The sequence below is a fragment of the Dermacentor albipictus genome, chromosome 1 (assembly GCF_038994185.2).
Source record: "Dermacentor albipictus isolate Rhodes 1998 colony chromosome 1, USDA_Dalb.pri_finalv2, whole genome shotgun sequence".
Taxonomy (NCBI): domain Eukaryota; kingdom Metazoa; phylum Arthropoda; class Arachnida; order Ixodida; family Ixodidae; genus Dermacentor; species Dermacentor albipictus.
This window is the reverse complement of record NC_091821.1, coordinates 338,691,526-338,763,157: the sequence shown is the minus strand read 5'-3', so window position 1 is coordinate 338,763,157 and position 71,632 is coordinate 338,691,526. Positions and strand designations below refer to the sequence as shown.

Below are 71,632 nucleotides of genomic sequence, written 5' to 3'. Positions count from 1 at the left end.
CAGAAGTTGTGATATCTACGTTAACATCCAAAATGAAATATGAACTGCGCGCCATGGTAACATTTAGGAGGTTGTGGGCACGCCTCACTGTGCCGCAGCTTTCGCAGTGCACCGCGTTGAAGAAGGTACTGGAGCAAAGTGGCGGCCAAGCTTGATTGCCAATAACTCTGCTTCCGCTGAATGCATTGAAGTACTTTCTTGCGGCAAAGTATTTCTGAAATAGCCTGTTTTCACTTCAAATGCCATTCTCCAATTCAATTAAAAAGTGGTTCAGGGCCCCTTTACCACATGTCGAAAAAAAATTGCTCCCTTATCTTTTCCTGCACCATAAACAAATTATTGCAAGTCCCTTCAATGTACTGAGTTCCTCCAGTCATAGCATTACACTTTTTCCGAATACTAAAAACTGTGCTTCTTTTCGTTACTCGCACATTCTGTAAAGAGAAAATTATTAATTACTGAGTGTTACCTTACATACATTAAAATATTCAATGGCAATTACGATACTCCCTAACGCAAAATTTGAGCACAGCTTTATACATGTTTTCATTTGATGACATATTGGCTGGTGTGGACAATCTGTCTTGTGCGGCATGTCGCAAATGGAGCGAAGTGCAGCTCGACGGCCTCGCTAATCTGCAGATTGCAAGAGCCAGCGCGTGAGCGACGTGTGGGCAGAATTCACAGCAGCTGCCGCCGACAGACCTCCCAGATGATGTGCACTACTCTGGTGCCATCCCATAGCCATTGTCGGTGCACTACACTTTTCTTCTCATGCTTTCACCTTACTCTCCTCCGCTTTCTGCCTCATGGTTCGCTGCACCCTCCTCTCCACCTTCCTCTTCGCATCTTTCATACCCCACTGCACTCCACGTTCACATTCATCTCTCGCTGTGCTTGTTCACTCGGTTACGCCGAGCTATTGACACCGAGGCACACTGACACTCGCCGCAGGAACAGCTGCACCTAAGAGCTGTGCTCTAAAAAAACTTAGTTACGAACCCTTTGCATAAGCTTCAATTCAAGTGCTCTGAGCAGATAAAAATCCTTCACCATGGTGGCTCAGCCTGAGTTTCAGGCAAACAGTAGATGTAGCACTTCTCCTTCTAGCACAAAGCAGATGCACACACACTATATTCTACAACATGCTTGCTGGGTAGTGTCTTGCCTGTAATGCATTTTTTAACACGAGGCAGGCGTATGCAGAAAGCAAACATGTGCTAGAACGTTCCAGGACAGTACATATTTTTGGCCAGAAGATAATGGCATGCCCTACGGTCGAGGAGTTTTCACCGAACAGGTAAGTTTTCTAGTAGTAGTTTTCGTGGAAGGTGCATTTCCCACATTACAATTTCCTCACTTTTTTACTCCCTGGTTTTTTCTAATGAAACAGTTTACTGTTGGTGTCATCCGAGAACATGCTGCAGTTGACAGTAAGTGGTAGATAAAGAAATGAAAACTAATGCAACCGCATGACAATATACAAACCTGAAACTGTAACTGCCCTGCTGAGGGGTCTGTCCCAGCTCAATGAGGTGGCGCACCACATCTGTGATTACAAGGCCCAGAGTTCGGCTCTGGACTTTGCTCTGATGCAGTTCAGGTACACGACCACAGACAAAGTCTTGTCGCATCTGATGGTACAAGTAGTTGAGCACCGCTTCGTCCTCCTGAAGGTTGAGACAAAGAACAACACTGACATCTGATGGGTTCTTTTAAGCATGTGATAATTGTCCCAAAGATCAGTGTTTTCCTATGCCACTCACAGAACAAGGCAAGTGCTTGTCATACCATAAGAAACATTTACACACAATGCTCTTTGCATATGAAGATAGTGCAAAATTAGTGCATACATTACTGGCCATTTTTTACACAGTTTCTATCACAGCCAAAAAAGTTCAACAAGATATCCAAGATTTTGAACACAAACAGAATAGTTTCGAAACATGTGTTAATCTTTGGTGAACCAAGTACCTTCCTTTTCTTACACATAACCATGACGACCATTCATCACAAGCCTCAGCAAAATATTTCCTTCCATAAACAATGGCAACTTGTAATTTTCAGCTAAATAGTCACGCAGCTTAGTGCAAATATAACTATGTTGCCCTCTTCTGACTTTTTTTCCAGGCTGGAAAACAGACCCCTGTTAATTACACGGTATTGAAGGAACGATATATCTTGCCTTGATCCTATCCATATTGGGAGGCTTGAAACGCAGGCGGAAATGAACATTCACTGTTTTGTCCCTGTCCTTCACAGCAGCCGATGGTGCAAACCAAATGTCCAGGTCTGGGCAGTAAAGACCAAAAAGCTGACACGTTACGGGACTGATGCCACATGTCTTGGCCGCTAGGACACACAAGTCCTCAGCAATATGCACACCACTGTTGTTTGGAATAACCACGGGTTCACGAGGCGTGTAGAAATGGATGCGCAGAGCTTCGTTTGCGGAAACCATGGCTGAAAAACTGCCTTGGTCACTGACCGACCAGCTTCGCAGTCAGAATGTTCTGGTGGTCCTTATTTCAGCCCATCTGAAAGGGAAAGAACGGAGTCAGCGAACACGTTAAAGCAAATGCTGTTAAAACTTTCAAAATGTGGAAAGACTATGTCGCACCCCAAAATTCGTCAAGCCCCAGCTATATCACTTAGAGTGTATTAGAGGAGGTCGTGGTGCGTACTAACGGATGCTCTGTGTATGTAAAACTAATCAAACGTCAAACCACGCAAAAGGAGTGCGAGCTTGCATTTCCCCCTGAGAAGCATATAACCAATGTAAATCTGCTGGTGCCGGCTACTTAAAAGCCTAGAAGTACATGTTAGCTAAATTTAACTTGCGCAGACCGATGGTGCTTCTGCCTGTATTCTGTGAAGTCAAAATACACGGAGACATCTTGCGCGCGTCACGAAAGTGCGTGTTTATGCTAATATAATTGCGTGCTCCACAAACTAGAAAAGCCGGCTCTGCAGCTTTTTTCCTGTTGCGTGCAGGCATGTCAATATTATTTCCTATGGCACGAAACTTTTGGAAGAAAGCTCACCTGGGTAGTGAGAGGTCGTTGTCCTACAAGCAGAGGAATCTCAAAACCGAAACAACTTCATTGATTAACCGCGGAGTCGGTATCGATAGCAAATTACAAATTCCGTTCATCGGGCACAAGCAGAACCGTATCCGTCAGATATAAGCAACACTATTATGAAAAGAGCCACGCCAGACACTCTTTATAACTTACCAAGAAAGATATCTGTCCGTACGCCGGTCGTTTCGCCGAAGGCTGGCATATCGCTATTTACCACCTGATCATTTTTCTCCGTAAACTGCAAGCAGTTCCGCAGCGTTGCCAACCTCTGTTCAAGACGTCTCCAAGCGGCGCGGCGTTTTCGGCGAACGGTCCGTATGCGGTGCCGTCGCAACTACATCAGAATCAACGCAATACCAAAGTGATCAAAGTCTTAGAGGAGATTCGTACGCACAAAGGCTAAAAGGGTCACCAATGGTACTTGGCCAGTGCGCGTGCGTGCACAGAAGCAGCATGGATGGTCACAACCATAGAGTTTCTCACTATGTCACAACCACAGTAGCCACGGGGTAATCCCAGTCAGTAAAAGAAAGCAGACGTGCCCCTCCACCCCCTTATTTTATTTGCATGTGTCTTCAAATTTTTATTTCAAGCTTTAATATGCTGTTTATGAGAGGTTTTCTTTTATTTCTCTCTGTCCTGTATCTCTTCCCACCCCTTTCTCGGGGAATATGGCGCGCGTTTTCAAAAATGAAATCGTTCGGAGTGCTCTTAAGAGGAAAATGTTAAAGGAACTGACAACCAGTTCTACCCATTTTTTTCAGTGCAATGGAAAGCTTACCAATCAGATTGTCTAATCGTGAAGTAGTAACGCGGAAAACGCCGTGAAACATTTTTTATTGGGATTTTTTTATCTGCAGTAAGGATGTAGTCGTCCACTGGAAGTATGCTGAAAACGGTGATAGGTGAGCGCGACAGCGATTATGCGCCGCCATTAGCGGGAAGAAGACAAGTGAGGCCGCAGCTGTGAGAAAGTATTATTTTGTTTATCAAGTCGATGTTCTACTACACGGACGCGAGTGCAACCACTCGCAGGGACTTCTACGCGATCGCCGCAACCAATAGAGTCACCACGATAACCGCTACGGTTAAGACTACGTCGGTATGCACAGCAGAGACAGAGGCAGTAGCGCTGGCGATACGAGACGCCGACTTTAGGGGCAGTCGGCTCATGTGCTTACCGCCTCGCAGGCAGCGTGTCGACTCTTCATGCGGGGAATGCTACCGCGCAGCGCTTAAAGAATACTCGGCTCACGACTGGACCTGGACCACGGCATTACATGGTGCCCCGCGCACAACGGACTCGACGGGAACGAAAGGGCAGACCACATAGATCGAGGAAGCAACGAGCGAGCAGCGGCCAGAACCCTAGAGGAACCACTGTCCGCAGTGCGCGAGATATTAGAGAATCAGAGGAGGGAGAGACGGACCTACGGCCCTCCGCACTGCAAACTAAATAGAAGACAAGCCCAAGACTGGCGTCGCATACAAACCAATTCATACCCACACCTAAACCTCTTACACAGGAAGCACCCGACATATTACACCGTCACCTGCCCGTGGTGCGGCGCAAAACCCACGCTGGCCCACATAACGTGGGAATGCACGGCTCGGCCAAGCAACGTCAATTCACCTTTTCTAAGCGTCACAGACTTCGTACGGCAGTGGGAGGCACTACACGAGAGCGAGGAGCAGGTGAGCCAGTTGGCCCTCCTGGACCAAGCTCAGCGAGCCGCAAGAGCCAGTGGAGCCCTGGACTGAGGGCCCCACCCAGACCTGCCATAACTCCGATTAACTGAGCAATAATTTTTTTTTCTCTATCTCTCTTCGTACGATTTACGTTTTCCGATGTGTTAACAGTATTTCTGCGTTAATAGCTACGTGTTTTCATGGTTTCCTTTGGTATTTAACCAGTCAAAACGAAACCAGTTGGATCGAAAACGAAATGACGCTTCTCACGTGATACGCAGTTCAGCGTGTTGCCGTAGCCATGAGTGTGCTTTTCATTTCGAAAGCATAGAATAAAGTACGAGTGTCTAATAATACACCAATTGCAATTTTAAGCAATAATTATGCTGTACTTAATGACAGTCGATGTCTGTACAGTCATTTCATAGAATACATCCGAAGTACCAAAATTTCACCACCAGGCCTTGCCACTTACTGGCTTTGTGACTTTCACTGCCAATTTAAAATTATAATTCCTACTTAAATCGCGAACAGCGTTCTGGATTCTATCACTATAAATCATAGTAATTTCATTTGAATCAACGTCTCACGACACATTCTGACCGCTTGTCAGTCCCTGCAGCACTAAACACACGTGCACAAACACACACGCGCACACACAGGGATAGAGACACATAGTGCAGATGACGGGTGCTGCACCTGCGTTTTTTTAGTACTTCTTTCCCAACCATTCGACCATGCACCAACTCGCCAAATCAAAGCCCTGATACTGTTGTGGTTGTCTTCTTTTCTTCTTTCTTTCTTTTTTTTTTCTTTTTTTATAGCGTAAGCTGTTATGGGCTCATTCCAATAGCCATTTCGGTTGGCGTGTTGTCCGCCGCCGCCTCCGGTGTTCGTCGTAGCTATCGCCAGGCTCATGGGGGATTGGCCAAAAAATGGTTGGATTGTCTTGGGGAAGAAAAAAGCCGCGTGCGTGTGAAACATGTATGGCATACCTAATTAAATCAAGTAGGCTAGGTGACTGTTTGTCACCGCTTCGTTTCAAATGAGATGGCAGTAAATCATCACCACATTCATCATCATCATCATCATCGTATCGTGCACTTGTCACACGATGTTAGACGCGCGCCGCGTAGCATCGACACGTGCGCACTTTGCATTGCAGTTCCACATTATTACACCAGGTGGCACGCCATGTAGCAGTTGCATGGGTAGCGGTACAAGGTGGTTTGTGTTTCCTATCAAGTATGTGGCTCCTACCCTCTATGGGGGACTGACCAAAAAAAAGGATCGATTGTTTTGAGGAAGAAAAAGAAGATTAAGGAGACGTATGCAAAAATGATAGGATGAAAAACATGTACAGGATACCTGATTAGACCACGCAGGCTAGGTGACTGTCTGTCACCGTCCCGTTTCGAAGGAGATGCCAATATATCATCGTAAACAGCAGCGTATCGTGCCTCAGGTCAAGGGACGGGACATGTGCCCGGCGTAGTCACAATACCTGTGTTTAATCTTCGGTACACTTTGTGGCACCTTCTCTATAACGTACGAACCGCTGCTGAAGAAGCGAATCGTAGAGCTACGCGCGCGGCTACAACCAGGCAACGTCGGACTCGGCAGACCGCTGTGCAAAGAGTGGCACAAGCCGTATCTCACCATCGACGCCGGGCGGACAGTTCAGATTCTTCTCGTGAAAACGACTCAATGAGACTTGGCCGCGAAGACCTGCGTGCTGCCGAAAATGACTCTTCTATTGAGCCGCTCTTCCGGCTTACGCTGTGACAGTGCTCGGTGTGCTGCGTAGGCCTGTGACTTTTTTTTATGTCATTCTGCTTTCCGCATCTTCACTCTCACTACACTGTGGCAGCATGCATACTGGCAAGCAAGTAACTGTTGATCCTGTACCTCTGACGGCCCAACATGCCCCGCAATAAGCCATTAGAGATGTGCAACCCCAGAATTCGGGTTGTATGGCGATGCCCAGAGAATTCATTTGCCATATGTTTGCCATATATTCGTTTGCCACGTGTTTACGTCCAGCGGATCATGATTGTCCCTGGCATTCAAAAAGGCTTCTAATCGGGCTCCCAGATGATCACCTGATATAATAAAATGCTGCATATGCTGCTGTACGAATCGTAGAGCCTATGGTGAATAAGAATGTTTCAAAGGGGCACTGCAGCACTTAATGAACACGGTCATAAAAAGTTCGCGGTTTGTAGGCAATGCTGCCATGAACATGCGAACCAACTATTATTTCGCTGCATGCAGTAGAGAGCATGCAGCCCACTATATCACACAAAAGATCGCTTGCTCTCCCCTGCGGCTTTCGATGCCCTCTCTTGTGCCGTGTCTATGACGTCATAGACCAGTGTGACATCCGATAGACGCAGCCATTGGGTAATCATGCATCACCATGAGCTACGCCCGCACATTCGTCATCCCTGCAAGCGGGGAATGCCCGTCCTGTCACCGTTTTTTTTTTTTTTTGTCGCTCTCCGGCTCCTTTGTCAGACGCCACACTTCCGCAGAAAAAAATTTTAAAAATAAATAAAAACGAATTGGCATGTCACTTCTATCGACGCCGGTCCAGCTGAGAGGAAACGTGTTAAGGAGGAATGGGAAATGTAAACATTGCGGTTTTTATATCTCCGTTATTATTAAATCCTGTTCAAAAATTAATTCTGCATCGCCCTCATTCCAATGTGCTCCCAAATTTGAAGAACAATAATCTGTCCGGGCCCCTACATTTGTACGGATAGCTTCATGGGTGGCTCCTTTATGTTATTTTCTATCGGAATTTCCCGTTTAAAGACAACGCCGTAGAAAGACACAGTGTAAGCTAACGAGTTTCTCATCAAAGCATACACATGTTGCAACTGTTTAACCTCTTTATTACGTCATCTCCACGTTGTTCTCTCAAGCGGCTCGAACAACCTACGCAGGTGATTTATAGATTGTTGCCCTTAGAGGTCTTTGGATATCTTGGCAAGACTAGATCAGCCTCTAAACACAATTCTCATTGAACTAAATCGAAAATCAAGGTATATACGCACGCACAAAGCAAATCAAAGGTCACGGTACGTCGCAACGCAGATGCTGTAAATGGCTTGAGAAGACCCCGAACGCTGTAAAAGCGCAGAAACGTAGTAGCCTGCGTCCGGTCGCTTTCACTGTTTCTGCTAATGTAAAAGACGAACAAGGGAGATGCAATGAAAGCTTACAATCGCAGAATGCATTTGTACTCACGGCTGTTCCCCCGTGTTCGAGCAAAAATAGAGGCAGATAGAAAAAAGTTTGTACAGCTATAGACGCTAACTTGGACAGAGAAGGTAAATGGGGTTGAGGACAAGCCGTGAAAGTTTGCGCTCTCAAGGATGCGGGCATCAAAGTTGGCGTTGTGCACGTCGCCAACGGGTTCCTGGAAGACGTCCGTGTTCTATATTGCCTGTCCTTTCGTGTTGCGCTGTAAGTACATTCAGGATGACCCACCAACCAGCCCAAACGTTCACCTTAGTTTAGCCGAGCCAATGTTATCGCCACCACTTACGTGATTTCTATTTTATTTTGATAGCAATTATGCGAACACATATATGAGGCTTATTTGCGCCGCCGCCGCTGTGCTGTCCCGAGTTCAAGGAGAGGCCGTCTTTTGAAGTCGACTTAAATAAAAACTCGTGGTAACCAGGGAAGATGGCTGTCTGGAGGAAGAGGAAGGGTAGCAGTGTGTTCAATGGGGCTGGTTGGTTCATCTTTAGAATAAAAACAGGAACAGCGCAACACAGGACGAGCAAGTAAACAGGACAGAGCGCTGTCCTGTTTACTCGTTCGTCCTGTGTTGCGCTGTTCCTGTTTTTATTCTAAAGGAAGGGCACTCGCGCTCGCTGCCGACGTGCACAGCACCAACTTTGATGGCCGCTCGGCCCACACGACGTGTGTTGGAGATCACGTGATCTGCTGCGGGTGCCAGGGTGGAGGGCGAGGAGAGAAAGTTTAAGCGCTGCCTTTCCGTGCGAGCAGCGTCTATGTTACGTGATCTGCTCAGTTTTGGAGGCGCGGCACAGTTGAAATGGTGAAAGGGCCGGCAGCATAACATATCCGCTTTGGTACAAGCAGGCACACTCCCCCACCACCGGCGCTACTCATCACGCAAGCGTTGTGAACACGAGCGCTCGTGGTCATTGAGTTAACTCTTTACACGTGTGTCTTTGGACGAGTAACATACTGTTCGATCAGTTCGTAAGCGATCGATTACTGCACTTGGAGCAATATGAGTCTTGCGAGTTGTTTCCCAGTCGGACTTTAATCCACTGCGCGAAAGAGACACAAACCTTAATCACGCAATTCAAGCTTTCGCTTCTGATTGTAATGTCTGCTTTGAGCCTAGTGTAATCGTTCCAGCTCGCGAAATAACGTTTCTTTTATTTTCCTGTGGCTGGTAAACACAGTAATCGAAAGCAGGCGAGGTTGCCCTGACACCAATTTGGACTGCGATCTAAAAGTGCATCCAGGAGAGAGAGAGAGAGAGTGCGTGCGTGCGCGTGTATGTTTTACGGACAGTAAAAGGTGAACACGTCACCTGGCATGCTCTTTCACAGTGGCCTTCTTGAACGATATTATCGACATGTAGCACAAAACCGACATAGTGCTATCGCCCGCAGCAACGGGTGCCGGAAAAACTCGCACACAAGACAGAACTCAACAAAGACCAAGAGGGAGAAAGAATATATAGAAAAGCAAGGAAATTAACCAGAGGTAGTTCTGGTTGATTACCCTGCACGGATGGAAGGGATATGAAGAGGAAATGGGAGTAGCACAAACGAAGTAAACCGATTACCCAATCCAGTGGTAGCAACGGTAGGAGGCAACGTTCTCAGAGTCTAGTATGTAGGCCCGTATACCACATAAGCCTCAGCGACGCCGATATAACTTTATGCACCGAGTATACCTTTGAGAACAATGTCCTAGAGTTCTTTGGTTCCGATAACGGGGATGAGTGTCCATTCAATCAAGGACTTTGCAGATCACTTAGCTCTCGGCACTATAGCGCTGGCAGACATCAAACTATTGCTCGAAATTCAAAGATAAAAAATGAGATATTCCAGGGCTATACAGGCCGCTCAAAGTTAAGCTTTCAACTTTTTAAAAACCTAAAGCATCTGCATTAACTGCTAAGACGCGTATTATTCAAATGAGTTCTGCGGAAATCCGCAATTAGAAGGTAGTTTCCTGATATCAGAGGAATGATGCAAGCAACCCATTTCGACGATGCGAAAATGATTACCTTTCTATCACTCTGCTGCAGTCACGCAGCTGGCAATTTTTCTGTGTGTGCCATATTATACGTTCTTCGAATGCGTGCGAGGTAGCACGAATCAAGAGGGAAATTTAGAAATATTAATTTCTTTGCGGGCTCACAGCCCCACGCTCTGCTTGCGTTCTTTTGTACGCCCCGTGGTTTGCGTTTCCTAACTTTAGGGGTGCGCGAAACCTAAATTCCGTAAAAGGCATTAGGAGCAAACACATTTGTTCGCTCCACCGGTCCTGTCTCTAGCAGCCCCCATTTTCTCACTACTCAAGCCCGTTAGACGATGCATCATCATAATCATCATCGCCATCATCATCATCATCACCGTCTTCGTCGTCGTTGTCAACAACAACAACAACAACCTATTTTTATGGCCCCTGCAGGACGAAGGCCCCTCCCTGCAGTTTCCAATTACCCCTCTCTTGCGCTAGCAGATTCCGATTTGCGCCTGCAAACTTCCTGATTTCATCACTCCACCTAGTTTTCTGCCGTCCTGAACTGCGCTTCCTTTCCTTAGGCACCCATTCTGTAACACAAATATCCACCGGTTATCTACCCTACGCATTACATGGCCTGCTCAGCTCCATATTTTGTTTTCGTAATGTCAACTAGAATATCGACTATCCCCGTTTGCTCAGTGATCCCCACTGTTCTCTTCCTGTCTGCTACGTTACGCCTAAATTTTTGCGTTCCATCGGTCTTTACGTGGTCCTTAACTTGTCCTCGACCGTCTTTGTTAACCTCCAAGTTACTGCCCCATATGTTAGCACCAGTAGAATGCAATGATTGTACACTTCTTTTCAACGACAGTGGTGAACTCCGAGTCAGCATTTGGTAATGCCTGCTGTATGCTCTCCAACCTATCTTTTTTATTCTGTGAATTTCCTCCTCATGATCAGGGTCTCCTGGGAGTAATTGGCCTAGATAAACGTACTCCTGTACAGACTCTAGACGCTGGCTGGTGACTGGCTGGCGTTCCTTAATTCTTGTTTCCTTGCCAGGCTAGGTTAGTTCAGGCTAGTTCAGTATCGCCAGTCAGCCTTTAGAGTCTGTACGCTGTATCATCAGTGTTAAATTCTCGTGGAACGCAACGAACGCTTCGTATTGAACACGTGGTGATGATATTTTTACGCCCTCTCAGCACAAGTCACTCACCAGCCTGATGAAGCAATCAGTACAGACAGCCTCGAAGTCGAGGCAGAGCGAGCTTCGATTCCGGCTTCTTTGCCTGTACTACTTTCTTGGCTACTTTCATGATTGTCTATAGTGACGCTTATCGTTGCCGCCGTTATCTTCTTGACTAAATGCGTAGCCTATGGTAAGCAAGATACAATCTTTAAAAATGAAGGTCACCACAAAAATGGTCACCACAAAAGTGGGCTTCACCACACACTTACCATTTTAATGGTGAAGCTACCCTTCAAGAGCGCGCAGTCGAAGATCGCACACAGTAAAACCGCGTCGATAATACAGAATAATAGCGAAAATGTTGCACTTTTTTTTTGCAAGAGAATAGTCATGCCACAGCTGCTCAGCGTATTGCAGCTGACCACGTTGTCAAAAAAAAAAATGTTACTAGAGCGCTGCTTTGCTCGGATACGCTCCCTTGTATTTCGGTGCACACCCTCTGTGCTACGCCAAGACACACAAAGTGCTATTGGGTGCTTTGAAGGAAAAATTTGATCGAATAAGCAAACAACAGAGCGTTTGTCATGGTAGAACTTGATTAAAACGCAGCGGTCTACGATATGTGCGTTCCGCGTCGTAACGAAACCGAAATTCATTCGCAGAAACTTCCTGCGTATGGTGCCTCATACGCGTCTGCACTATATGCAAGGTGCTTTGCATCTTCAGAAATTCCAGCAAGCTGTTCACATCGTTTAAAAGAAAAAGAATAATTTCCCTCAAGTCAACGCAAATTAACTCCGCTATCCAGCTAGTGGTCATTTGTACGAAAGCATCTGTAACTGCGTATGTGCGCGTTGAAAGGAACTCCTATAGCCCGAGTGTTCCAGGTTAAGCGAAATTTTTCTACCTTTATTCATTTTTCTTCTTTACATTTTGTTTCCCTTCAGTTTCTGTGGAGCCAGGCTAGCTGCAGCACTGCAGCAGGGTTTGTGTGCGGCGATGCAAGCCCATCTGGCGTGGATGGGCTTGTTTTGGGGAATTTAAAAAGCCCTGCGTTCTTGGCGTGGATTCATTGCGATGTGCACCATTTGAGCATTGGTGCCTACTGCGTTGGAATTTCTAGAATGTATGGAGAGCTTTGCCTGGTTGCTCGCCTAGCATACTGCTGCTTATAAATATCATGACGACGAGCACAAAACAGCGCTAAACGACAGGACGAAGAAAGGGACACAGACCTCTAGCGCTGTTTTCTGTTCTTAATCACGAGCGAGTACGTCCATCTGTCTGTCAAAAAATAATTTTAGTTATTCAATCAGTTTTAGCCTCGTGGTCTTGATTGCTTTTCACGTGCGCTTTGCTCTTCCTTCTGATCGGCTCTCAGTCGTCTAAACCAGCAGATTCGGACAGGCTGCAAGTTTATCAGCTCTCGCATGTCGCGCAATTATCCCTTGACAAGGCGGTATAAAATCCAAGATGTCGAGCTGCCGCGGTGTCCTGCGAAAAAAAAAAGCGAAGCAGTGCAAACGCCATGCCCCTCTACTGCAGCAGCAGTCGTTTAAAGTCGCCGCCCAGAAAACAGTTTATTTTTCAAAAAAAAAGTAAGCAACGTGACTTAATAAAACTAATCTCTACTACAACCAGGGCAGATTCAGTAATGTAATCGCTAAAATTATAATCAGGTTTGTGTGATCTTTCTGCTCGCCGTCGCATTGCCAGTCTTGTTTTATATCACAAGTTTTTTTATTCGCCCCTAAGACAAGAACCATACATCTGCGCACCCCCACCACGCCGATCCCATCGCATTGCTCACCCTCTTCAAGTTTTGCGTCCACGAGCCCGTACTACTACTTTCATGAACTCATTTTTTTCACGAACAGCAACTGATTGGAACGGCCTTCCCCACCATGTCGCTGCCATAACCTGTCCATCCACATTTTCGACTTCTGTGAACGCCTGCATCTTGTAAACCCCACCCCTTATGTAACACCCCGAAAGGGGTCTTTAAGGAAAATAAAGTGATGTGATGTGATGTAACTTAATAAAACTAATCTCTAGTACAACCAGGGCAGATTCGCTGGATAGTGGTGAAATCCCGAGAACAAGAACGGCGAGGAAAAGTGGCAGTAAGGCCACAATAAGCAACAGAATTGCGTGCCTTTCGCCAAAACAGGAGTATCTGGTCGTCATAGGAATTGGAAGTCAGGGGACCATCCAATCAAAATTATCTTTGGTGTTCTATCGCACCTTCTTGGTGCCTTATTCAGGAATTGAGATGAATTGAGAAGTGCGTGGCGACACACAAATGGTCACGCAAAGAGACGATTAAAGACGCGCCTCGCTCGAGTCGATCTGTCACACGAGAGATGCTTTCTTTTTTTTACTTGTTTTTTTTTGTGTGTGTGCTTCCCCGAGCGCCATTTTCAAATGAAGTGCCGTGTAAGATTCTAGCAGTAGATGTGTACTGCGGTGCACGCGCGTAGTGCATTTCAGGGCAACACGCTGGCAGCATTTTACAGAAATCTTCGATCGGCCTTTGTAACTCTCAATGCAGCTAGTGAGCAGGTACATCGCAGCGAACGCAACACATGCCGCGCCAACTTGGGGAGATGCATCAGTCTCTCCTACAGCACAATGGCAAGAGACCGCGTGTGAGACATCTTCACAAACCGGGGGGGGGGGGGGGGGGGGGGAGGGGGTAACCTCACGGAGATTCATTCAGCGGAAAGTTATATCTTTGGTGTACCACTTTGACCCTCCTGAACCTCACGCAAGAGGTGGAAAGGCAAGAACTTGAACAGCCTCAAGTGAAGACAAGACCGAGAGTCTGCACCTCCGGCTTGAGATCTGTGGGAAGCGTTCTCTCGTCCGCGCGCGCTGAGGCTACGCTTTTTACACTCTTACGTTGCTCAACAGCCAAGCATTTCGTCCGGCGATCAGTCATGCTACCGCACTTTCTCAATTAACGTCCGTCGGTAGCCCACACTTCCCTCAAGCGAGATGGTGAGCAAGGCAGGCGCCTGCGGCTGCCGTTGAAAGACAGCCGTTGCTGCTGCAGCGAGCAGTGGTCCGAGCAGTGGCGCTGGGCACACAACAGTCACTAACAGCAAAGGCAGCAGCAGGAGCGTTAATAACGGCGCATGCGTGAGGAGCCTTCCGGCACCAGGTGCCGACGACGTGGGTTGCGGCATTTCATCGAGCAGTCCCGCGGAACCGGCCACTGCTTCCATGGGCAGGAGGCTGAAGAGCGCCGGGCTTCGCACGCGCACCATAGCGTCCAGACGCTGCGCTTCGGCGCGACAGAGGGTCCACGAGGCGGGCCGCGACGTCGGCACCACGAGCACCACCAGGAAATCCGGCAGTGCGGGGTCCAGGTGGCCGAACAGGTCGCACTGGGTGCTGGACAGTTGCGTGCGCAGCCACCACAGCAGCTCGGACAGCGGGCGCTCTTCTTTCTGGTCGCTATCACCGTCGCGCCAGTGTCGCCCCATGACCAACCGCAGGCCCCAACCTACAGCAGGATCACCGTTGAGCTATTATTCATCGAGTACAGTAATCTATAGTAAGTATACATGCCCATCAAAACAATGACCAGTCTGTTAACTATGGCCAGAAAAGGCCATCACCTTTCGCGACAGGGTAATATATGTACCTTTCCTTAGCGTTTACACATACGTCTTTGTTGAAAGAACCCGCGCATCTAAGGCACATTTCTTTATCCTTACGTTTCTACTGAAGGCTTCGCTAAGTGGGCTCATTCGTTAAAAAAATCTTTCATGCAACGTGAATTGCAAGGGTTGGCTAATAGTATTGCATTGTACTCTCCGGCATACATTGGCATGCAGTGTCCGCAGTATTCGGATCTACTGCCCAAAGAAAGCGGGGCCGTTTGGCGGATTGCTTTGGCGCACAGGCGGGCAGGAAAACGGAACGTGCGCAGGCAAGCTATTCGCGCATACAACCGCACAAATGTTCGCACTCGAGCACGCATGCCGACAAGACCGCGCTAAGTTGTCAAGCCTTTCCGACGACCTTTCACGAAGAGGAACAACGCGCACGCAGACACCAGGAGTGAGATGGCGCTCACCACACAGGGGGCAGCAAGTGCCGGGAAGCCGCGTCAGCTGCGCTTGACATCCGCCTGGTGGCAGCAGCGGGCAGCGCACCTGGTTGCAGCCCTCGGTCCCCTGTCGGTGCAGGCAAGGCCCGCGGTAGTCGACCAGCACCCGCTGCGCCCAGGCAGAGCATTCGCTGGCGTACGTCTCACCGTCCAGACCGCACACGGGGCCCCGCGCACGGCACCCCTGCTCGCAGGGACCGTGGTGCGCCAGCCGCGACCTCGGGTCACCGTCGCGGCTCGACAGCAGTCCGCACAGGCTCGGATGTTCTCGACCCTCCGTGTCGCAGACCGGACCACTGCCGCGGCAGTCTTCGCCGCTGGCGCCGTCTGTGGCATTGGCGATGCAGATGAACTGCCTGCACGGGCCCAGACACGCACGCCTCCGCGCCACGCACCTGCGCGGGAGCCCCCATCGTGCAGACAGGGAGTTACAAACTAATACTTAGGCCAGGTGCTCGCACACAGCTTGCGAAATGAGCACTGGGTATAGTTAGTGCACTGTGAGTCCATTTTTGGAAAAAAGTAAAGAACCTGCAAGTCGGTTTCTCAGCGGTGCACTACAGATCTGTCGCGGTCCCGCGCGTTCCAAAAAGTATACAAACGTGTTCCAAGTGTACAAACGTGTTCCAACTATTAAAAGTATACAAACGTGTTCCAACTATTCCAGTCTGTTTGTATTACAGTCTCCTGACGTCAAATTTACGTAACCGCCGACGCAAGCATTTTGTTTCCTTGTACAACGAATAACATTGCCTACAATAAGCGGCTTTTCTTATCTAATTGACGGGCAAGACGCGATGGAGCCCGCTCAAGTGGCGACGGTTGATAGGGCCGAGCCAACACAGTGAAAATAGATAACCGGATGAGGAGGGTAGTGTCGGCGTCTGCGATTGGTCAGTTTCTCCTTACTTAGCTAGCAATGGCTGGTCGATAATCGCGGCGGCGTGCAGTGGAATGCTAAAAATGCCGCAAAAACGGATTCTCAGCAAAGAAAAGTTGGCATAGCGATGTTGCATATACGCGCCGAAAGGGCTCGATAACGTTCTACTGCCAGGCAAAAAAAATAATAATAATAAATAAAAATATGCGCAAATAAATCCATGATCTCTCGCAGTCGCCCGTAGCCAGTGCCTGAGCAATCGGTGGGCAGCCATCTTCTATTATTTTCCGAACGGAGCAGTCATCCGACTAAAAAAAAAAGTCAGTTTTGAACGTCATAATAATGCACCTTTAACGCGTACACGTCACATTGACGCGGTGAGTTTTAGCGTTTTTGTGATATCGCGTTACAGACGGGTGAAGTGGGCACAGCCCGAAAACTTTTGACCAATAGCAGAAGGCTAATGGCAAAAAGGCGGCAAATCAGAAATAAGTAGTTTTCGTTTGCTCGGTCTATTCATGCACAATTAGTGTTGTTGTGCCATTACCACAAGCCCGGATTCCGAATCGGCAAGATGCAGAATTTACCCTGCGAGCGCCCAAATTCTCCCTTGACAAGTCATGATGCTGAGCCGTCAAGCAGCGGTGTTCTGCGGAGAAGCATTGGCGAGCAGCATGTTCAGACGTGCACACAAGTGCCAGACAGCCCGGCGCCGCACCTCCTTTTGCATGGAGGTCACCGCGCGCGCGAACTTTGAACCGGGTGGCCAGCGCGGTCGCTGGTTGGACCTCTCGGACGACCGTCGAGTGCTGGCTTTGTATTGGGCCGTTTGAGTGACAATGGTCCCTCGGGGATTATAAGGCCGGACGCGGCCGCCCCGTTCTCGAGTGCGGTCTCAGTCGAGAGTGCCGCTCTCGACTGGGGTGAGATGTGTCACGCGTTTTCGCCGGACGTCGCCGTGCGAGAACAGTCGCGTTTGCTGTGAGCTCTCGGCCCCAGTGCCGATCCGATCCTGTCCTGTATAATGACCTGTATATAGTGTATAAAATCCCTTTCGTTATTCTCACCGACGCCTGACTCGGAGTCTTCGCTACCAACGCTCTGTCACGAAACGGGTGACGAGCGCTACGGGACCACCACAAAGTCGTAATAGTGGTGCAGCGGTGCAAAGTCGTAACAGTGTGTACACGTTATATCAGATGGGAAGCAATCGTGGTTTTCGAGGCGTCGCGTGAGAGACAGCAGATGTGGGCGTAGCCCGAAGATTTTTTTAACAATCGTGGAGGGCTGATCGCACAATTGGAAGAGAAAAATGTGGAATAGTTTTACGTTATAGCGTCCCAGACTTTGAAAACATAGGCGCAACGTTGATTTCCCTCTCTCTCTCTGTCTATCTTTACAACCTAGCTGCAATAAGGAACGAAATAATAGAGAATGCGGATATCACATGGCAACGGCCCATGCTTTTATGCACAATGATGTCAGCTGTCGCCACCCCAAAATTAATATTCCCACAAAAAGAGAGACACACGCACATGACACGTGTGTGTGTGTGTGTGTGTGTGTGTGTGTGTGTGTGTGTGTGTGTGTGTGTGTGTGTGTGTGTGTGCGTGCGTGTGCGTGTGCGTGTGTGTGTGATGTTTTGTTTTATTTTCTTTTTGCATAACTTTCTAGTATATAGTTAACCTTTACCTCCCCACTTTCACATTAGTCCTCAATTCTTATGTTTTCCAACGTTTTCCTTAATACTTATGCTTCTTGATAAAGGCAATCATTTTCGAAATACTACAGTCAAGCTCGTCCACACAGCTAGAACACCGCTATACTAATAAGGCAAACACACGACTGATAATTTGAACAAGCTGGGGCTCACGTTCTAATGACTCAGACTAACACGAGAGTAAGTACCAAAACACTTCTTGCAATGCGCATGCTTAGATATTGAGCATCACCTAGTCAATAAATGGCGACTATCTAGCCGTGTGCGGGAGCCTGTTTACAAGCTGTTTCGTAAGGTCTAAAGAAGAAAGGGGGCTAAACTGCGTAACAATTATCGCAGAAAAGAAGTTCAAGCCTTTCCGTCACCAGCGAAGGCTGTCGCTCCTCACGACAATTCACGGTTAAGGAGGAGGAAGTAGTGACACCAAGGCACAACTTATGGCTTATTTATACCAGAAAGGCTTACCTTCCTTGTAGCTTTGTAAAGGACATAACGAGAAAGTTATGCAGATGAACTCACGCCAAAGAAGAAGAGAAAATGCGATTATACGAATCGTCTTAGTGTTCTATCTAGAGCGTGATGTGGCAAGGTACCTTTGCACAGGGGCAGCTATAGTTGTCATGAATAAACCAGAGACCAATCAACGCCCCAAACTTCCGGCTTTTCCGCATTTGCCAGCGTGCTGTACTTTCTTTTTTCCCTCTAATCAACCGACTCGGCCAGCAGTGATGTAAATGCGGAAGAGATGCCGCAGGAAGCTTGTTAACGAAGGCTGTGATTCGCTCAATGTAGCAACATAAAATCACGGCGCGCCAAGGAAGAGCGCGGGAAATCAAGGCACTACATTCAAGGGGAACGTAGGGAAGATCCCGTGTGGCGTGATTGCATTACTGCAAGGGGAGAGACATCGCTCGGCAGCTAAAGGCCGCTCGAAGGGATCGCACTAAAACCGCACGGTTCGCTCCGCGCTGGACATTCCCGGAACGGATGAGGTTCGGGCTGTGCGCGTCGCACGTTCTGTAACTCCGTTTCCTCGGTCGTCCGTCACATTTCTTTTCTTTTAGCTCGCCCGCCTGTCTCACCTGGATTCGGGGAGAAACTGCCTCTCGTGGAAGGTGATAGCTCGCCCCCCCCCCCCCCCCCCGCCCCCTTCCCATCGCTCCCTCACCCTATAGGCTCGCGAACTGAGGTCGGTGTAGGTCTGTCGCCAGAACATTGTTTTGCTTCTTTCAAGCAGACGTAACTGGAGGCTCTTTGCAACCGCGGCGCGTATACCTCACAATACTTCTTGCCCACGCTACCGCTCTAACCTTCCCATGTGTGTTGTCCGTTTCTGTTCTATGTAGCATTATTTCTTCGGCACTAAGCAGTAATTCTTGCTGTCGCTCTTCTTCAGCGAGAGAGATACGCTGTCCGCAGCGTGCTTAGCTTGATGGCAAATGTGTTTTCTAAGATTTACAGAAACAGCTATCAAGGAGTATTTCAGTCAACCTTCGTCGTTGTCTCGCAGGTGTTATCAGCATGTTTCCACGGAAAAAGTAAAGGTCAAGAAGAAAGACTAGTTGTCCTTGTATACCCAGGAGTAGCATTCTCAGTCGGTCGTTTTCCAGGATACTTTCATTTTTTCGTGACGAAGCGTCCGGCGCGACACCTCGTTGTAGCGACGGGTCTGCTGGCTCTTTCAATGGGCGCGCACTGATAGGAATATCCCAGAAAACGGATCGATCAAAAGCAGAGCCACTGCAGTTGATCCCAAAAGCGTGACATGTGAACCATCGTGACGTTTTCGGCGTCTTGACGTCGTAGTGCCGTCTTCGGGGTGGTTCTTGTCTTGCCGACTTCAGCTGTCGTCATCGTAGCTCTGTCTATGCATTTGTTATTGTCTTGTCGACTTAGGCTGTTGTCGTTGTTTCGTCGTTGTCGTCGTCATTGTGGTTGGGCCAGCTACCCCATTTTTGGATTGCCCAAGAGGCTTATCTGTGGGCGGACCTCCACGATAGACTGTTGTTTAGCAAACAAAGTGAGTTAGTTCTCTGCTAAGGAAAGGCAAAAAGCACGAACATACTGAAAGTAAGCTTGAGTAAAGCACCACAACCTCCTTCTTTCTTTGGATATAACGAAAAAAAAAAGAAGAACAGTTATCGAGGTATGCAGCGGTTGTGGATGACACACTCACGGCCCCGTCGAAGGTAGGTTTTCTCTGTCACTAGGACAAAGGCGACGTGCGATGTTAGTCGAGGGAAGAATATTGATGAGAGAGATATGCACAGAGGAGGTCTACGCGTATCTAAATACATTTAAGGCTTCTATGCTCTTTGAATCACAGTGGTACATACGCTTACTGGACGCACAACACACACTGCAGGCGCGCACGCTGGTGCTACTTTGTTGGTCAACATTCAGGGCTGTATAAACTATCTATTCGACGAGAAGCGCTTACGTGTATTTACGTCAAGGCAAATAACGCTTGACCTTAAAAACAAGGAACACACTAACAATATAAGCTCTAATAACGCACTCCAGCCAGCTACCTAAATACTTCAGCGACAACGAACAGGGGAAAGAAAGGCAGCCGAAGTTCTCAGACGCGCAGCACTTACACGGGAGCTCTGGCAGAGCAGGGTCGTCCGGCGCACGGGTCCGTCTGGTGGCAGCGACCCGGTTCCCACTGACCCTGGGCGAGGCCGGCGCAGCGGGCCAGGCACGCGCTGCGGTGAGTGCGTCCGTCGGCGCCGCACACCTCGCCTCCCTCCTCATCTTCAGGACCGCAGCCACAAGCCGCTGCGAGATACCGTTGCGTACACGTAGGCTCAAGAGGCTGTAGATTCGTCGTATGTCATACCACTGCCGCTGGATAAAACATCCAGCGGCCGTGGTCGAACGAATGCGGACTACCGATGACGCCCGCCAACAAATAGACATGGCGCACTTTTTTTTAAATGTCGCAATCGGGCAGTGCGCATAAAACGTCGTGCGCGCGCGCGTGTGCGTGTGTGCGTGCGTGCGTGCGTGCGTGCGTGTGTGTGTGTGTGTGTGTGTGTGTGTGTGTGTGTGTGTGTGTGTGTGTGTGTGTGTGTGCGTGCGTGCGTGCGTGCGTGCGTGCGTGCGTGTATGTGTGTGTGTGTGTGTTATCTTGGACTTCTATTCGAGCTTACGCGGTATGCGACAAGATGTATCATTGATGCATCAAACAGCGCGATGAACTCAGAATGCAAAACCGCTTCCGCAAAGTCAAGAAATGCGTTCCGCGCGCCATTTGCAAGTGCGTGCTTGCGACACTGTACGGATCTCCGCACGACCTACCATCCTGAACAAGGCAGTCGTTGGCTGCCCTAGTGCAGCTGATGTGCCCGGTGCTCTCGCAGCGACAGCGTAGACAGCCGTGCACCAGAAAGCGGCTTCCCGGCACTGCAAGAGAAATACGATGCCGGATCAAAATTTGATCTGCTTTGCGCCGTTTCCTGCTTTTAGCGCAGTGTTGTGCAACAACGACATTACTGCAACGTCCTGATCGGCAGCTAATGCGTGTTTGCGGTCGGCCGCCCATGCAGAATAACAAGGATCCCGCTGACTCCGGAACTGCTATGGCAGCGTGTCGTAGTCCTCGTAGAAGCATTGCGTAAGTAAATGCTCTTACCTTCTTTTTCTTTTTTTTTTTTTTGCAAGGACGATACTTCGTCCTAATGCTGAGGGACTAATAAGTATAATATAGAACTACAGAGAGCGCCAGAACAAAGAGAAAGCAAGAAGGCAAGCTATCATTGCACCAAGGATAGCTATTGCCTAGGTAACTCCTGGCTTGAGTGCTTTGAGCTTTTATGTTACGCAAGGCCGAGAGATTTATTCCTTACATTGAGGAAGGTTGGCCGTGACTATCATGCGATCGTAGTTCTTTTCCCAAGCAAGGCTATTAACAGTAACGCCAACCTGTTTGGATGGCTTTACAGTCAGAGTGGTCAAGCTATACTGCTACCCAGGGAGTGTTGTCCAAATTCGGTCACCTGCACTGTACACTGGGTGATTCAAGAGAGGGAGAGAGATAAAATATCAAGCGAGTAGCCGCACCGGAAGGAATTTCGAACGTAGTTTAAGAAACATAAAGGAGTACACGTTCACTGCCTGATGCTTGCCTGTCTGCGAGGGATTAATGAAGTGATGCGGCGTAAATTTAAACACCTTGTTACGAGCAGTCGGTCCCCTTGCCTTGATGAACAACGCGTAAGCCCGACAACCGACCAATCAGCTACGCCAGCCAACGGAAAGTATCTTCACGTGACAGGACTTCGTGAATTCTGCTTCGAAATAACTTTGCGAGGATGTGCTGACTGGCTAGCTCGTTCAACAGAAATCACGTACGGCCTTTTTTTTGTTTGCTTACATTACATTGTATAAACCAAGCAATCAGGCCCACCGGGTATATCTCGAAGGTTATGCGTTGCTCTACCGAGCTCGAAGTCGCGGATTCGATCCCTGTCGCGGCGTTCGTGTGGCGTACATTGCGAATGCATGTTAAACAACCCCAAGTGGTCAAAATTATTCCCAAGTCTCCCGCTATGGCGTGCCTCATAATTGCATTGTGGTTTCTATCGGCTGATTCGCTTACAGTGAGACCGTGCGGCCAGCCAACACTTCCTTGGCGTCGCGTCGTCGCAGCCTGTGGGCACGCAGTCGGTCAGGACACCGGACTCCGAGCACCGGCACCGAGTCCAGCAGAGCCGGCCGCCCTCGACGCGTGGCAGTCGTGCTGGGGAGCCTTGGGGCACCAGTGTCCCCGACGCGGAGCCCACGGGACAACCTGGTGGTGGTGGTGGTGATAAACTTTATTGAGAGGGGGAAGGGTAAAGAGGGACAACCTGCGTGCGAAGAACCGCAGTATACAGCTGTCATCGCACACTGTGTGTATACTATTGTCCCGCTGGTCGTTCGCATAGCTCATTTTGCGTTAAAAACAATGAAGAAAGGCAAAAAAAGAAGATGGAAGGTCGCGACCGGTGCTTGGCATATAAAGGGACTGTCGGTGGTTAGACTGGTAAGGATATTTTAACGCTGCATGTGCAACGGAAGTGGCCGGCGGTGGATGGGTATTTCCTCGTGTCCCCTTTGAGTCATCGATTTAAACATCATGGTTACTGAGCGCGCACCTTTCAGAGCGAGAAGCTGAGGACAGTATAGTTGTCATCGTTTCCAATTTAATCCAGGTAAATAATCGAAGTACAAACGAGGTCAGATGCTCACATGGGTCAATGGAGAAACTCTGAATACGTAGCTTGTTCTCGCTCACGTATAAAGTTGTTCGGATTTTGCTCGGTTCATATGGTGTGCATTCCTGGCCGTTTCTTGAGAATTAGCTATACATACCGCTTCAACTAACGCGTCCAATTTCGATAACAATTCAAAACGTCAGCATTCTGGATTTGCACTCACCTATGTCTGTTTTGTGTTTATGTCTCCGTTCTCTCTCATTGCTTTACTGTGGTCATTGTCATCCGGTTCCTTCTGTCCTTTTCCCTTCTTCCTATCGTTCGTTTCTGTGCTTGTTACCCTTCTTCCTGGAGAGTTGGCAGGCGTTGTGGCCCTTCCGGTAGCAACTGCTTGCCTGCTTCTTACGTTCTTTTCTCTCCTTTCATTGCATATATATGTTTAAGAGAATGACGTCTGCCACATCGCGCTAAGTTACCGTATACATGTGGTTAGAACTGAAGACCAACTAGCCCGACAGTTATCGTTCTTCTGGGCTGCTGCCTTGACAAGTTACGTGTGGCATCGCACACGGACGCCCTCCTACAAGAGGGAGCTAGAGTGGTGACTGGCACGCTTACTTTTCAAACACCGGTACATGCTGCACGACTGTCCCGGGGCACAGTGCCGGTTGACGACGCAGATGGACGAGCTTCCACAGGGTCGTGATCGGCATGGCTGCGTCGCCGACTCGGATGCCGGGGGCTTTGTTGTTGGCTCTGGAAGGCAATGTGGCGAGAATGCGGGCGCAAGTGATTTACTGGGTATAGATACGGGTGTCGCATCTTTCCCTGGTAGCTAGTACTTGGAGAGGGGGACAATGAGAGATGAAAGAGAGCGAGAAAAAAAACGTACACACACACAGACACGCTAAACGCACTATAGGACGCGAACTCGAGGTATATATATAGTCTACGGAGTCTCGTCGTGGCCCGTATCGTGCAGGAACGTTCTAGGCGCCTTTGTGGCGCGTAAAGCCGAGGTAGGAGGACACTGATACGGTGTATGGTCAGATCGGTTTCCCTGAGACGTTCTTGAAGAGAACAAATTATTTTGCTGTGATGTGGTTGTTTGCTTTTGTTTGTTCTAAGAAATTATCTCAGAAGTAATATATAGGTAGACGATATCATGATGGACACGTACAAATCGGTACCAGACAGAAAGTTCAGTAAGGAGGATTGATAAGTACAGCGGATTGAGCGCTTTAGGATTCACGGGGCGGCCGCGTATGCCGAATACAGACACGATGTAGTCCTGGTCTCTTCTTAACATACAGCAAGTGAGTTACACTCACGTCATCCGCGGTCGTGACTCAGAACGGACAAAAGCATCGAAGGGGCTTGCCGGTTGCGCTTTACTTATTACTAAAGGTTTGCAGGTTTTAATGGCTGGCGCGAAGGGAGCAGAGAAATCCCTAAGGATCAGGTTTAGAGTGCACGACAAACAACTTAGGCCTGCGCCATAGCGTGCGCGCTCGATATGTCATTATTGCAAGATGCGGTGATATACACCCAACGTCGGGCTGAAAGACCTAATTGGGTCACAGTGGGCGGCCTCGTTTGCACGAACAAACATGTAAACTCAAAAGCGAGCCTCCGTGCATTCTTGGTGAGTCTCTTCTGCGCTCCCATCCACGAGGCAGAACAGAAATAGCAACAGATCCTGGAGTAAGTGGTCGGCGTTCAAAAAATGCGCGACGAGACGCTTTAGAAAGGGTTTGCCATTAACGAATTCTAGTAACCAAATATCAAGTTCGCGTTCCCTGCTTTTCTTTTTTTTTTTCATTTCATAGCAGAAATGAAAAAGGGGGCGCGAGAGGTGCTTTGTCATTATTTCCCTATGCGCCACTTCATCTGTTCTGGGCAGTGCCTGCCGTCCCTCGCCAAGCGCACAAAAAACAAACGAAAAACAAACGAAAAAAAAAACGCGGGAATGTTTGTCAAACACAGAACAGCCCCCCCCCCCCCCCTCCCTCGCGGCTTTGAATATAGTGCGGCACTGCAGCGATAATGCCAGTCTGCACTGATTTGCATGCGAAGGCACGCACGCACGCTTGCGAAAGCAGTCGAGGCAGAATTGCGAGAGATATAATCTGTAACAGAGGAAACAAATGAGAGCGAACCTGGACACGGCGACGTCATCGGTAATTAAATTGTGGAGGTTAGCGCGTCCCGAAATTGCGCCGTGGGTTATGAGTAACGCGGGAGTGGAAGGCTCCGGATTAATCTTGACTTCCCCGGGGTTCTTCTTCAACGAGCGCTGAAAGCACGGCATGCCAGCGTTGTTGTGTACTCTGTCGTCATCGGAATGGCGGCCGCGCCGCGTCCGGGTTATGCATGGAACTTCACGCTCGGCAGCGCAGCGCTGAGCCCTGCATCGCGGCGGGTTTAACACGCAGTCTTCGTGAAATGCGCTTACTAATTCGAAGGTATTATGTGCCCCATTACGCGAAAATCCGGCGCCGTCGGCGTCGCCAGCGAGCGACGGTACCAAAAATAGCCGACGGCGCAAGCAGTAAAAACGCGTCAGGAATGCTCGGATGGAGGTTCCTAGATGTAAACCAATTAAATCAATGGCTTTGAAAAGAAAATTCTGTAAATTTCGGCATGGGTAGGAATCGCAAACCGGCAATCCAGGGTGCGACACGAGCACGCTTCCCCGATGCCACAAAGGCTCCACGGTTTAGGTTCACTAAAGGTGTTGCCTAGTGCGTGCTTCACCGGGCACGTGACAGCGCAGCCAGTGGGGCAGAGGTGGTGCCACGTCCTGGGTGTGTAAAATAAAAGGCATGAATGCATCAGGTTATGGGGTTTAACGTGCCAAAACCACTTTCTGATTATGAGGCACGCCGTAGTGGGGGACTCCGGAAATTTCGACCACCTGCGGTTCTTTAACGTGCACCTAAATCTAAGCACACGGGTGTTTTCGCATTCCGCCCTCATCGAAATGCGGCCGCCGTGGCCGGGATTCGATCCCGCGACCTCGTGCAAAAGGCATGAATGTCCGATCGAACGCCGTTGAGTGGCCTTTCGAGTTATGAACTCCTCGTGGTCAAGTGTGCGCGTTGAGACGCTTGGCCCGTTTAGATGGGCCCAATTGGAACGCAGACGAGAGCTTGCGCAGGCAAAGAACGCGCAGGAAAAAAAAAACGTTTCACGAAAGGGACTATAGTAATGCTTTCGCATTCCCACACGTAAGCAGTCTTAAGTGTCTCTGTCGAATCATAGTACCTTGCTGGTGAAGCAGCGCACAAACACGGACACAGTGAAGACAAGCAGGAATAGACGACACTCGCTGCACTCGCAACTATTTTATTTCCGAACACAAACTTCCAAGTTTATATACCTGCGCTATACTATGATCACTCACCAACTAGCCCAACTTTCCACGTTACTGAACGTCTCTGTCGAATGCTTCGGCAATATGAGTCGTCGTCCCTTTTTCAGCGTTGCCAAAATCAGTGTACGCTTAATTCGGGAAAATTTGCAATAAATATTGCTATAAATGTAGCCCTGTTGTGCCCCAGTTCTTTGCTATTGATATATAACGTAGAGTGCCCAAAAAAGCTCCGCTTATACGAATTTTTAAGCGAAATTCACGACCCGAGTAGAGTTTAGTGTATCCAATTTCAATTTTATTTCGCGAAACTTGGACGGATCATCGACCGGTGTCTTTATATTACACGCACTCGCAAGCGATGTCCTCCGGTTAGCGCAAATGTTTGGGTTTTGCGTTAGTGAATTACTACGGGGAGCGCAGGATGAGATCTTATTTATTTAAGTTACAAGGCAAGCGAACGACCGGGCACAGCAGCGGCGGCAGCATTTTCACAATACCTGTCTAAGCTACAGAACCGCGAGCTTCGCTCCCAATGGAAAGGTGACTTCGTGAATGCAGCGCACGGCATTCTCCTTCACTAGAATTTATTTATTTATTTATACTTGTTTACTTGCTGGTTTTTAATTGTGCCTATCGATTCAACGCTAATGCCCTCGGTTACCTGGGAATTACAAAAACGCGCTTTGCCTTTCAAGAAGTATCATTGCGGAGAAGCCAGCTATTATTACCAACTTTCGCGCGGAGATGGCTGCCTTTTCTTTCTTGATTGATTTACTTACTTTAAGTGCGTTGCAAGTATCTCATAGTCGTTTTGTGTCGTTTGAAATTCCGCGACTCGTTTTTTCAATTTTCTGCGTTTATGTTTTGGCACAGCATTGCACAAGCACGTGCAAGCGCCTGAAGATAGGCACTCGTAGCGCACGTATAGTTGCCGCTTGCAGGTTGTGGCACGACCCTCCCCGGGCTGGTGGTCGGCCCGCTCTTTCGGGCATCCTGTAACTTCTCTGTTTCTTCCCCCCGACCCTATCGCTCTGTTGTTATTGCCCGAAAGTATATCCTTCGGCGGGACACGCCTGTCCCCGGCCTTCCACGTGTCTGCTTCCTTCCCGCAACCTTTCACGGATGAATAAAGTCCTTCTCCGGAGACTTCGGGCCGGTGCGGCCTATACAGCAACCATCACTTGTATACCTGGGGTCATTCACGTGAAGACAATGTCCCACGCCCGTAGTGCTCCTCCCCTGCTTCCGCAGCGGATGCCCGCCTCCTACATTGGACGTTGTCCTGGGACGTAGACTCTCCTTGAAAATTTATTGAGGGATGAGGAGTTAAGAACATGACCAGGCTGGAGGCTGTGAACGATGGCTCGTTGATAATGCATTCCGTAAGTAACTGTTGCAGTATCTGTATGAAAAGGTACTCCATGTTTGCACGTAATTTCCCTCCCCCATTATGTCGCTGCGCAACCCCAGGCGAATAATAATTTAAAGAAAGAAAGGACTCTGGATGAGGGGGAAAGAAACGTACGCGTTTCGAGCCCGAGGATCGAGTAGCACGGGGCTCCAGGAGGCGCCAGGGAGTCGCAGAGGGGCGCCAGTTGCCGTCCGTCCTTGCAGCGAGCCGCCAGTGCCAGGCAGTCCGCCCTGCGAAGCAAGTGTGTCATTAAATACACAAGCAACCTTCGATGGGGCGGTAAACACTACCACGCCAACGCTCGCAACGACAAGTATGCATTCGGTGAATGACGGAAGTTGCCCGACAAAGCGACAAATGTAGGCTCTGTTCAGAAACAGGAACACTCACACACATAATGTGGGAATGCACCTCGCTCCCGTTCTCTCATCCCCCCGTCAGCAGCGAGACTGACTGGACAGCCTGGCTCAGTTCCGGGGACGTCGACCAACAGCTTGAACTGGTGGACTGGGCGGAAAAGGCCAAGCAGGCCCAGGGCCTTACTTGAGCCCTAACCCTCAACCACGTCCCTCCTTACCCTTGCCTCTTTCAATAAAGTTTATCATCACCACCACCACCACCTCCGAGATTTAGGTGCAGGCATTCACATTTATTGACACCTTTTTCGCATTCCTAGACAAGTGACGTACACACAAGAGGTTTCAGACATGATGGCACGAACCAGTGCAAATACTAGTAAACCTTGCTATTGCAAACAAAACTCAAACAGAGCACTCATCTCGGTGGCACACACGACGCTCAAGAAGTTTCAGGCACAAGTGTGAAGGGTTTTAACATGCTACGACAAGTAAAAATCAATGTAAAAAAACTTCAACAAATACTAAATTCAAACTCTATGTGCGCATAAATGACGGAGAGTGCCAGCCGAGAGCGAGATCTCAAATCCCCGAAAGGAATCGCAAATGAACTCGTTAGCTGCTGTCTTACACAGATTACTCAAGCCTTCAGTAGTTTAGATGAAAACCGTTATAGTAACCGAGAAAGCTTTTGCCGAATCTCCAGCCCGTTCTGCCAAAGCTCGTTGCAACTTTTCCACCTGATTGCGAGCTTTATATTGTGCCGCACATTCTTGCTGCTTTGGGCCATTCCTGCGATTCGAGAGCAGCCCTACAAAATCTGCAGTTTGCCCTACGCCATGGGTTACACGAGCTGCTAGTGCATGAAGTAAGGCACACTCACCACAACGCCCTCGAGAAATGACACGACATTGCATTTCACTGGTTACCGAGCCATCGCAGAATTGTCGGCAACGACAGCGCAAATGAAGCTGCGCGCTCGGCTCATCGAAAACATCAGTGGGTTCATATACCACTCTCAACAGCGGATGCTGCGCGGCAATCTCAGTCACTCGCTCACCACATCACACTACTACGATGTAATTCCTCGGGTTTCACTAACTCACGCTTGCACTCTCTCGACCCTAACTTACTACTTCGCCTGCCAGTTGAACCCCCCCCATCGCGAAACAACTTTATTGTGTCGCATGTGGTTAGGCGTCGCATTTACAAACGCCTATTCATTCCTAGTAGGAATGGCCAACAGTGAGCCGTAAAATTTTTGCGGGTGCGATGGCACACCATAGCACCTTCTGTGTCACTGCCCATCCTTTGACACTCAACCGCATACACTACAAGCTAAACTCAATTTGTAAGATAATAGAGCCCTGTCGGAGGGAAAGATCCTGGGACCATGGCCTATGCATTCTTGCATGCAAAAACAAGTCATTCTGCACTTTTCTAAGGCCACTGGACTGTACGCACGCTTGTGACAGCGGGCATTCTTCTGCGACTGATTCTGCGAATAACTGGTTCTTTATTCTTTTTCTTACGTTTCCCTCTTATGTGCTCTTCCCCTTTCCCCTCCCCAAGTGTAGGGTAGCCAACGGGACACGTGCTTGGTCAACCTCCCTAAGTTTCCCTCTTCGTTTCTCTCTTTCTCTCTATCTATTGCTGCTTTAACCAAAATATACACACAAAGTCAACTCTGTTACCGCAAAGTTTCAGCTTGACACGTCCTCTCGTCTGGCTGCGGCGACCATTTGAATATATTCAACCGCTTCCTGCTTCCCGAGCACGGATGTGCTCTGTGGACTGTGGATAAGCTCGTAACTAGCTTACACTGCCACGTGCCGAAATACGTACGTGGGCACCGTTAAGCGGCGGACAGACGACGCACCACGCATGGGCCGCCTCGTTTAGATCTTTGTCACGCCGTCAACGCAGAGCGCGAGTTCCAGGCACCGTGCACGTGTACCTGCAGAGCGTGCTCGAGTGGTGCGTGGCGTGGCAGGGTCTGAGGTTGAGGGTGCAGGCGAGCATCCTCCACGCGTCCGCGGGACAGTCGCCCAGCACCGTCGTCGCGGTCTCCCGCGTGGCGCCCCCGCCGCTGCCCAATGGCGCAGCCGTCGGCGGACCGGTGCGCTTCCAGAGCCGAGCGCTCTCCCACGCCACGCGGTCGGCGCTGGCGTCGCATCGCCGGTACAGCGACCATGGCCTGCCTCCCATGTCCGCGCAGAAGCTCAGCGGTCCTCCGCAACCCAGCTCGCACGGCTCGTCCACTGCGATCGGTGTAAGCGGCAGCAATAATGTTTCCCTTTGGAGGTGTATTTAGGAGGGCAGAAAGAAAGAAAATTGGGGTGGTGCGCATAGGGTAGGCATTACCAATACGCGACCGACAGCTCACCGCTGTCCTTGAAAAGAAAACTTAAGCAAGCTGGCGCACGGTTTGACTTTGGAAAAGTGGCACAAAGCTGAATTTACTCAGCATCGATTGCATTCTTTCGACGTATCTATGCAACTGCGGCTGTTACCCGGGCTTCTGCGAAGAGAGGAAACAATGCTGTGCCGCATACGCCTGGGCGCTGCATTCAACAATGCATGTACATGTTTGAGTAGAATGGCCGATAGCGCTGAGTGCAATGCCTGCGATGTCTAGGAGATTATAGAACACCTACGGCGCTACAGCCCATTTTTTGAAAATTAAAAGTATGACCTCTGCAAAGCTCTAAATCAGTTGGGTATAAAACCATTCACCTTGAACAAGATCTTGGGATCGTGGCCTCGCATATCGCAGCTACAAAAGACCAAAAAAGCGCTGTTTCGATTTTTGTAGGCTGAGTGACCGCCTATGATCCGGACTGAGCACCGTCTGTGATATAGAGCAGAAAAGTATTACTACGGCCGGCGATATCCACAGCGGACTTTCTCTTCATCCCTTAATCTTTCCCTCCCCTTTCCCTTCCCCAGTGCAGGGTAGCTACCCGGGCTTACTCCTGGTTAACCGCCCTGCCTCACATTTAACATTTCTCTCTCTCTCTCGCTCTCTCTCTCTCTCTTCAAAATAAATTTACACAATTATTGCATTCAACTGGCACTAACATACGTAGCAGGAACTTGGGGTTAACAAGGAAGCTTGAGAAGAAGTTAATAACCACGCAACGCTAAATGGAGCGTAAAACGTTAGGTGGGGGTTAGAGAGCAAGCAGAGATAGCCGCTACTATTGTTGACATTAGGAGAAATAAATTGAGCTGTGCAAGGCAAATAATACTCAGGGAGGATAGTGGGTGTTCTATTATAATTACAATATGGGTGCCTAGAAAAGGGAAGCGCAGTGGAGCAAGGCAGAGAACCAGGGAGCGAGTTGAAATTATGACGTTTGCAGACACAAAGTGGGGCCACCTGGCGCAAGACAGGGGTGAATGGAGGTCGCTATGAGAGGCTTTTGTCCTGCAGCGAACATAAATGGGATGATGAGGATGATAAGGATGATTATTTAGGAGGCATTACCAAAAAGGGTAAACCTACTCTTCTTCTTCTTCTTTGTTGTTGACAAAGAACAGTTATTAATGTTGGATTCGACGAATATCCTGCTCGTCGTGCTCACCGTGCCCAAAAGAACGCCGCGAACTCTCCTCGCTATCTGCTCACCCCCTCGCTTTACGAAATGTCGCGCAACGAGAAAAACGCCGTAAATGGCTCCGCCCTTGTGCGTCGTGATGCGTCGTGCGAAGGCTTCGTCCTTACTGGCACAGCCGGGGTCGTTACAGGCATAGGTAACTTCAAGAAATTTAAAAAAAAATATATGTAGGCAAAATTTTAGACTGTAATAGATACAGCAAAGCCTGAATAACTCAAGCAGGCTAGGTGACTATTTGTCGCCATTTCGTTTCGAAGGCGACACCATTAGGGGATGTCAGCCCATTTCAATGGGCATGCCACCATCAGCCGTGGCCGTGAAGCGAAGCACCGGATTCTGGCAAGCAATGCATTTCGCCGCAATAACACCAAGTTTCATCTTCTGCCGTGAAGAACCTCGTCGGCAGAGGGTTTGCAGTTTCTCAATAAAGCCAGCATTCCTTCTCCTTGCGGATTATTTCTCGATCTAGTGTCCTTTAATGGAGCGTGAAAACTAGTCGCACATGTAGTACGGGATCGCCTTCTGTGCATGGCGCCTTGTTATTGTTGTGAGATACGCGTTCCCATCTGCAAATCTTGCTCCGTGCAACGCATCCTTGAGCGGCGTTATGAGATGGAAGCATGAAAACACTAAATCAGTATTATGAACGGCGTTTTCGGAAGCACCATACATCCAACCAAATTTCACAGTTGTTTATTTGTGTTCAGACTCACAACGGGTATTGTTCTGCTGGATCAGAATGGGCAAGTCCCAAACGTTGTAGCAGCTCCCTACGGCCCACTGACGGTGCTATTAACGACAAATGCGCAGAAAGCATTACTGCTGCGAACAATGGAGCCTTCTTTTGGTAGCTTTGTTTGGGACTATGAAAAATACGGCGCATTACTCTTTCGGGCATCCCCAGAAAGAGGGCCTGGAAATTTACTAGACGGGGGTTTCCGGTTTGCTTCTGAGCACAAGAGCTGAAAAGGGGGGTTATAAAGCGAGAGAGAAACAACAATTGAGGACCAGGAAGGCGTTCCCATCGTAGGCGTTCACACGGGGTGGTGGACTGCTAAAAGCGTAGTAATGCTTTCACGGCCTTCCGATATGATTATGAATCCTGTCGATGTTATCTGGTGCACAATGTTACAAGGCCCTGACGCAGAATCTACACGGTGTAGCGCCACACCCGCTTCACCTGTTTACCTCCACTTTGCCTTGTGGACATTGTCGACCGAAAACAAAGTAGACTACCTTGGACAGTGTGGTAAGCGCTCGTCTTCGTCGAAAAAAAAAAAGTTAGAAGGTTCTTAACTCGCCAAATGATACAACAAAGGAGAACCGCGTGTAATTTGGCCATGTCATCTTACGCTGTGTGATGAGTTTTTTTTTTTTAATTTATCGGTATTAGTACACAATGCACTTGTCACGACGACTGGCAGGATATCTCGTTTATCCGCTAACACAAGCAGCACCAGGCGACAATCCCAACTGCGGCGTCCCTGTTCCGCTGGACGTAATACAGAGGGACATACGAGGCCCTGAACTTCGATGTAGGTGTACGGTAAGTAACCCTTGGGTGATCAAAAATAACCCGCAGCCTCACATCACGTCATCTCTCGTAGCCACGGTTTTGCTTTAGGACGTTACAATACGGTAAGTGAATCGTTATATAGTCTGCTAAGGTTGCCCTAATCTGGGGTGTTGCAACTCTCTGGTTATGCATCGCACTATTTTGCTAACCCAGTCTTCAAGCGCACTTGCAATGGGTCTCCTGGGCTGTCCCTGTGTGCTAAAGATGGTGTCCACCGCTCTCCACAGTTAACGCCTTGAGCTTCGTACAACTATCTGACACGGTGCTTGCCGCATGCATGTTCACTTAGATAATCTTATGGCAAACAAGAAAATAATTGGAAAAGGTTCACCGTTAATAGTTTCAGGTACCCCTCCGTCATGCCACCATCTTTAACTAAACGTATCCTCTGAGTGGTCCCAACGCGCTCGTGCTACTTTGGTTGTATTACAAAAAGTGATGGTCACGAAGTTCCTACGGCGCTAAATGTCGCAGATAATATAGCAAATTGCTGTGACGTCCCCACGTGCTGCTTCTTTCTTTCCTTTAATCATTTGTTTACTTTAAGCGTCTGCCACGCCTCCCACGTTCCATTACTTCTTTTTCCTTTTTTAAGGCATATCTTTTTTTGTGTGTGGAACTAGCGTAGCAAAGCCACGCTACACTTACTCGCGGGTAGTAAAACCGCGTCCAAAAGAACTTACACCCGTACACCTCCATAACCTAGAAAATATTGCCCGCAGGTCCCATTAGCCCTGAGTCATTACCAGCCGGGTTTGTGATTAGGAGTGCGCCTGCCGTACATAGTTCTCTGTGGACCCCTCTCATGGATGTCTCTCCTTTCTTAAGCGCGAGTCGAATCACCGTAACGTATGACTTGTTTATTACTAATCTGGTGCTAAAGCAAAAGCTGCATATGAGGTGTGCCCTGGCGAGCGAGCCTGCGTTCGGGGATGTGCTGACGTAGCTCGGGCCGCTTGGCTGACAACATGCAGATTTGTAGTTTCGGTCCCGGTGCCAACGTTATTGAGCAAACCAATATTACCTATAATGTTTCATGAACGAACTAAAGTGAGCAGCTTTGGCGAATGCTGGCGATAATGTACCTCTAAGCGCTTGGCCACAAAGCTAAACGCAGAACAACGTCCATCCCAGATCAAGTGGACTGTTGTAAACACTCGTTTCTCGATTGGAATGAAAACGCTACCACGTCCAAAGTGAGTTTAAAATGTCCTTTTTCGCGTTATCTTTATGCTTTCGATTGTCCCTAAAGTCATTACACCTCGTGGAAGGTTCGTACCTGCATCCTTCAAATTGAATCTCGCGGTGAACACCACAACCACTAAAGTATAGCTTGTAGCGGTTTCTAAAAGCAGAGAACACATCGTATACATAGAGCTTCTCGTCTCTTAGAATCGACGATTTATTGCGATGCATGCTATACACTGCTGGACTTCCTTGGCCAAGTTTGGTGATTCGAGTGCGCTTATATTTCACCTTTGTGTAGCAGTTAATTGTTAACTGGACTGAACTGTCACCGCACATATGCAGGTGGAAAACAAAAGACACTTGTGCGGAAGATTAAATCAAAGTATAGGGTTTAAGATTAGAGTAACAAATGGCATTCGAATTGATTTGGACTACACGGGGTTCTTTAACGTGCGCCTATGGTTAACTAAACGAGCGTTTTTGTTGTTTTTTCATTCACAATCTATCCGAGTACGGCCGTCGAGAATCGAACCTGCAACGTCGTGCTCAGCAGGATTACGCACTGAGTGCGTGACACCATAGCGGATAACGCAGGAGGTGAACACGCACCATCGTCGAGGCACTGCCTCAGAGCCGCTTCGGCTGGCTGGTAGCGGCAGCGGCCGTGGAACGTCTCCCACGAAGTCTCCCACTCGGAGCCGTATGCCTGCGCAATCAGGCGAGCAAGCCAACAACGTGAGGTGAAGGCTATGCAGAACAAAATCCTGCGCAGCTCGTAGAGAAGGGCATATGGTTACCCCCTAGGCCTGACCTTTTCCCTCTTTCGAACTGGTGCCGTTAATTGCGATGCACTTTCAGAGGCAAAGATGGAGCTAGTGCACATGGCTATTTCGAGCGCCTACGATGTCCGAACAAGCTGTTTGTTTCTTTCAGTGTAACTATTTTCTGGGTCCGTGAATGTTTGCTTACCGATGGCTTCTCCCATCAAAGTTTACTAATGCAGTCCATACAAAATCAACAGATGTATGTCTCTGAAGCCAATAGACTATGGAAAGCTCAGAAAGTATTAATGCGTGAACATTGGAACTGTCAAAGTGGAAAAAAGTGCATGTGTGTGAAGTGTGGAAAGCCGCTCAGTTGCACATATGTATCTACTCTGACCTAGTGCTTTCTCTCTGTAGTTTGTTTACATACATTTTAATTTTACATGATTGATAATAATAACACTAATGGACTCATTACCATATATCTTTCATCAACGACTAACGTCTCTCGATTTTCAGGTGGGAATCAGTTCTGCAGGATTGATTGATTGATTGATTGATTGATTGATTGATTGATTGATTGATTGATTGATTGATTGATTGATTGATTGATTGATTGATTGATTATCACCGCCAACAATATTAAAAGGAGAGACAAATGCAATGTTATAGAAGAGAAAAAGACGCGAGTACGTAACAGACCAAAGAAAATATACTTTTCTGTCGATAGGGCATATATATAAGTGTTTGTGTGTGTGAGTTTAATACAGCTAAAACATACGTCTATAAATATTAAAATTTGTGTATATGAAGTCTATAGACAATGCTGGCCGTGGGAACAGTCACGTCCTCGAACAAGAAGCGACGACCATTTGCAGATGCTATTGAAAGTACGAGATAAGCAATGCGCGCAAGGTTGCACAGTTATTTCGTTTCACGCGCTTAAAAATGAAAAAATGGCTGTGGCTTAGGTAAGGTTAAGCCCAGGATGCGAAGCATACTAGCCTTTATTTTAGTTGTTGAACCACTGTTTAGCCTGGTGAACTGCTGTTGCTTGGCTATATTTGGTTCGGCTAGACGAAGAAACAACTCATGCATTACTTCTTCGCCTTCAAGAGTGGAACGCGACAGCGTTCCCGTCGACCCGCCAAGGGGTGTAAGACAATGGGCTACAGGGCAGCGACTACGCGCCCCGCATTGGACGCGGTGAGCGTCGAGCAAAGCAGCGTTCGGCGCGGCAACGAAATGTGCGCCTGAGCAAGAGACGCACGCCTTAGAAACAGCGCGTTTCTAAGGCAACACCGCATTCACTAGAGGCGCTTTTGTACCGCTTTGAAGCGTTGTACTCGTGGCTCAGTGGTAGCGTCTCCGTCCCACACTCCGGAGACCCTGGTTCGATTCCCACCCAGCCCGTCTTGCAAGAGTTGAGCCAAAGCCACTTCTCCTCTGTCGTGACGTCACGGTGTCACGTGATTTCATGGTCACCGCCGCGCCTGAGGAGCTGGGTTGAGCCCTCGTAATATGCTTCGCATAAAAGTAAAGCGAACACGGTGCCGGAAAACACAGCATAGCGCCCACCCGTAGGCACATCCTCTGGCACTCGATGGTGGCGGCCCTGAGGCAGCACTGCAACTTGGCTCCGTCAGCCGGCAGCAGCTGCGAGGACGGCCCGCTGCGCCATCCCAGCAGACACTGCCACAGGCGCTCCTGCACCAAAACTGGGCATCAGTTCCGCGCTTGCAACATATCCGAGTAACACAGACGTTTTGAAAGAGCTCGTGCTAGGCCGAAGCCATGCGCGGTATTTGCGGCACAGCGTGCATTGTTTCCAAGTGATAGGTATACCGTATGGCACATTCGACTGTTTCCTACTGCCCTACGACACGGTTCTCACCGATGCGCAAGTCTCTCGCGATTGGAGCCAGAAAAAAGCTGTTCGCGCGGAACGTTCCTCTACGCCCAGAGAAATCGGAGGAACCACGTGACCGTAATTCGGTCTGATCTCGGTCGCGCCCCCAGCTCGAAGGTAAGAGCGCCTCCGAGTGCACCGAGCTGGAACGCGACGCTCTAGATGAACCAAGCGAGTGTGTTCCGAGCGCTCGACGTTTACCAGCCGAATGTAAACCGCACCGCGAGAGCACTCTAAAGCGCTCTAAAGCGCCCGGCAAGATATACCACTTGTGAGAGAGATCAAAGGTAAAATAGTGGATCGCAAAACCTCGCGGCATTATCAGAACAATCGTAGCTGGCGCCTGATAAGCCGGTGGTATAGTGGTCGTGTTAACTGCAATGAAGGCAGGCTTGGCCGGCAATTTGTCCGTCTGAGCGTCTCTGTCCGTATCATGAATGTGGGTCAAAACGAGTCCACCGATTCATCCTTTCGCAGAAATTTTAGCCGAGTGCTTGACACCTCCTTTCTCCCTATCCGCGGCCCTTCCGGAAAAAAAGAAAACAAAGAAAGCCTAAGTGTTCTTCACATTCGCGAGGAAACCCTCTTCGTCCCGTGCTGCCCAGAAGCCTCATCCTTTCAGAAAATAATCTCATGCAGGACCTGATGAAGAGTTTTATATCACTGGCTTCTTTACACTTAGTGCAAGATGTAGGTACATGAAGCCTCTTCTTGCAAGGGTGGCACACGGACTAGCCTCTGGACAACCCTTGTGTGTTTTAGTGCCCAAACGAGAGAACAGTGCTGAAGATGAGGGTGAGGATGATGATTTCTATTGTCATCTCTTTCGAAACAGTGCGGCGACTGATAATCACCAAGCCTGATTCAACTAATCTGGTATTATATTGTTACGTAGGAAGACGCAGACGACAAGCTATGTACAAATATATTTACAAGGAAAATACGCTGCGCTTGGCCAAGAGGCAACAGCCCGCGCTAGCTTCTAAATCGTCGTCATCGTCTTCACACTGCTGGCCTTTCGTGATCGCACATATTGTGTCGTAGCACTACCCCCGGCTGCAAAAGCGCCGTCCCGGAGCGACTAAAGATCGGACTCGGAAGCAGTGTAGTAGGCCTTGAGCCTACTGACGTGTACGACATCACTAGATGCCACAGGAGAGGACGAGCTTGAGCCCACAGGAGCAATTTCGTAAGTCACAGGCGTCACCTGGCGCAGCACGCGGTAGGGCCCTGTGTATCGCGAAAGAAGCTTCTCTGAAAGTCCGACGTGACGAGAGGGCGACCACAGGAGCACGAGCGCACCAGGTGAAAACTGTACGTCACGATGGCGGGCGTTGTACTGACACTGCTGAGTGGTCTGTGAGGCCGTAAGTCGAGCACGGGCAAGCTGGCGTGCATGGTCGGCGAGGGCGATGGCGTCGCGCGCATACTCGCTTGTTGAGACCGCAGCAGGAGGAAGTGCCGTGTCTAGGGGCAAGGTAGGTTCGCGACCGTACAGTAGATAAAAGGGAGAAAATCCGGCGGTGTCGTGCCGGGAAGAATTGTACGCAAATGTTACGTAAGGAAGGGCAATGTCCCAGTCGTGGTGGTCCTTGGAAACGTACTTGGCCAGCATATCGGTAAGAGTACGGTTTAACCGCTCTGTCAGGCCATGGTTTGAGGATGGTATGAAGTAGTCAGTTTGTGTTGAATGGAGCAGGAACGCACAATGTCAGCGATAACTTGCGAGAGGAAGTTTCGACCACGGTCAGTAAGCAGCTGTCGCGGGGCGCCATGAAGCAAGATAATGTCACGCAGGAGAAAGTCCGCGACGTCAGTGGCGCAGCCGGTAGGGAGAGCCCGAGTGATAGCGTATCGGGTGGCGTAATCAGTCGCGACGGCTACCCATTTGTTCCCAGAGGATGACGTGGGAAAGGGACCGAGCAGGTCTAATCCAACACGAAAGAACGGTTCCACAGGGACGGTGATCGGCTGGAGATGACCGGCAGGTAGCACCTGAGGTGTCTTCCGACGCTGGCACCGATCACAGGCAGCAACATAGCGTCGAACGGAGCGAGCGAGACCAGGCCAATAGAAGCGGCGGCGGACGCGGTCGTACGTGCGGGTTACCCCAAGATGTCCTGCAGTGGGTGCGTCATGCATCTCAAAGAGCACAGTCTGTCGTAGATGTTTTGGCACGACAAGAAGAAGATCAGGGCCATCAGGGAGGAAGCTCCTTCGGTACAGAATGCCGCCCTGGAGGACATATCGGCGAACGGATGCGTCGGTAGGTGTAGAGCGCAGACGCTCGATGAGTACTCGCAGCGATAGGTCTCGGTACTGCTCATCGGCGATGTTAGCGAAGGCAGACACAGAGAAAATGCCGTCGGCGGTACTACTGTCGGCGTCGGCAGGCTCGTCTACCGGGTAGCGAGACAGGCAGTCAGCGTCCTTGTGTAGTCGGCCAGATTTGTAGGTGACAGAGAACGAATATTCTTGGAGGCGTAAGGCCCAGCGACCAAGTCTTCCGGAAGGGTCTTTCAATGAACATAACCAACAAAGCGCGTGATGGTCTGTGACAACGGAAAAGGATCGGCCATATAAGTATGGGCGGAATTTCGCAACCGCCCAAGCTAGGGCCAGACACTCACGCTCAGTGATGGAATAGTTGCGCTCCGCGGGTGAGAGGAGCCTGCTGGCGTAAGCGATAACACGGTCGTGGCCACGCTGGCGTTGTGCCAGTACTGCTCCAATTCCGTGACCGCTGGCATCAGTACGGACTTCGGTAGGCGCAGAAGGATCGAAATGGGCCAGAACGGGAGGCGTTGTGAGAATGTCGATTAGATGAGAGAATGCAGAGGCCTCGTTATCGCCCCACTGGAAAGGAGCGTCTTTTTTCAAAAGGTCGGTTAGTGGTCGTGCTATGGCGGCGAAATTCCTCACGAAACGGCGGAAGTACGAACAAAGGCCGATGAAGCTGCGCACATCCTTGACACACTTCGGAACAGGGAAGTGCGTAACAGCATGGATCTTGCCTGGGTCCGGTTGCACTCCGTTCGCGTCAACGAGATGTCCAAGGACGGTAATCTGGCGACGGCCGAATTGGCACTTCGATGCGTTGAGTTGCAGACCGGCTCGCCGAAAAACGTCCAGGACTGCTGAGAGGCGCTCGAGGTGCGTAGCGAACGTTGGGGAGAATACGATAACGTCGTCCAAGTAGCACAAGCACGTGGACCATTTGAAACCGTGAAGAAGGGAGTCCATCATGCGTTCAAAAGTGGCAGGAGCGTTGCATAGGCCGAACGGCATCACCTTGAATTGATAAAGACCGTCGGGTGTTACAAAGGCAGTCTTCTCGCGGTCGAGATCGTCCACGGCAATCTGCCAATAGCCGGAGCGAAGGTCAATAGAGGAGAAATAGCGAGCACCGTGGAGGCAGTCAAGGGCGTCATCAATCCGAGGTAGGGGATACACGTCCTTTTTGGTAACCCTGTTAAGGTGCCGATAATCCACGCATAAGCCCCATGAGCCATCCTTCTTTTTTACCAGCACAACCGGTGACGCCCAAGGACTACATGACGGTTCAATAATGTTCTTGGCAAGCATTTTGCGAACTTCTGCGTGAATAACTTGACGCTCAGCTGGTGACACTCGATACGGGCGGCGATGAATAGGAGGGGCATCGCCGGTATTAATGCGATGTTTGACAGCTGTAGTTTGGGCTAAAGGACGATCGTTAAAGTCAAAAATATCGTGGTAGGAAAACAGAACGCGGTAGAGTTCACGAGCGTGCTCGGAGGGCAAGTCGGGGGCAATCACCAAATATGTTACGTAGGAAGACGCAGACGACAAGCTATGTACAAATATATTTACAAGGAAAATACGCTGCGCTTGGCCAAGAGGCAACAGCCCGCGCTAGCTTCTAAATCGTCGTCGTCGTCTTCACACTGCTGGCCTTTCGTGATCGCACATATTGTGCCGTAGCAATATATATATACACAGCACTCCATCATATTGCGCATCGTCTCCTTTATATTTTCTCTTTTCATTAAAACCTATATCTATGTATTGCACATGTTATAGGCACATGTGCGTAAACAACTTCGGACCTACCAATCCTTTCCCTGTTTTGTTCCTCCACCAATAATCCTGACTTACTTGCTGGCCTTTATGCTTGATTAACGTTTCCATCCGCTTTAAAACCCAGCGCTTCTGAAAGGTTGACATTACTGAGTCTTTCCGAACTTTTCCTGCAGCCGGCACATACCTCCTCCTCTTCTGAATATTTGCGTGGGTACGTTTTTGTACTCGCCCCTTTCGGGAACACATGGCACCCAGCGCGGTCATAAGCTGTCGACAAGCGTACTCTATATGCAATCTCTGAGGCCACGCGACAAGTGTGCATAGGTGAATAGTAACGTTGTCATATTTGCCAGCGTTTAGTTCCCAGTATCTGTGGTGAGGACAGTAGCTCAGCAGAAGCTTGATGTGGCCGAGTTGGTGTAACATGAAGAAAAACAGCGCTGCAACGACGCGGACTAAAAGAAGAGCATGTACGACCGACAGGCGCTAAGTTGCAACTAAATTTTATTTGAAGAAACAGGGTTTATATATATGAAAACACGAATAGTGCCACCATGACATCAATACCTCTCTATATCGCATCATAAAAGCCATCCATTTTTCAGCAAGTGCCTCTGACGGGCAGCTAATTGTTTCGAACTGATAAGTACCTTATGGCACGTTCGACTGCTTCCTACCGCTGGTGGTGGTAGGAAGAGGAGGAGGAGAAATGTGATCACGCCAAACCGTGCGCTTCAATAGCCGTGGCAAATCATTCCACCACTCAAATAAAGGAGACGCAACTGTTCTTGGTTTTATGCGTGAAATACAAACATATTCAATGTGCCTATAAGCAATTACAGCAGCAGCAGCCGCCGCCGGCGCAGGCGCACTCTAAGCCTGCTGCAGCGTGAAACCCTACCGGTGAGCCCAATTTGCACCTGTACCGCACAAGCCGATGCCAACAAATCTCAACGAGGAAAAAGCAAGGAGAGGAAATGCAAGGAAAACCCTCTGTCTCATTCTCTGCCACCCCCGACTTAGTTTACCTTCTCTCGGCATCACTCATTAATCATCACATCTTAATAGATCACAGGTCACCTGTTCTACGCACTGGACGACCTGCTCAGCTCCGTTTCTTCTTCCCTGTCAAAAAGCTCAAATGAAGAGCATTAAAGGCACGGTGGTCATAAGGGTCATACGTACGGACACTTCAGATTGGCGTCACCGCAGTACAGTTGTGTAATGCGGTAAATTACACAGAATGAAATGCGGCGAAGGAGAGTGACAATTTGCGCAAGTATTAAGCGCGAACAATGCGTTATTATTTAGTATGCTGTGGTCCTCCCGCTGCCCCTTGTGTGCCCTGAACATCCTGCGCCACCCGCTTTACTCGTGTAATCTCAGGTCACTCCAGAGGCTTTTCGTTTGCCGATATTACATTTAATTTCGCAAACTAAATCAGCTCAACGCAATACAGATGTGTATTGCAGTGAAGCTTACTAAAGCACGTTTGTCGTTATGGGACGCATGCGGGACTCTTGCCGCACCAACCGCCATGAAGACCAAGCTTGGGACTTCCTGCGAAGTTTTTAATTATCCTCGGAACTAGCAAAGGACGTCACAGCAAGTTTGGGACGCGGCATCACTCACGTGCAGACCTGGCGCGGCGCATCCCCCTGCTAGAAGGGCATCCACCGCATCTTCCTCAGGAGTCGGTTCATCGACCGCCGCCTCTTTCGGACGCAGCACTCGAAGGCAGGCGTCGCGACATTGTCCACTGGGAGCTTGTGAGCAGCAGTGAAGCTCTGCGCACGCGCGCAACAACGACGTTACCGTTATCACGCACTTGGTATCCATGCCGAGAGCCGGAATTGTTCCGCCGTTCAATCTTCAATGAACTGGCTACACGTAGGTAACATTGTTGAGGAAAATTTCTTTAAGAAGAAAATTATTAAAACACAATAAAACACTCTGAGGTTTAATATCTCATAGGGTGTTAGAAATGACGCCGCGTATAGGGTAGGACACCCGCTCAATTTTAAGCACTTGTAAGTCTACGCAAACGATAATTTTATCAAATATTTTATATTCATACAAAAAAAGCCCATTCGTGTGATACCAAAGCCTGCTGTCTAACGCAAGAAAAAATATTGATTCCTATTTGGTTTACAGAGAGAATTCCGATTTTTCAAACACACCAGGGCCACTCGAAAGCGACCCACACGCCGTTCAGAAGATGCAACAGAATTTCCTTCGTCAACCTACAACTCAATAAAGGCTGACCTTCTTAGGGATGACTGACCTGTCCGAACGCTTTTGACTGCTTAACGCTGCTTCCACGCCTGAAAAAGATGACTGCATCTTCCCTACCTACTCTCTCTCTCTCTCTCTCATCTATATATTACGCTGTTCTCATCCTTTCTCCGCCGTATGTTAGCAATCGGACGCCTCTTCCGGTTGATGAGAGCTAGGCTAACGGTTTCCTCAATACGCAGAGGAGGACAACAGCGACAGGTGGAACGGTCCCTCGCGGAAGTCCACGGACGTGTCTATAGACCATGCGCAGCGAGTGCGCTTACTGTTCGGCTGCTTGGTCGACGTGACGTTCCGCAGGCAGCGCACCACTTGGGGCTCGGCGCACGGCTGGCCCTCTTCCTGCCGGTGCTGCTGCAGCCTCCGCAGCTCCCTGTTGCCGTTGTCGTTCTCGCGTTTCAGCTGCTGCTGCTGCTCTTCGCTCTGCGCTCTGTTGCACGCGCGGCGACGGCAGGCCGCCGTGCCGGCCAGCGAGCAGCAGCTCTCGAGACCGCGCCGGCCCGGACGCTCCAGGGCGCCCAACCCTGCGCCGCGCGCCACGGCCAGCTCTTTATTTATTTATTTATTTATTTATTTATTTATTTATTTATTTATTTATTTATTTATTTATTTATTTATTTATTTATTTATTTATTTATTGTATCCTCAAGACCGAAGTATTACAGAGCGGAGTGGGTAAAAAAACATACACAAGTAAATAAACAAAGCAGCAATAAACAACAAATGTGATTAGTTAATTGCATCCGGGAGTAATGATGTCTGATAAGGCCGAACGAAACTTTGAGTTGTCCTTGATTGCGACAACTGTGCTGGGAAGGTGGTTCCATTCCTGAGAGGTCCTAGGAATGAATGATTCGTTACAGGTTCTGGTGCGGCACTGAATGATTCCAACCATTCATCATTACATTCATCATTCACGTTTATCATTCACATGCAACATTTATCATTCGTACTGAAGTACATTTCATTTTGTCGTGTAGATTCCGGCAAAAACGCAAGCTCTGATGTCGCGTACACAGTGGCAACCCAGAAGCGCTTCTTCTTCACTATACTCTTGTTTGCCCTAAGGGTCCTCCTGGACATTCTATACTGTGGTTCTCGAGGGTACAGGTCATTAAAACAAAAGAACTGAGGTGCAACAAATTACGCATAATTACGAAGAAAGTTACAACTAAACGAGATATAGACGAGTGTACGATGACATGTAAAATGCTCACAAGCGGAGAAAGCTGAACGCTTACAATAAATCGAATGCACGCACCAATCAAGCAAGTAAAGCGCAACGCATATCCGAACATCCAAAATACTTAAATTCACCACTAATCTCGCGTACACATTTGACACGTATCTATATCATATTTAAGGCGTACGTGTCAACACATAGGCATGTACGCCTGGGCGTCAAGTGGTACAGCCTACGTGCCCCTGTTTGACCCCGTGGCAATAAATTGAAATAATTCCAGGTTGCACGGTTGTGGTTAGAAGAAACTTTTGCTCTAGACAGTACACAGGCATGACCACTGTATATTTCCCAGGCAACGCATGGAGTAGCATGCCACGCGGGCCATCGGCCAGGCAAGCATCTCCAGCTTTTCATTAGATCTCTCTGTGTCTTCGTACAAGCGGCGCCACATTGTCTAGCTCCATTCGCCGTTAGTTTCCATGTTTTGTTTGAGAGCGATGTTTTAGCGGCTGGATAGCGGACAGCACGCCAAAGTGGGCGAAGTGGGCTAACAATGCTAATCGCTATAATAGCGTTTACAATTAAAATATAGCGCTCTGGGTCTGCCAGCTTGTACGGTTGCATGCAAGTGACAATTGACAACCAAGAGGTTCTCATTTTCTCTCAGTTTCCTCGCTATCGAGTGATCTTGCAGTACAGTCTTTTTACTTGTCCGAGCATGCATGTGAGTACTGTGAGCAAGTTTTATTAAACTAGAGCTGACTTTTAAAATTAAGCGGAAACAGCGCAAAAGCAGGACGTGAGACAACGAAAGACTACAGTGCTGCTGTCTGACCTCTTCTTACGTCCTGCTTTTGCTATGTTTTCGCTCAAGTCATGAACGAACCCGCCCAAGCCCGCCCAAACCCATACGCTCGCTCGCTCGCTCGCTCGCTCGCTCGCTCACTCACTCACTCACTCACTCACTCACTCACTCACTCACTCACTCACTCACTCACTCACTCACTCACTCACTCGCTGACTCCCTCACTCACTCACTCACTCACTCACTCCCTCACTCACTCGCTCGCTCACTCACTCACTCACTCACTCACTCGCTGACTCACTCACTCACTCACTCACTCACTCACTCGCTGACTCACTCACTCACTCGCTGACTCCCTCACTCACTCACTCACTCACTCACTCGCTGACTCACTCACTCGCTGACTCACTCACTCACTCACTCACTCACTCACTCACTCACTCACTCACTCACTCGCTGACTCACTCACTCACTCACTCACTCACTCACTCACTCGCTGACTCCCTCACTCACTCACTCACTCACTCACTCACTCACTCACTCACTCACTCACTCGTTGACTCACTCACTCACTCACTCACTCACTCACTCGCTGACTCCCTCACTCACTCACTCACTCACTCACTCACTCACTCACTCACTCACTCACTCGCTGACTCACTCACTCACTCACTCACTCACTCACTCACTCACTCACTCACTCACTCACTCACTCACGAGCATACCACATCGTAAAAAGGTGCATTGATTAAAAGCACTCACCGCTACGGCCCTCAAGGCAGACCTGCAGGTCAAGCTCGTCACTTCGTCGGCACCACGGTTCCAGGTCGTCCGCTGAGCGTGCCTGCGTGCAACCAACGCGGAGAATTAGTTTACGAGGTGCTCGAAATATATGTATACACACACACACACACACACACACACACACACACACACACACACACACACACACACACACACACACACACACACACACACACACACACACACACACACACACACACACACATATATATATATATATATATATATATATATATATATATATATATATATATATATATATATATATATATATATATATATATATATATATATATATATGCCCCTTTTGTAATGCTGTTGACAAAAAAGGTTCAAGACAGAAGTAAACTTAATTGAGATCAAGATTAAAATGTAAGGAAGAAGTACTGACGTTCCCCGCGATCACGTCTGGCCTCGGTGGGTCTATGGAAAGAAAATTAAACGACCATTCGCCTAATTGCAAAGGCGACGAGAAAGTAAACATATCCTGACAAGAGAGTAATTCCACGAGTTATGCCTGTCGCGTGGCCATCCTCGCCACTTTTGAGTTACTCGCCCGGCGGGCTTTCACAGTTTGGGCTACTACGGCGTGCCTTATAATCAGATCGTGGTCTTCGCACGTAGAACCTCATAATTCTTCTTTAAGGTGTAGCCCATGAATGTTTTTACCGCCCCGTCGACGACACTCAAGTACACACCATGTGGTGTCGACGAGATTTCTTCTTTTTATTTTATCTGGATTATGCTCTTCAGATGGAAAAGTAACGAATGGATCTGTTAGATATGTGAACTGCTACTACAGCAACACTAGAGTGATCAGTTCCTGCTCATAGCATTCTATGCATAAAGACTAAGTCAGCAAGCTCCACATTCTGTATGGAGCGCAGGTCTCCCTCCTACCTGCAGGCATGCCCGGCGGCATCCCTCCAGTCGGGCTCGCTGGCAGCAAGATCTTCCGTACCAGCGCTCGGCAAGCTCCAGCTCTGCGGCAGGCGTCGAGAAAGGCATAGAGTAACTGACACACACACACAATGAAACGCACGCACGCACCACAAAATGGTAGTTACTCAAGTTTTTCGTCGACGACGGAGGAACACCCACACACACGCACACACGCACACGCAAAACGCACGCACGGACGCACGCACACAAAGCCAATTGCTGCTGTGAGGCTAGTGTCACCTACCACGATATCTTAACACAAAATTCGCGCTAAAGCAAGGGACATTATTCATATCATCATGCACGTTGCATATAGTGGACAGCGGACATCCCGTCGACTAGGTTGCCAACAAGAAGCGGTTAGTATATCATCATGTTGCGGTGACGGTGAAGAACAAAGTAGGGCCAGAACTCTGAGTTAAGAATTTAATTCCTTACTGGGCGAGCTTGAACCACACTCAAAACATAACGATAACTGTGTAGTCATCGGTCGTCAAAATCTGATCTGCGGGTCAATCGCTCGTGTACTTCTGACTCAATTTCGTCGTGATGCATGACTCATCGTAAATTCCAGCGTAATCGCTGGCGTTTGCGTGCATTTCGGAACATATACCACTATTCGCTTCGCGCGCGTAATTTGATTAGAAAATAAGTTTTCGCTATAAAATCTTTGACAGCAGTCGAGAAAGTGCCAACACATGAGTGAGTGAACGTATTCATAAAAAACGAAGTGACATTTGGCAAAAACGTCTTTTCATGACCTGAGGGCCTAGGAATTAGACGAACTTATAAAGATCGTTGTTCCTTATAAAACTTAAAAGGCTCGTGTAGACGGGCTTGTTGTTGGATGAATGCCACGTTGCTCCGAGCTTTAACTTTGTAACTCTGATTATGGGTGTGTGGAAAAACGGTCACCGGAAAAAAAATTTCGAACAATTTTTTTTTTTTTTACATGTTCACACGTCCATTCAACATATTTTTAGGTCTGTCCCCGTTGTTGAAGTGAGAAGCAGCCTCATCGCTAAAAGATCATCCACTTTCTCTGTGCCCGCACACGCTATATATAGTCTGAGTAGTATAAAACGCTTTCTAATGCATTGATTTGCATCACTATTTTTCGCCGTTTCTTATTTGCCGCCAGCGATCAACTTGCACTCCTTCCTGCTTCTCCAGCGAAATCGATGCATTAACAGCAGACAGAAGTCGTATTTTTGGAACGATGAACGTCTACTGACAAAAGGAAAGGAACGCTCAACGTTAAACATCATCAAAAAGCAAACGGGCGCAGAGTTTCCATGACTAGGACTCGGCGTGCATCCATGGAGCGTGTACGGATGGTCGAATGACACGAAGCATCGGTCTCGCTTTACGGCGCGTTCTTTTAAGCTAAGACAGACGAAAGCGTCCTTCTTTTTTTTCTCCCTCACTGCGGAAGCAAAGGAGCATCGGAAGCGGTGAAAGTAATAACTGCAAGTTATCGTTCTCGGATTGCTTGCTCATAAGCCCTTCCGTAGTCCCTCCCCATTGACTGCTCTTGCTAAGCTCCTTTGCGTCTATAGGGCTACATTCATGCCGCTCACCGCTCGCCCGAGCGATCGTAACACGGTCTCGGCGCACTCAACAGCTCTCATTCTCGAGCAATCGCGGCGCGTTTTCCGCGCCACTGCCGTTGCACTCGACAGGCTTATAAAAAGAGTGGCACGAGGAGCGCTCGCTGTACGGAGACGCGGGAGCCGTGCGACGATATCGCTCGATCGAGGATGATCGAGATGACTATGAGAAGCGCGAGGGAGCAAAGCCGCGGGCCCGTTATGGAGCCGAGAACGCGTGCGGGAGAAAGTGCAGATGCATATGAGTTGCCCTTGCCCGCCCACCCGCTCGCACGCACACGCGAGAACGCGCGCATGCAGACACACGCACGCACGCGCAGACAGAGGACACTCGGGAACCGTCGGTATTACTTTCGCTGTTCCCCGCGAATGCGCTTGCATGCCCCACTTTCGAATTTGTTAAAGCCCCCTTAATCGACGCGGTACATAGGCTCATCAGAAACGCTATATGAAGTAGATCTTGCGAAGGCTCGCGGTATACATTTGCTTCTCTCTCTCTCTCTCTTTCTCTCTCGGAAAAAAGGTATTCGGGGTAAACCGTTAACACGAAAGGCTGAGGTTTCAGAAAAAAGAATTTCTCGGCGTCGGCGTTGTAGGAAGCAACCGCAGGTGCGCCTCCGCGTCGGGAGAAAAAGTGCGACAAACGAAGTCTCCATCGCTTCGGCACTCTATGCGTGCGTCTACTGCACGTGGGACCGGTGTCGGTTCTCGTTTGCGTCACGGGCTTGAAGAAACAGACACCCTTGGGCAGCCTGACCTGCCAGATTGGGTGAAGGAACCAATTCTCGTAGCTGATCGCTTTGCAACCTTGAGGGGAGAGAGAAGTTTGGTTGCTCTACGTCATATTTATACTGGGTGTTTCAGCAAACACTTTCAAAATTTCTTAAAGATGGCCTGTGGTAGATTGCAAAATTGTAGTTCATGATCTGGTCTACTCGAAGAGGCGGACATTACCTGCACAAGAAATTTGAAATGCATAATCAATTGATTAACAGGAAATCGCTAATTAGGTAGTTAACTATTTACCTTGTGGCCCCTATCTGGTTAACTTCCCTGTCTTTCCTCTTCATATCTCTCTCTCTCTCTCTCTCTCTCTCTCTCTCTCTCTACAAATTTTAGCCGTGGAGTTCGCGAGGCGGATCAGCTTGAAGTGAATTCTCAGGATGACATCAGTTCTCAGATGTTAATTATCCAACTTTGCGGAGAAATGCACTGGCGTTCCAGTTACTTGTGTGCTTCAGTGCACAAAACGACGTTATGTTAGGAAAGTAACTGGAACGCCAATGCATTTCTCCGCAAAGCTGGAGAGTTAACATGTGAGAACGGGTGTCATCCTGAGAATTCATTCCAAGTGGATTCACCTCGCGAACTCCACGGCTAGAATTTGTAAACTGCAATACGGGTCATAAGGTAATTAGTCAATAACTTAATTAATGATTTCTGTTAATTAGTCGTTTATGCATTTCAATTTTGTGCTGGTACTTTGCTGTACTTTGTGCTGGTAATGTCCGCCTCTTCAAGTAGATAAGATCACGAACTAGAATTCTGCCATCTGACCACAGGCAGCCTTTAAAAATTTTTGAAAGTGTTCGCTGAAACACCCTGTATAATATTTAAACATTCCGTTGGTGATATACCACGATATCCGGAGGGTAAAAGATGGTAACTTCTAAAGATAACGTTGTCAGCTTGTTGGTCTGTTCCAGTGAAGTGCTGTAAATGACGGCTAGTGCGCGCCGGCGAACATGTGTCATGGGTGCACCACCAGTAGACAGTGGCTCTTGTGGCACATATTGACCGGTCGCTTGAGAGCGCTGTCGGAGTGCTTCGATGTGCGTGCAATACGACAATGACGCCGAATTAGCGCTTTTGCGTCTTTGTCAACACCGTGGAGAGTGCTTACGGCCACGATAAAGCTTAGGTGCTTTGTTAACCGACCTTTGACACTTCGCAGCAGGTCTCCACAACGACTAATTGAATGTGCTATTAGTGTCGCTTGAGCTTACGCTAGAACATTTTTTTTTTTCATAACCTCATAGGGACACTTTACATATATAGCTCGTGAAGGCCATCGCTGTACTGTCAGAGCGCGAAGATTGCAAAGTGAACCGGCGCATGTTACTTCGGATCCGTTATAAAATTCAGCGTGGTTATACTTCTCACGTGAACGTGACCCATGATTTTCGCAAAAGCGACACCGGACGCCCCATTGTGTAACGATTATTCCTTTTTTTTCATTATTTTTTACCTCCGTCATTAACTCGCAAAGCTGCACACCTGCGATCTCCGGAATCGGCCATTCGACGGGAAGCATGATCGCAAATGCACGGAATCAAAGGCGAATAATCCTTACAAAATACAGGCTTCATGGAGCGCATTCTCCGTGAGAATCCTATCACGAACACTTCCGCCCATGCGTGACATTATGGGCAGCGCGGCGCCTATAGCTCTTTGAAGAAACGGAATCCTGTCGATGGCTTATCCACTCAACGCGCACAGAAAGAAGTACGCCGTAAAACAATTAATCGAGTATACACAGTCCCAAAGAGGCAGCTGTGGCCGAACTTGCGAACCCGTTGGTACTACGTAAGAATTCTTTCTGAACGAATTGTCAGTGAGGAATCGTTGTAATAGCGATACCTGACGAACGGTCCTTCCGAACTAAATGTTCTGTAAATTCGACTTTGGATCGGCGAAGAGCAAGCCTTTTCGATCGACCGATCAATTGATTGATTGATTGATTGATTGATTGATTGATTGATTGATTGATTGATTGATTGATTGATTTATTGGCAGCACCTACAAAAACGACTACCAAAGCAAAAGATATAGAATCAAGTTGAACATGTAAACAAAAGTTTTGGAACAGCCAATAGCTGACTTTAAACTGAGTTCACGTGCTTCGTACGACGAGCAAACGACGTAAAGTCGAAAGCCTGGTGGTGACACTCCCGTGAAGTTTCACTACACCAGCCCAACGACTCGTGAGACAAGGAACAGCGCCTGACGTATACTAGACGCCTCATTAAGGCAAAGTAACTACGACGTCGCTGGCGAAAGTAAACGGAGACACGGCTGACGGGTTTTCACAGAGGTTCTCAACACGCGCAAAAGTGAGCCTAAAACGAGAAAATTTCATGATAAACGCAAAGTACAGACAAACGAGGTAATCTCCACCGCAGGCTCGGTTGGGCTGTTCTTGATTGGAAGTGCGGCCTTTATTTTCTTGGCGAATATTAAAGTTCTGGAGCAAGCGGTGAGGCGTTCCGGAATATTAATTCAGATATTAAGCTGAATTTTTTTTTGAAGGAAAGAGAGAGCGAAGAAAAGAAAAAGAGCTAAAGGTAAACCGAATGAACGTCGCATTTCCTACCCCCCCCCCCCCCCCCCACTTGGAAAGGTGGGGCGGCGGTGGAGGCTGTGGAGTTCAAAGAGGAAGAGAGGAATGGTAAAATTTACCCATGATAATAGAGGCGAATGTGAAACTGATAGGTTAGGTTGCTGCTTTCGTGTCTAAGGCATAGTTTACGAGAAGTTAGCCACAACTAATACGCGCAGCTTGCAAATGAGATGCCTTAGCTGAGCTTACAAGCAGTTTCAGCTCGAGAGGCTCCTGCATGCTAAGGTGCACGCCACATTGGCTAGGCGTGCACGCGTGTCTGTACACCGGGGCCTGTACGGGGCACACCGGTGCGTCGTCGACCGCGACAGGCAGGCCGCCATTTTTAAATTGTTTCGTCTCGGCGCATGCGCTCGCCCCGTTTACCGGACGCTTCTTCGCTCGCGTGTGTGCGCGCGCACGTGAAGCGTTCGGCGTAAGAGGCGGAGGAGGAGGCGAACCGCGCTGACTCCGCAAGCGGCTGCAGGCTATTCTCGGCGCAACCGTGGCGGCCCGGAGGAGCCCTCATCGCGACAGGCAGAGCGGAAACGAGGCAGCCGAGAGGCGCAGGAGCGGCCGATTAAAGCGAGGAGGAGAATCGGCTGGATGCTTACGCGCACCTAAGCGGGGGAACCCGGCTCCTGGGCTGCCGCCGCCAACGGGCCGCCCTTTTGTGAGCCCTTTCTGTGCGGCTTAACATGGAACGCGTCTGCAGTTCCTCTGACGTGCGTCAATGCGAATTCAATAGATCGCGAACGCTCGGTTGTACGGAGTGAAAGAGAGAAGGTGCGTGTCGTGACTGACTACTCACGTGCGCCAGAAACCGCGTCCGGCGCGTACTGCTTCAAGAAAGGAGTGGGCGCTTGCAACTCCTTTTATGGAAGTAAGGGCTTGTTAGATGTTCAACTCCATCATCGAGCAGTCTCGCGCACCTCACGACAGAGCGAACGTGCTCCGTCGGAGAAAAAAAAAAGAAAATTCGACAGCGGAGCTAAATTTGGGGAGAAACAATTACTCCGACCACGAAGCAGCATTGCTCCCGTATGGCTCCCCAGAAGCGCAATCTCCCAAAGGGACGCACGTGTCCTTATGCCTCAGTTTATCTGTTAGTTTCGCCCGTTGGACTCGTTGGACCCACGCAACGATCTGTCTCACCTATGGCGGACTCTCCAAGGGCTTCGCTGCTCTCCTCAGCAGCGCCACCCCTTTAAGGCACTGGATCTCCACCAAGGCTGTCGAGAAGTGGATGTTGGGAAAGAGTTTTGTGAGGCAATTGCATGTGACAGAGAACTACTGAAGGATCTTGAATTCTTTCGGCAATGGACTAACCTATCTCCACGAAAGAATTGGAGGCTGCTCTAGCCCCCTCCAGGCGTTCCTGTTCACCTTGACCCGACAAAATCACGTACGCTGCTATCCGTCACCTTGACCGAGAAGCACGAGAGATCCTGCTGCGTCATCTCAACGTACCATGGAATGGCGGAGTTGTTCCTTCTGAATAAAAGCGTAGCCGTCTTGTTCCAATCTTGAAGCATGGAAAGTCTCCCCTTGGAAGTGACATCATATCGATCTATTGCTATCACCAGTTGTGTTGGCAAGTTGATGGAAATGATGATCCTCATGCGCCTCGAGTGGTTTCTTGAACATTACAATGTTTATCCAGACGCGATGACAGGTTTTCGACGTGTCCGTTCGTCGGTCGACAACGTCATTGATCTTGTGTCTTCGTTTCAACAACAGAAATAATCCAAACGTCTCTCTGTAGCGCTATTTTAAATGTTAGGGGCGCTTATAATAATGTTTTTCACGACGCAATTCTTGACGCGTTCGTGGCTGCTGCAATCGGAGGCCGCACTTTTCCATGGATTCGGAGCTAATTTACTGAAAGGAGCTTCTTTGTAGTCATCTAGAGTGGTCAAATTTCCGACCACTGCACCAGCCGTGGAGTTCCACAAAGTGGCGTTATGAGCCCTATTTTCTTCAAGTTGGCTTTAATTGGGCTGACAGAATTCCTGCCACAGTCGGTCAGTCTTTCAATTTACGCAGATGACATCTGCATCTGGGCGTCAGGAGTAACCCGGCAGCAGGTTCGCGCAAGGTCACAAAAGGATGCAACGATGACGCCTACTTATCTTCAGAGACAAGGCCTCAGAGTTTCAACAGACAAGTGCGCATTAGTCGCTTTTTCACGAAAATCGATGACTGGATACCCGGTGTCTTTTAATGGCCAGCCTATCTTGTACAAGAGAACCCATCGATTTTTAGGGATTATTGGCTCCTGGAGCCCCCATGTATCCTACCTAAGGAAAGATACTTATCTCAATCAGTCACCTTTTCAAAGCCATTGCTGGAAAAGCATGCATGGGGACCGTCGGTGCGTTCTATGCTTCAACTATACAAAGTGCTCTTCGTGGCTTTCTTGCATTAGAGCATTCCGGTGTTGTCAAGCACCCGGAGAAAAAAATCTCAGATTGCTTGAGAGTATGCAAGCTCAAGCGCTTAGAACGTCTGGGTCTACCGCGATGCTCTTCAACAGCCGCAACAATTGCCATCGTCAAGGAACATCCCGTCGGCACATATATTGTCATAGAAACCCTTAGAAATCACCTTCGTCACCTTTCCCGACTCCAGTCTGAACGCCTTGTTTCTCTCTCGGAAAGCAGGTCAGATGCAACTTTTTCGGGCATTGTGGCCTCGCACCGATCCTCTCTTCCATCCGATTTCACGCCTGCAGCAAGATCACCTTGTCATTTGCGGTGTCTCCGGCAGCCACAAGTGAGGCTTTCCGTCCCAGCAGTTGGAAATAAGTCCGACTTGTCAATTATAGTGCCCTGAATCAAGCCGCTCTACATCTACTGCATGATTCATACTCCAATCGAGTTCATGTTTATACGGTTGGCTCTTCGACTCTGACCAGCTCTACTGGTGCGGTAGTCATTCCCCCCGTGGTGTCAACCTGCAATAAGTTCAAGATCACCCACGTCACAACATCAACAGGATCAGAACTTTCCGCCCTCCGTAGCGTAGAGCCATACGTGCAGCAACAATCACCAAATCAGTGGGCTATATTCTGTGATTCAAAGGCAGCCCTGCAATCAGTCTTATCATCTCTGCACCACAGCCCACATGAACATTTGGTAGCAGAGATACGATTACGCTACCGTCAAGCGGTGGACGGAGGCCACGACATTGCATTTCAGTGGATACCCGGGCACTGTAACATTGCTGGCAGTGAAAGTGCCGACAAAGCTGCCCGCGAGGCACATGATGTATGTGAAGGCACCTCGATACCATTGTTGAGAAAGGATGCAGCGCGGCACCTCAGCGGTCTTGCCCATATTATTACTGTAAGAAAATGGAACACGCCGGAGTTCACCAACCGGTGCCTATGTGCCATGGACCCGCATATGACATTGCAACTTTTACCTAGTTCTAACCGACGGGAAGAAACGCTACTGTGCCGCTTGCGAGTAGGTGCTTCTTTCACTAACGCCTACTCATTCCTTACTGGAATGGCGGACAGTCCAAACTGTAGCAGATGTGGTGTCGAAAAAACGACAAACATATCCTATGTGACTGCCCTCCACACGAAGACCAATGGAGTGCCCTTTGTACAGCTTTCGAGCACTTAGACCACAGTTCTTTCACAGACAAATGCTTTCTTTTTTTTGTCATCGCATACATCTAGTTCTTCGCCTAATACTTGGAGTAGCTTATGCCGGCCCATCAGCCACGCGAACATCTCCAGCTTTGTAATTAAGTCAGCATTCATCGTCAACGCGCGAGACAGTCCCCAGCGCACATGTCCAGAGCGCAGATGCAGTACGCTCGGAACTGTGTTTGCGCCGTCTGTTAGTATTAGGCCGCTGGTTCGAGACAACTTGCTTTGAGCATGTTTTGCCAGATGAGCTGACTGTTGCTATTTGTGCTGCTAGCTATGCATTTTGCTCCTCCTGCTCTCTCTTTTTTTCTTTTTGTTATTAACGATAGCGTCCTGCGCTTGGCAAGTGTCGACGGTTGCCGAAATGCAGACCGATGACGTGCCTTATCACCTCGCGTGACTTATCGCTTCTATGCAACGGCTGTCTTCGCTCCACGAAGAGCAACACGGCTCGCGGCCAACTAATAAAGCGCCCGCGGCTGAAAGAGAAGAAGAAAAAAATTTCTCAACCCAGCGACTTCCACTAGACCGTGCTAATCACGCCACAGCGCTCTAAACAAGTGTACTGGGAACCTTTACATCGTAGTCGGGAGCAAAAGTCTAGAGACCACGGCATTGGGAACAACAAAAAAGAATTCTAGCGCATCAATGAAAAGTGGAATGCCTCCCTGCATTGTATTGGTCAAGCAGCCGCACGTATAGGCTGTACCACTTGATTTTATATAGTTTACATGCCTAGGCCATGCGAAGAAAGGAAAAAAAATTCGCGGCATCATTGGTCTCCGGAAATTTTGATCGTGATTGCACATTCCTCTCTTAAGGACGACAGCCACTTAATACTGAAACCAGTATCACGCTTATTCAACGTTATCTGAAATTTTGGTAGCTATGACGCGTTATAAGCAGGAACCTATCGATCAGTCTATATGCAAGCATTCGCATCGTGGCTGAGCTGTATGCTTGAACTCTAAACAAATGTGCCTTTCGAGAGTGAACTACGCTGGGCCCGGACCTCTGGAGCCGGATCCCGGAGACTGGCTACCGGCCTGAATTATCGATTAAGTACGTGAACGTGACGATTGGAAATCGAATCCTCGACGCGAGACCGCAAGAAGGGTATTGCATCGACCGTTGTCCACACAGGTTCGCTGAACCCCACGGCAGCCGAGAAAAAAGAAATTTGTTCGCCGCCTAGATGCTTGCTATATACAACTTAAACTGGGTTTGTCAAAGAAATAACTGCGTAGCGCACGTTTCAATCCAGCATGAAACTCTTAGGTAAAGCGGTGAATACTCATTTTCTTTCCTTTGCCGTTCTAACCCCGACTTTATCGGGTACGATATTCGAAAACAAAGACGTGGCCTCAGAGATAGTGCTCGCGGTGCACTATGTGCCCAAAATTTCGGAGTCCATGTTAGGAGAGCGTCCCTGCTTTCAACACAGTCGATAGATCACTATAGGCATCCCGCGCACTGTCACTGAAACCGCGCTGTACCTCAATTCACTTGACGAGTCCTTTATTACTGTTTGTCGACGAATGCCTCCTGCAAAGAAAGTCATTTGTCCAGTAACGTAAAAAAGCGAAGAGAGCGGAAAAGGTATGATTTCAGCGTTCAAGCATCCTTAGTCATAAAACTTCGTAATAAAATATTGCGTGCAGTCGAGAATATTTGTAAAACATCGGGACAGCACTTTGCAGTAGCAAAACAAAGAAATATGTGTCACATAGAAAACCCAAGCAAGCGGCAACTTCTTTTTTTTCTGGTTTTTTTTTTCGTTGCAAAGTCAGCTCACTAAGGTGAGCTCGAAGACAGTAAGCTATATTCCAAGGACCGAGCAGTGGAGCTACGACACCACCGCGCCAATATAGAAGAGAGATGATCACGCCCAAGTCCCCGTCTCGACAGACCGACTGCACCGACATACTCCGTATGTCGTATACGGGAAGCCGAGCTCGCAAAGTTGGGTCAAGTGCTGCCTGGAATAGTCGGCGAGCGCAGTGCCTGCTTCGCATCATTCGCCGACGTTCCATCGCCGCAGCCGCAAATACCCATCGCGCATAGACGACCGGAGTCGTAAACACTTCCACCGCAAACAGGAAACGGTTCGACCTTTCTCTCCCTCGCTTGTTGCGTTCTCCTTTCACTCTCACAAAGCGTATCGCGAGTGCGTATATGCGCCTGTTCATTCCCGTCGATTTGGATTCTGTCGCGGAGAATGCAGGATGCGAATTCCGCTCCGAAGAGTGTTTTTATTACTTTTTATTCGGTCACGTCTTAGTGGCAAGAGAAGTGGTGTGGGCGGATTCGTATTTATTCGGTTGCTTCATTCCACGCGCAGATCGCTTTCCGTAAAACTGGTAACACGTTGCTGAAGGATCGCGGCCATGTTGATTTCAACGAGCGTATACGCCGTGCCTGTTTCTCATATGTGTTCGTTTGCGTGTGAACACGACAACAAGAAAGAAAGAAAGAAAGAAAGAAAGAAAGAAAGAAAGAAAGAAAGAAAGAAAGAAAGAAAGAAAGAAAGAAAGAAGCACGCTCCATTCGCGTAACTACATGCCCTGTAGAGCCAGCGTTCACTTCTCTGAGACGCGTGGCAGTCTTCACAGTACACCATGTAGATGGTCTTGGTTAAAGTAAAATTTCAATTAGAAAAAATCATATATAGAAAAATACGATTCCAGTGAATAAATGATTGACATCTGCGCATTGCACGTTTACCAAAGACAGACTCAATTATAATGTGCCTTTCCGTCGCAACGGTCAGTAAAGAATACGAAAACCTATCGAGGCTTTTATACTGGCCTTCACCGAGTAGGAACGTGAGAGAAAGCCTTGGTTTCACGTCCCAGAAGATCGACGCACGGACGACACCGAGCCACGGTCACATTTTATATTGGTTCTTATTGCCTCCTCTCTCTCTCCCGCTCTCCTCCTTCTATCCTCTTTCAAGACGGAAACGGCTCGCATTTCTCACTGCGCTGTCCACCCGAAGTGCGTCACGCGCCGTTGCCCCGAACAATGGCTCGGCCAAATTTGATTTCACCGCGCTTTACTGCGCATTAAAATACGTACGCACGCCGAACCAGCGCGTGGCGTGTTGTTGAGCGGGTGCCGGAGCAAGATAGGTGAGAAGCGCCAGCTGGTGCCCCTGCAGCCGTGGGGCGGGACGCAGCAGCGGCAATTTTAGGCAACGCGTTAAGGGCGATGACTGGGGCCCTGCTTTCTGAAGGAAGTATTTTGGCTCTTCACGAAAAGGCCTTCAAGTTTGCGCCTCTCGCCGGACCAATGCACAGGGGTGAAGGGGGGGGGGTGAGGGGGGTTAGGGGGGGGAGGAGAAGAGGCGCTCCGGGGCGTGAAATATTGTGCGCGAAAGACGCTGTTCGGGTTGCGGCTGCAGTCTGCTTGTGTGGGTGCGTGTCTGCGTTCGCGTGTGTTTGCGTGCGTACGTATGTGCCGGCGTTTAAAGGGAGCTGACCATACGCCCTAACCACTTGGACACTAAACACTTGGACCATTGAAGTAAACTTTACCAACGTAAAGAGTGCACACGCAGCTCGGTTTGCTGCGTGTGCACTCCATCTGCAGCCGCCACTGCAACCTTCCGTCTTAAACGCAAGTTCTGCGGCGTCTAACGGGAGCATCGCGCTTCTTTTGACTTCGTTTATGGTCCCCTGTAAACAATGGACCCGTTATTTTCTGTGTGTTAAGACTGAACTTTGTAAACACAGATACCTTACAGGACCAATCTGAAAAAAAAAAGAAAAACAGCTGATTTTGGCGTGCAATAAGCTGCCGTGGTGCATTTTATTTTCGCCTTTTAGCGCACAGAAGACATACGGACAGCGTGACAGACAGACGCAGTCCGAGTGTCATCTTCACGCTAAAAGGCTAAAATAGAATACCAACATGCCTAAACTAACAACCTGTTATTTGTACTCAACGTCCTGACGTTTTTTACAGACGGAGTCGTAATGCGTGAGGGCGCTTATCTGCTGGAGCGTTAGTAGAGTGACCGACGGCAGCAAATGTCCGCAAGATATTTCAGCGCCTACGTATGCCGGAGGGAATCTTCTGTCAGTTGCGACGCTCCTGCCGTACCGTTGATTGACGGCCTTACGTTTGCATATGGGATATTACACCCCGTAACTGTTGCAGTGACTCAGCGTGTGATAATGATTTTGATAACTTTCAGCTTTGCAACATTAGCCGATGAGAAAAATTCGCGTATAGCGAGACAACGCACCGAGGCAGGGAAGACAACGGACAAGCGCTTCTTTGTTTTTATTGCTTGTGTACGTTGTCTTTTTGTTGCGGCAACGTTCCTCGTCAGCAATATATGCGAGACCAAATAGCCGAACGATGAACTCTTCCTGCACCGTTAGACCTAGAGAATCGTTTCAGGTTTGGCTAGTGGGTGCAAGACCGTGTCCAGAGGTAGTACAAAACAAACAAGGGACTGCTCTTCTTCATTCCCCATGGCGACTAGCAATTCCAGAAATAGTCACTTCAATTCCTGGAGTAGGTCGCAAATGTGATATGCACGTAGTTGCGATAAAGCAATTAACTTTATCGCATCTTTATACTAAGTACGTGGATCGCATTCACGTGTATACCGATGGATCATGCTGGAAAAAAAGCTCTACATCTGCGTTTTACATACCTGCATATCAAGAGAAAAGAGCTTAGAACCTTTGCCAATTTACAACGTCCACGACTGCAGAACTTTACGCAACAGTTTCTGCTTTACGTTACATATGTCTGCAGTCAGAACCACTTCGGTGGGTAATTCTGAGCGACTCACAAGCTTCATTGCTATGCTAAAATTAAACCAGCTTAAGAAAAACAAACATCACATTGACATGCAAAATGCGGAAGACATCCGCCATAGCGAAATATCTACAAGACGACATAATTTTCCAGTGAATTGCAAGTCACTGTGGAAGCATAGGAAATGTAACAGCTGATCACATGGCACGTGCAGCACATCAAGAGCATAAATTATCACTACTTCCTCTAGCGGCGAGTGGTGCGCGATGTCTATTGAACAAACTATGCAGTAGATTGTCCAAGGAAACTTGGTTCATAAATGATGCGCAGAACTCTCAATTATATAATATAGATACTGGAATAGAATTCAATATTCCGTTTAAAATTAGTCAGTCTATTGAAAGCATAGTTTATAGGCTTCGACTAGGCACTGCCTATACTAAAAGCTTCCTGTATAAGATAAGAAAAACTAACAGTGCTACATGCTCATGTGAAGAGGCTGAAGAAGACATAGAACACCTTCGTCTCCATTGTAAAAATCATGATGCACCCCGCAAGAACCTTTCGAAAATAGTATACGGCTTAGATAGACGGCCACTATCTTTAGGAAAAATTTTAGGTCCATGGCCAACAGAAAAACTTGAAACCATCGCTGCGTTGTTGCACTCACTCACTCACTCACTCACTCACTCACTCACTCACTCACTCACTCACTCACTCACTCACTCACTCACTCACTCACTCACTCACTCACTCACTCACTCACTCACTCACTCACTCACTCACTCACTCACTCACTCACTCACTCACTCACTCACTCACTCACTCACTCACTCACTCACTCTAAAGGTGCCCTAAAATAAGGGCTTGAACTAGAATTGGCGGCGCCTCCACGACCGCCCTTCGTGCATTTGGTAGCGGTCCTGTTTTCTCAACGTCAATCGCTATATCGGTTTAACATCACCGGCAGTCGGGAGAACGAGACACAGAGCTAGAGAACGCTTCGCCCTAACAGCGAACACACCCACAGCTTGCTCCTCCGATGTCTTGCGCAAGCTCGTTCATCCGTACAAAGAAAGCAATAGGAAGTGCCTCAACGTCTTGCATCGAGCGAGAGACAATCTTGGCGGCCGCTTGCATTAAGAACTTTACCGGTGGGTAGGGCTTAGACTTACGTTTAACAAGCTTCGCTCAAGTGAGAGTACGTCGCCGCACTGTAAGCTGTTGGCTGGCAAACAAACAAACCAAAAAAGCTCGCGCAAATGTCACTCCTCTGTCAAACAACGACTTCATGTGCGGGAAGTTACTGTCACTTGCTCGAAATTTTTCTTTTCTTTTATTCGAACTGTTTGCCCTGCAGCATATAAGGAAATCTAAATGAAAGCGCGCAGGGCCTTCCTCCTGCAGGAATTGGAGCCGCGGCTTATAGTACATATTGTCCATGGGGGTACACTCTAAAACAAAATTACACCCTTCGGGTTCTATCTTGCCACACAACAATAAACGTCATCTCTCTTGTACGCATTTCTTTTCTTTAACGCTGCGAGCCCGGTACTTCCCAGTAACGAACGGCATGCGCGTTATCAGCATGACATGGTATTCCCGACAGGAAAGCAGCGGACGCGGCGTTTTCAAGAAAGGAAACGCAAGCAAGGCAGATGACGATTATCGTTGCGCGGCATATATACACCCCAAAGGGTGTACCTTTGTCTAAGAGTGCGGGAAAGCGCGAAGCAATAACGTGGACAACTGAAAAGCTTGGTATTGAAGGTTCCTGTCCTCGTGACCTCTAGTCATCTATGATCTTTGACGCTTTTCTAGTCATGAATCTACGCCAACTCACCCAATTTGCCATTTCGTTACAGACAGTTGTCGATGCGCTAACGCTTATAACTGTTAGTTTGATCTGTTCGTAGCTTGGTAAGGCTTCTTAGAGTTGTTTTCTTCTGTGCACCCCCGTTTCTAAGCTGCGGTAACTTTAACCCACGGCGGGGGCAAACTGCTTCGTGGCTGCTAGCGTTCTCTCGGCGTCACACTGACGCAGCCCTGCAATGCGACGCGTACCCGGGCAGCCGAAGCGCAGGAAGGAAGGAAGCCGCCGCCACCGGAGCGCGGCGACGTCGGAACGAGAGGCGCGCGGTCCGAGGCACAGCGCGCCGCGCACGGTACAGCACGTCGGCGGTCGCACGCAGCGGCCGGCCGCCGCTTCCGGCCGGTGTCGAGGAAGCGAGAGGGGTATACATACTCACCGAGGCCGTTGGCCAGGGCCCAGAAGACGGAGACGAGACCGGCGCTCCACATGGCCGCACACGGCGCGGGCTTCTGACACGCACGGGTGCGCCTGGCCGCCCGCTGCCGGCCGCACCACCACGACGACGACGACGACGAGGACGAACGCGGGCCTTCTGCCGCCACAACGCGAGTTGTTTGCTCGACGCCGCCGCAGCGGCTCTACCCCCTCTCCTCCCCAAGCGGGCCCATACCGTCGCGCACTCCCGCGGGACGCACACGCAGCCAAGTTTGGGACGTGGCGAACGCCAGCTGTGGATGGACTGGTGTTGGGTCCGATGCCGGCCGACTACTGTCCGACCTCTGCATCCACAACGGAGGAAAGTTGAACGTCGACGGGCACTCAAGTGGGGAAGAGGGAACGCGCGCTAACGAGGCTCCCGGGGTCGCGTTGCAGGCGGGACAAATCAGAGTGAAAGGAGGAACGCAAGGGTTGGGTGCCGAGTTTCGCAAGTAGCGTATATGCGTGCTTCGACTAGACGGGCGCGAATGCCAACGCAGGCTTGTCGGGGTGTCTCGGCAAAAGCCGTGCATACATCAGGATCTTTGGAAGCAGCGGACTCGAAAGTTAGCGCAGAGCACGTCATGGGCATTGCGCACGAAAGACCGCAAGCCAGCTTTTGGTTCTGCGTAAGCTCGGCGCAAAAGACTTTGCTTTTGGGGGAACTCTTAAGAGCATCCTTCGAGCGGAGAGAGGACGACAGGGCAGGCATTGGGGTTGAGCGTGCGTACCATGCTTTCCGGTCGTCGTTTGTTCGTGTCTTCTTCACCTAGCGCAATGCTCTACTATATAGGAGCAACCAGCTCACATTTTTTTTTTTCTGGACGCAGCAACGCCAGCTGTCATAAAACGCTTTATTAAAGCAATTGGCTTTCGTTTTTGCTCTTTTACACCATGGTTCGCTCGCGGTATCTCTCTCCAGGCGCTGATGCACTGAATCCTCGGTTTGCTGCACTATGTATTGCGCATAACAGCGTTAGTCACCGCAGTAGTCAGTGCAAAGAAGAGAGGAACATGAATTTGTTACACTCTAGGCGAAGTTTTCTTTTGGACGAAATATTCGGAACTGTAGCATTGTGAATGTTTGAAGTGAGTGGTGAGCGAAGGGGAAATATAGCAGCTTTCAATGCCATGACGCGCTGCCTAGGTGGCGCTACGAAAACGCTGGTAGAATGAAAACCATGTATAACATGTCTGATTAAATCAAGCAGGCTAGGTGACTATTTGACACTACTCCGTTTCAAAGGGGATGCCAACAAATCATCATCATCATCATCACCACCATCATCATCAACAACAACAACAGCAGCAGCGCCCTCCAGGCAGCGCTTACCGCTTTCAGGTATAGTGCAAAACAGGAGGCCCTGCAGCTGGTGAACGCATGGCGCCGCGGCTTACCTGCTCGTCCGAGCTGCGCTGCGGTAGCAATTCTGGAGGAATTCGTGCATGGGAGGCTTTATAGCATGCTTTACGTCGCTCCTGTGGCGCTTGTGGCTTGGCGTGGCCTTCACGAATGCGTAATCATTTCGGATAGGAATGGCAAACAGCCCTATACATGCGGTAACTGTAGCTGCGAGGAAACAATCGCCCACCTTCTCTGTGGGTGTTCTCGCCTAAGTGCGCCCAGAAAAGAACTTTCAAGAGTGCTAGGTAGTCTTGACAAACGCCCTTTGTCGGAGGAAAAGTTCCTGGGACACCGGCCGAGACCGTCCTCAGCACAGAAGGCCTTGAAAGAGTTGTTACGCTTCTTGCAGAGGACTGGTCTTAGAGACATACTATAAGCAATGCCGTATTCTCCTTTCTTCTTCCTCTTTTATATTTGCTCTTCCCTTTTCTTTATTGTAACGTCTCTATTCTATTATCTTTTAATACCCTTACCCCCTTTCCCCAGCACAGGGTAGCCAGCCGGCCTGAGAACTGGCTAGCCTCCCTGTATTTCCGTCTATTTCTTCTCCTCCTTCTTTACGTTGAGAAGGAAGCGAGCTCTAGGTGCTGTGACGAAGGCGTCCACGGCGCACGAGAAGTCGTAGGAGTAGTTTGACCGCGGTTCAGTGAAGGACTGCGTGTCGACCCTCGCTGTCGTTGGTCTGCTGGACACAAACATGCTTATGTTGCAAATGCACATTTCCCGGCCGTGGTCATCGGTAAACCGAGTGACTCTGTCACCCTAGCTTTTGCGTTGACGCGCACAGGAATTTGACTCACAGAGAGAACGATGCGGCCGCAATTGTTTGCTTCGGCACTCAAAGCCTTAAGGGATCTGCTCAAGTTTGTAAGGGCTTGTCAACTGGGCGACCGTCTTTGAATGTTGTAGCGCGTAGCATCGCGTTATTGTGTGTATTTTTCTCAAATTTTCTTTTCTCTTCTTTAATCTGTTATTCCCTTTAACCCTTTCCCCAGCAATGGGTAGCCAGCCGGTCTGAGAACTGGCAAACCTCTCTGTCTCTCCTCCCTTTTTGTATTTGTCTATCACTTGTTTAACAGCAACGTATGGTTGCACAACATGCCCTTAAAAAACACTTTTTGTCTACTCTACCCCGAATTTCATGCTGTAACTAGGTTGTCTGTACCACGTCAGTGGCTTTTGCTTCGTTCGTCCTCTCAGCAACGTGTTGTGCAGTTTCTACCGCTCTACAAGCTTTCCTATTGTTACCCATTCCGCTTCACAATAAAAAAATTCCCAAGTCCTGTAAATTCTTGCGCGCAGCAGGTCTTTAAAGCAAACGTCGCCAGCCGTATACCCAACTGTATTTCCTCTAGAGCACCTTCTGTGTCACTGCCCATCCTTTGACACTCAACGACGTACTCTATAACTCAACCTGTTTGATAATATAGCGCTCTCGGATGAAACAATTTCTGGAGCATGGCCTATGCATTCGTGCATGCAAAAGGCCACAAAAGCACTTCTGCGTTTATTGAAGGTTGCTGCACTGTACGAACGCTTGTGACAGCGGAGGTTCCTCTGCAACTCGCTCTGTGAATCACTGACTGTATGCTTTTTTTCTTCTCTCTCCTTATCTAGTCATCCCCTTTCCCCTCCCTAAGTGTAGGGTAGCCAACCAGGATGGTCCTCAGTTAACATCCCTACTTTCACCCTTCGTTTCTCTCTCTCTTCATGGTTATGCTTTTTTTGCACGGTTAAGCGAAACACGCATCGCACCCTCGATGAGATTAGAAATAGCGCACTGTCAGCGAATGAAGGTGCCTTTTCAGGCCGTATAGACGCCCACATAAAGTGAGAAGTCTAGCCTGAACACACAAATGAAGCAATCGATATCGGCTGTACGGCCCGATAACCGCGTAACTCAAGGCGGAGAGCTGCGACTTGTACCACCCAGCCAATTTCGTCGCTTTGTGACCGCGCGCTGCTCGCAGTTGTCGCCGGTTCCGCCCACCTTTGGCAATGTTTTTTTGGAGCCAAGAGCGCCAGCTTTTCATGACCTGTGTTACAGGCGGTAGCGCACAAGCCAGCGTGTACGTTTCAATCACTTTTTGAGTCTGAAGAACTACGCGGTAATACGAATGCGCCCCGCACCGGACAAATGCGTGTTTCTTCTTGCTATCTCAGGCGCTGCGCGCTGGGCACTACATGTAGCACGCGAGGGCACGGCCTTATCGGAGCGAGCGGCGCTCTATCGCCTTCGGGGAAGAGCGAAGCCGTCCTCGCGCTGTGGCGTCTGCTTTCAACGACTGAGACGGGGGGTCCCGCTCCGACGTCTCTCATTTCATTCCAACCGGCTGCTGGCATCCGCACAGCCCTGCAGAACGTGGGAAGCGACGTGTCACTGGAACTATACGAACAGAAACGCCTTTCACAAAGATTCGTGCAACAATTAATGCTCTGGGAAAGGGCGTACGATGGTTTGAAAAAAAAAAAAACACCGCCATTACATTGCTTGTTTGCGTGACTCCAGATTACTTTATTTATAGAGTCCTCCCAGTGCTAAACGGCCAGCCTGGCCCGCTGACCGCCAACCGAGCTTGGCAACCTCGGTTTAGTGTAACCGACATTTCGGAAACTGGCAAAATGGCGGAAGGTACTTCTCCCGAGTGCAGTGCTGGCGCTTCCCAGATATTTTTCAAAAAGCGTATCATTTGGCCCGACGCGACAACTGAAGGACTGATACGCATTTGGGAAGATAATCTGGTCGCTCTGCGCTCAAGCAGCTCAAGTAGTCGAAGCGCGCGCCTCTACACAGAGATGACGGCTACGCACAAATATAAAAATTTAAGAACAGCGCAATCAAGCTAGACAAGCGTCACACGCGCAAACGCTGTGTGTTTGTGCGCGTCTCACTTTCTCGTCCAGTTTGATGGCGCTGCTTTTAAACTTATAACTTCAGTATTTTTAACATGTACTTTCTTGTGATAATTTGTGCAATGCGAAATCGCAGTGTGCATACATTAACACTTGAAAACACTGCCTTTTTTCCCTTTCTTATTCTCTCTTTCTTCTTGTAAATCCAAGCGCATAGTTCCAAAGTGCATTCGCGTAAAGTGGTACTCCTTTAATTATGTAACCAATATTTGTTAGTTGAAACATTCATTTGTTCATTTAGAATTTTTTTTACCTTTTCGTTGAGTGGACTTAATATTATTTTATATTTACCCATTTGTGATCCTTAATTCTGACCTTTTATATAGTTGTATGCCCACCAGGCATGCTCACAAATGAGAGCAGGAGTATCGAAAATAAATAACCTAGACGTGCAAAACACAGTCTTACACGTTAAAACTCTCAAATATGACAATTCTTTGGTTGAAAAATAACATCTTCATACCACTGTAATTAAATGTCTCAGAAAAATTATTCAAAATGAAGCCTGTACGCAAGAGATCACGTGACATGTCATCAGACCATTAACCGTGGTCGGGATAGCCCGTGTAACTCTGGCGGACTACGATTCGCGTTAACCACGGTTGAGCGAATTAACCATGGTTAAGTTTCACCGCGGTTAAGCTGCCCGTGTAACTAGGGTATGACTGACTGACCGACCGACCGACTGACTGACTGATTGATTGATTAATTTAAACGGTTCAAATAGGTACAGGTTTTGAAAGCAACCATATAATGGAGGGCTTCGAATTCATTTGGTTACCTGGTATTCGCTAAAGATTGCCTAGCCTCACTGCACGTTCATTTTGCTTTCAGTTCCCATCAGAATGCGACCTCCATCGGTAACGAATCGAACCCTAACCTTAATATTCAGCAGCATCATAGTCGCTCAACCACCGCGGCTGGTCACATCCAGTTTCGTCGTAGCTTCGGCGAAAAGAAGGTTCGCGCTGCAAGCAAAGAGCATACGCTGCTGAGATTTTTTTTTCTTGTTTTGTCACCGAGTCAGACGTGTCGGCTTTGGCTTGTGCGCGCGTGACAGCATGCTTGTTAAGTTAGTTAGTAAGCGAATGTTTGCAGCAGTTTATGCAGGTGATAAAACGACTAACCTCACTTCGTATACTTCGTATACTTGTCGAATAATTTGCTCTCGCAGTCAATGCTTCGCTGATCGGGCGAATGGTTTTTATTATTATTATTATTTTGTACCTGTGTTCCACCCCAGGAATGCTAAATCGGTGTGCCTTCTTCGCCAATGCCACTGTGCAAGTTCCCTTTGGCAATAGTGATCAAGGCCGTCTGACTTGTTTATTCATTTTTATCAGTACCTTATCATATTACGTGATGCGAAAGCATTCAAATCCACCTTAATCCTCTTTAATTCACCTTCATTGACTTTACTTCACCTTAGTTCCCTTTACTCCACTTTAAGTTACCTTACTATAAATTCACAGCTCTACCTTAATCCACCTTGCTCTAATTTGTACCTACTTTAATCCACCTTAATCCACTGTAATCCACTTTAATTCACCTTGATCCACTTCAATTAACCTCCGATCACTTTACTTCGGCTTAGGTTACTTTGCTCCACCTTAAGTAACCTTACACTAACTTGTTCTAACAATAGTTCCCTGACTTCGCAGTAATTAATATTATTTCAATTAATTTACATTAATTACCCATGATTACTGCTAATTAACGTTGTTATACCATTTACTATCTTCTGTATTACTTACTGAGGTCATACAAGACGATGATGACGTCAGCTCCTCCCCAATGGCTGCCGCCGTCACGTGCGCAACGACGCACGCACCAGGTCACGTGTTTACTCAGTCTGATGGCTGCGCCATGACGTGTGCAATGACGCTCCGGGGGAAGCGCACTCGTCTCGCATCTCGGAGGCCCGTGTTCGATTCCCACTCAAAATTACCAAATTTTCGTTTCGAAGGCTTTAATTCGACTTGTTTACAAGAACCTCCCTGAGAAATGTGACGTCAGTCCGAGCATTTATTGACGCGTAGTTACTGTTTGCGCCGCCGAGTATTTTTGGTATCATCGCTTGATCACGCTGGATTTCCTGCTTCATCAGACCGTATATTGATTTTACATAAATAAAGAAACCTGCTGCAGTGGCGGCAAAACTAAACCAAGCGCTGTCGGTCCCCAGAAATTGCAATCGCTTTGATTTGACGAAAGTTTCACGAAAACGCGCGATGCCAACGGCCAGAAATACTCGGGCTCGTCAATAGGCCAGGCTAACTTTGCCTATCGCAACACGATACCCCTTCCAGCAGCGGTCGGGTTGCCACTGCATAGTGCTTCTGCTTTGTTCCTTGCCTTCCTCCCCTACCCGAAGAAGTTAAGCGCTACTGCTGCCTCTTACCCGGTGTCTGGCTGTGCCATATTCTTTTCTCGTACATCTCCCGCGCTGTTAACAAAACTAATTATTAATTTGCTCCGTAAACGGGAAGTGCCAGTGGCGTGCACACTTCGTATTGGTGGCGTAGAAATCGCTCTTTTTTTTAGCGCGATTAGCATTCTTAAGCGACTTCACGTAGTTCTTGCTTTGCGACCATCTCGACGTCTAACCGTTTTCTTCTACAGCTTCAACAAAAAAAAATCATTTTAAACAGCTCTCCCGTGCTGTGAGGAATCCAACCCACGCCCGAAAGGCACTTCAAATGCAGCAGTCTGACGCTTTATCGAGCTGCGCCACCAATGCACTAAGTATGTCGCGCTCTTCCGTGAACCTTAATTTTTCACGTCAACTTGGGTCACTTGGCCACGCATCTCGGAGGCTACGCGTGGAGTTTTCGGTGGTGCCGCTAGATGGTGCAGCGTGTCCCTAGGGAGAGGAGAGAACCCGGCTGCAGTGCACGGTGCAACAGCGCCGGCATGGAGGCCGCGCGTTCAGGGAGACCGCGCGACAGACTTCGCGCGTACTTTGTGGCAGTGATGGTAGATCGAAGCTTGGAAGAGGCGCCCCGTTGCAGTGCGCATCTCACACGTGGCACGTTTCGGAGGTTGCACTACGTTGTGTGGCTACACTGGTGCAATGCTAATCGCGCTGCTGTAATCAGTCGTCGCAAGATAACCGTTTCTGCCATATTTTTTTTTAAATGATGTCCCATGGTATAAAGAGTTGTTTCAGCTATATTAGGCTGGTATTCATGAACGGCGCAGTTACACCAGCTATACTATAGCGGCCGAAGCGATAGATGAGTTTCCAACTCTTGATGAGCTCCCCTGCTACCTACAAATAATGGGCCGTGGTTCTGTGGTGTAGTGAGCCGACAAGGGCTGGCTCAAGAAGCCGGCACTACACGGGGAGAAGACACTGCCGACCCTTCTTCTCAGGTTTTTTTTTCTTTTCTTCGTGCGTAGAACTTAGCCGAAGGTATACACGGGCCGTCCGTATACGTGTATACCGAAAATACGACGCTGCATGCACGCCGGTCGTCGCTCACCCGAAACTGTCTCTCCTCCTTGATGAGCTCTCCTGGGACACATTCACCGGCTGAAGATCGACTATCGCTACTCTTTGCTTGGCACGGCCGTGACAATGACGAATGACCGTCACACCTGCTCCCGTGCGAGGAACGCGAGCTTCACTGCCAGAGAGCAGGCCGTTGCCGACTGGAGAGATGCACGGTGTCCGAGAAAGCGGGTCGCTTTAATTCCTTCTGCGCGCGATCGTGTGTTTCGCTGGCACGTTTGAAATCGATTCTAGTCGAGACGTGCACCACACTGTCCAACATGCTGCGTCTCGCCGAATGAAGCGCATAAGCTTGTAGCTTAGTTATACGCTGAACAAAAGGTACAGAATGCGTCGCGTTGCCTTGAAAATGTGGTGAGCAGATGGTATTCTTGATGGATAACGACTCGGGCGCAAGCTTTTTATAAAACTTTCCAACACTCTCTTTTGCTGCCTACGGGAACGAGTAGCACTTGACGCGGTTATTGTCTTCTTTATTTACGGCATCGTTCTACATAGTGGCTATGGCAGAGTTCATTCGCGAATGAACACTCGAATCCAGCGATCCACTGTGCAGGAACCACTGCTCCGCCCTTCCGCTGCTGAGAATGCGGTCGAGAAAGAGCTCACATTAGCTTGAACAATCACCAGCCTGCTCCTTCTTATTTTTTAGATTTATTTGCACATT

General features: G+C 48.8%; 2 protein-coding genes across 6 annotated transcripts in view; both read right to left on the bottom strand.

Moving 5' to 3' along the window:
• hop (tyrosine-protein kinase hopscotch) overlaps positions 1-3,539 on the bottom strand; it is a 63,136-nt gene extending 59,597 nt beyond the window's left edge. The window contains exons 1-3 of one of the 3 annotated variants that reach the window (XM_065432349.1): positions 3,237-3,539; positions 2,186-2,537; positions 1,489-1,670 (exon numbers count right to left, since the gene is read on the bottom strand). In XM_065432349.1, coding sequence (XP_065288421.1) covers positions 1,489-1,670; positions 2,186-2,461 — 458 coding nt within the window. In that variant the 5' untranslated portion in view covers positions 2,462-2,537; positions 3,237-3,539. Of the gene's footprint in view, positions 1-1,488; positions 1,671-2,185; positions 2,538-2,620; positions 2,895-3,044; positions 3,217-3,236 lie in introns of those variants that run through there. The other 2 variants (XM_065432414.1, XM_065432500.1) reach the window with 2 other exon arrangements.
• A 9,233-nt stretch (positions 3,540-12,772) lies between these two features.
• Reck (Reversion-inducing-cysteine-rich protein with kazal motifs) lies at positions 12,773-71,046 on the bottom strand. Of its 3 annotated transcripts, none has more exons than XM_065432188.2 (15): positions 70,937-71,046; positions 47,379-47,461; positions 46,437-46,518; positions 43,953-44,210; positions 43,024-43,178; positions 36,999-37,127; positions 35,266-35,362; positions 30,230-30,533; positions 28,031-28,146; positions 23,748-23,885; positions 22,532-22,723; positions 21,232-21,336; positions 20,529-20,709; positions 15,296-15,723; positions 12,773-14,719 (listed from the first exon to the last, which is right to left on the bottom strand). In XM_065432188.2, exons 1-15 carry the CDS (start codon positions 70,977-70,979, stop codon positions 14,154-14,156), a joined length of 2,877 nt encoding a protein of 958 aa, XP_065288260.1. In that variant the 5' UTR covers positions 70,980-71,046; the 3' UTR covers positions 12,773-14,153. The 3 variants fall into 3 exon arrangements, with proteins under 3 accessions (XP_065288260.1, XP_065288175.1, XP_065288321.1); XM_065432103.2 differs by lacking the exon at positions 70,937-71,046 and adding an exon at positions 63,093-63,863; XM_065432249.2 differs by lacking the exons at positions 36,999-37,127; positions 70,937-71,046 and adding an exon at positions 63,093-63,864.
• Positions 71,047-71,632: the final 586 nt, after the last annotated feature.

Coding starts and splice junctions, on each gene's coding strand:
- Reck (XM_065432103.2), bottom strand. CDS start 63,144: ATGTGGAGCGCCGGTCTCGTCTCCGTCTTCTGGGCCCTGGCCAACGGC. Junction 30,534..35,265: donor GAGGCAGTGCCTCGACGATG/GTGCGTGTTCAC, acceptor CACCGATCGCAG/TGGACGAGCCGTGCGAGCTG. Junction 28,147..30,229: donor CACTCGAGCACGCTCTGCAG/GTACACGTGCAC, acceptor CTTGCTTCGCAG/GGCGGACTGCCTGGCACTGG.